The 72,089-nt window shown below is 32.9% G+C and overlaps 4 protein-coding genes across 7 annotated transcripts; 1 reads left to right on the top strand and 3 right to left on the bottom strand.

Annotated features, from left to right (window-relative positions):
- Positions 1-178: 178 nt before the first annotated feature.
- LOC130935934 (pleiotropic drug resistance protein 3-like) lies at positions 179-6,645 on the bottom strand. Of its 4 annotated transcripts, XM_057865892.1 has the most exons (21): positions 6,529-6,645; positions 6,356-6,441; positions 6,151-6,235; positions 5,697-5,856; positions 5,533-5,609; positions 5,397-5,450; positions 5,203-5,293; positions 4,816-5,117; positions 4,144-4,739; positions 3,894-4,054; positions 3,710-3,813; positions 3,471-3,621; positions 3,169-3,380; positions 2,737-3,069; positions 2,349-2,639; positions 1,997-2,080; positions 1,781-1,914; positions 1,365-1,592; positions 1,014-1,185; positions 666-920; positions 179-507 (listed from the first exon to the last, which is right to left on the bottom strand). In XM_057865892.1, exons 3-21 carry the CDS (start codon positions 6,232-6,234, stop codon positions 229-231), a joined length of 3,768 nt encoding a protein of 1,255 aa, XP_057721875.1. In that variant the 5' UTR covers position 6,235; positions 6,356-6,441; positions 6,529-6,645; the 3' UTR covers positions 179-228. The 4 variants fall into 4 exon arrangements, with proteins under 4 accessions (XP_057721875.1, XP_057721851.1, XP_057721868.1 ...); XM_057865868.1 differs by lacking the exon at positions 6,529-6,645 and having other exon boundaries at positions 6,151-6,209; XM_057865885.1 differs by lacking the exons at positions 6,151-6,235; positions 6,356-6,441; positions 6,529-6,645 and having other exon boundaries at positions 5,533-5,598; positions 5,697-5,753.
- Positions 6,646-9,466: 2,821 nt separating this feature from the next.
- LOC130934564 (uncharacterized) lies at positions 9,467-10,345 on the top strand. Its single transcript, XM_057864126.1, has 2 exons — positions 9,467-9,580; positions 10,073-10,345. The coding sequence occupies exons 1-2, from the start codon at positions 9,524-9,526 to the stop codon at positions 10,343-10,345; spliced, it is 330 nt and encodes a 109-aa protein (XP_057720109.1). The 5' UTR covers positions 9,467-9,523.
- Positions 10,346-44,218: 33,873 nt separating this feature from the next.
- Positions 44,219-52,007, bottom strand: LOC130972815 (pleiotropic drug resistance protein 3-like). The gene is made up of 22 exons (XM_057897201.1): positions 51,513-52,007; positions 50,618-50,741; positions 50,437-50,522; positions 50,231-50,315; positions 49,714-49,873; positions 49,537-49,613; positions 49,404-49,457; positions 49,242-49,332; positions 48,854-49,155; positions 48,181-48,776; positions 47,931-48,091; positions 47,747-47,850; positions 47,488-47,638; positions 47,194-47,405; positions 46,765-47,094; positions 46,377-46,667; positions 46,025-46,108; positions 45,812-45,945; positions 45,427-45,654; positions 45,081-45,252; positions 44,737-44,991; positions 44,219-44,583 (listed from the first exon to the last, which is right to left on the bottom strand). The coding sequence occupies exons 1-22, from the start codon at positions 51,899-51,901 to the stop codon at positions 44,305-44,307; spliced, it is 4,365 nt and encodes a 1,454-aa protein (XP_057753184.1). The 5' UTR covers positions 51,902-52,007; the 3' UTR covers positions 44,219-44,304.
- Positions 52,008-52,202: 195 nt separating this feature from the next.
- LOC130972831 (pentatricopeptide repeat-containing protein At3g06430, chloroplastic) lies at positions 52,203-54,770 on the bottom strand. The gene is made up of 2 exons (XM_057897202.1): positions 54,281-54,770; positions 52,203-54,114 (listed from the first exon to the last, which is right to left on the bottom strand). The coding sequence occupies exons 1-2, from the start codon at positions 54,665-54,667 to the stop codon at positions 52,963-52,965; spliced, it is 1,539 nt and encodes a 512-aa protein (XP_057753185.1). The 5' UTR covers positions 54,668-54,770; the 3' UTR covers positions 52,203-52,962.
- Between the last annotated feature and the right edge of the window lie 17,319 nt (positions 54,771-72,089).

Below are 72,089 nucleotides of genomic sequence, written 5' to 3'. Positions count from 1 at the left end.
AAAGAAAGAAAGAAGAATCGATACTGATTAATTGATAATTTTGACAGCAAAATTTTTTTCTCCTCAGTTTATGTTGTGGTCGGAGCAAACAATAGGGAAAGCATATCAAAAGATACCCTTAACAAATATTGTAGAGAAAGTAAAAAATACAAGAATAAAATTTTATTGATCAAATGATTTACATATTGTGACATACATGTTCTACAGGGCACTCTTTACAAAACGATTTTACCTCCTCAAGAAGTTGAGGTGTCCAATGCAGTATGCAAATAGAAGGGCAGATATAACAGGGAATACAATGAGAAGTAGACCAGTTACATCTAACAAATCATGGTGAAAACCATAGTAGTCTCTTAAAAATTCAGCAATTGTTTTGGTTTCTGCATCTTTAAATGCTGTTACTGATATCACTTTGTTTATATCTCCATATTGTGAAGTAAGCAACCCATTCAGTGCCCACGATGTTGGGCATAGATAATACGTCCAAATCCACCACTTTGGAATTTGCTGCAATGAGGAAAGCAACAATCACATTATCATTAATAGGTACTAATAATCTACCATTTCATTTATTAAATATGTATAATTGTAACAAATATGAGATTAGTCAAAATGGTAAGCATCTTATACTCTAACCAAGAGGTTTCAGTTCGAATAAAACTTACCAGACGTGGCACAATGAATCCAGAAAACAAAGTGAGCATGGTGTAAGCAGAAGAACACACAATGGAAGCAACTTGAACATTTGGTGTGAATGAAACAATGAACATTCCTAGGTAATTGAAGTATAGCAGGTTGCAGAACATGCTGTACAATGACCAAAATATTTTGTATGCAGACCAATGGTACCCGATCATAGGGTATGTGATTATGACATATAAGACAGCTTGAGTCAACAAATAGGGAACCTCAATTATCACCTACAACACATCGAAAAAATGGAAAAATGGTTTATGGTTTCAACATCTTTTTCCAATTAAGAAATGAAAATGAACAGAACATGAATGGTGAACCTGTGCAAATGAATAGGACCACGGAGAGTACATTCCAGAAAATTTTTCGCGATACAAAACAGTGCGCTCTGTTGCAACAATCGGCAAAACTGATGTGCAGTTATTTATCCCAAATATTAAAGCAGCAATGAACATTGAACCAAATACATTGAACAAGTCCTGCTGGTTGTCTCTGTAAAGGAAATAAGCAAAAATGAAGTAAACTTTTTAACGCTAATATTGCATCAAAATCAGTTCCTAAATAAATACACCAAATATCTAAAGAATGCTGATAGCAGCAATCTGTTTTTGAAAAATGAAGAAAACATGGTTTATTAGGAAAATATATTAAGTAGAATTATGCTCACTAACATGTTCTTTCCTTTCTTCCAGAATAGTATCCCAAACAGAAGGGATGCAGCAATCACAAAAATTATGCGCATCAAGTTGTATGAAGGGCTTCTCCAGTATGACAAATGTTGTTTCCATAAGCATGCTTTAAACTGTTCCCAACCATTTTGTGGGAAATGAGAAGGAAAATGCAGGTCTTTGGAACCAGGAGCCGGTGAACTTAATTGTTCAACTAACTCTTTGTTCTGCCTGCACTCACATGAATAATAATTCTTAAAAAAGAAAAAAATATAAAAAGTAGTTGTCTCCAAGGCTATGCTTCAATTTTTAAAAAAAAGTCAAATTATTCTAATATATTACTGCAATTTTATTTGTACTAGCAAGTAAAATGATGCTCTCAATTAGTTGCACATAGCAAAATTATTTGAATAACTTACTCATATAAAGTTGACTCCCTATAAATTTGGGCAAAATCTACTCCAATTTCAACTTCTGCAGAACATGAAGTTACCTCTAGCATCCATGTCGACGGATTATAGTTGTCTTTAATCTTTGGCACCCGTGGTATACTCTGTATGAGAACAAGTTGCAAGAATGTAAAACAAGATTTTGCAAACAATAACTTCTTTCCTGAAGAGTAACATCAAACTGACCTCAAAGTATTCAATAACCTGACTTGAGTTCTGACCGAGTGGGCCAGAGTAGATTATGCGTCCCCCAGTTTTCATGAGAATTAGCTGAAGGGAACAGAAGACAAGAACCTTAACTTAGTAAAATCATGAATCTAAAACACACCTTTCCTTTAAATATATCAAAGATATATAGTGTGGCATCTTCATGCTAAATTGCCAGGAAAATATTGAAAACACACAACTTCATTAACATTAGAAATATCTGTCTGAGATATTGCTAAAACCAAGAGTACTAAAGGAGCCATTTAAGATGTTTCATCACACAGTAATATGATTATAAAACAATTCGGAATCTACATAAGGGACAGTATACCTCATCAAATGACTCGAATATATCAATACTAGGCTGGTGAATGGTGCATGCGACAGTTCTTCCTGTTCTAACAACATTCTTCACTGCTCTCATAACAACTGCAGCTGCCCTTGCATCTAAACCTGAAGTTGGTTCATCCATAAATATGATTGAAGGATTAGCAACAAGCTCAATGGCTATGGTTAGCCGTTTTCTTTGCTCGGTCGACAATCCACTAACATTTGGCAAGCCTACTAAGGAATCTTTGATCTGATCGAGCTCAATAGTATGAAGGACTTCCTTTACAAATTCCTGAGAAATGATTATTAGAGGAAATGAATGAAATCCAATCCAACAAACAAGTTCAATGTCACAGAAATAATTTGCTGCTATAAGAAGAAACTTGTACAGATTTAGTTATTGCATCAATCTGAGGAGGAAGCCGAAGCCAAGCAGAAAACATCACGGATTCTTCTACTGTTATATTCGGAGAATGAATGTCATTTTGTTCGCAGTAACCTGAGATCCTTGTAAATGTTTCTTGAACCTTTTGATAGCCACCGATTCTAATATCCCCTTCTATAGTACCACCTGTTTTTCTTCCACAAAGAACATCCAATAAAGTTGTTTTCCCCGCGCCACTGACTCCCATCAGTGCTGTTAATATGCCTGGTCTCAATGAACCTGTAACATCACAAAGAAGCTGAAGCTGCTTCTTACTAAATCCTTGGTTTCTCATTTCCTGCATTCAAAATGATGTGATTATACAACCATGTCCATGGAGACAAATCTAACTTAATTTGTAAGTAACAACTAAGTGGAACTCAATCATGAAGAGTACCATAGGAGGGTCAACATAGTACTGCACACCACGGAATGCTAATGTTAGTGGTTGGAAAGGCAGAACCATTCCTCCTGAGTGCTGACCTTTTTCTGGTTCTGTTGTACTTTCAACTGGAGTGATGTTTCCGGCAAAGCTACCATTGTTTTCTTGATTTCCTTGTAACTCTGAATGCTTGTCGGAAGATATAAGAGCGCGAGAACGTGAAGGAACTAAGAGTAGAATGCCAAAGTGAAGTTTAATGAATAAAAATGTAGTTAACATGAAACATGCCCCAAATAAGCTACAAGAGAGTAACGTACCCTTAAAGAAAGACAAGACCAATGTAAAAGCTGTGTTAAACAGAACTGTGAGCCCAAGTAAGGCACCAATGGATATCCAGTAAAAGTAGCCATCAAAGTTGAGACCACGACTTTCCATTATTTGGTGACCCAATGTTGTGTTTGCAGACATCTTCATTAAGCAAAACAAAACCAGAAAGTTGAGGAATCTTTGTTATCAAAAGAAACTCATACAAATTTAAGTTTCAATACAGTATTACCTTTTGCCACCTAGGAGCAAGAAATTCATTCACCGTCACAGCCAACTCTCCATATGACAAAGGAGAAATCCAAAATCCCCAACGCAACCAAGATGGCATATAGGCTAGAACAAAAAAGCAGCTAAGAATAATCATTTGAACAAAAAATATCTGCTCAAAATTCAAAAGAGTCCTAGATTCTCACGCTTTGGGAGGACAACGCCACCAAATAGTAAAGCATATAGTATGGCCACAGTTCCAGCTGTCATAGCAGCAGCCACATTTTGGAAAACTGAGGCTATAAATCGAAACATCGATATTGATGACATGTGTAAAGTGAATAGGAGGAGGAATTGGCGAAAGAACCTGAAAGAAAAATTTGAACATGAGTTGAAACATTGTTACAATAATGCAAGAAATTGAAGAATAAAATTAGCTTTCTATTCTGTACCAACCTGCCAATCTCAGGGCTGTAACCAATAACATAATAAGTAAGTGCAGTCCAAATGAAAGATTCCAACAATGAAAGTGGAATCTTGAGAACAGCTGAAGGGATTGAATAGGCCCAAGCGGGATAAAAGCACAACTCTTTCTGTTTGTAGAACACTGAGAGTCTTGATATTGTCATAGAAAGTTCTGGATATCCATCAGTCAAAAGTATGATGAGTGAATAGAATAATGACCCCATGAAATAATTCCCATGAAGTGCATCGACAGACATTCGTGTCCGAATGAAAACAGTCATTCCTATAGATGCAACGATCACAAGCTGCGTTGACTTGAATACATAGACAAAAGAATTCCTTTTCATCAGAAGAAACTCCCTCATTATGCAAGCCTTAAACAATTCCCACTTTGTTAACGAGTATTTTCTAAAGGCGAGAGCATTCTTATGGCTGTGAGACTTGTTGAATGGCTTTGAGATCTCCTCCTCCAGCTTTTTGCCAAATGAACTATGCTTAAACTTCTCAATGAACTGTTCAGTAGTAACATAGATGTAAGGTTCTTCTGCTTTGCTCCAATACTGTGCTTGATCGTTTCTAGAGATAACCTGGTTTTAAAAAACATTTCAAATCATTATGAAATTATAAAGGAAACTTCAATAAGATTAAACTTAACTTATATACCTCTTGAAGAAAGTCAGCAGTGCCTTTTCGTGGTGGACACTGGAACCCACAGTCCTCAAAGAACTCAACTATACAATCACGTGGACCGTGGTACACAATTTTCCCTTCTGCCATTAGGACAATGTCATCAAAGAGATCAAAGGTCTCTGGTGCTGGCTGAAGGAGCGAAATCAAAGCAGTTGCATCTGTGATATGCACCATATGCTGAAGACAGGAGATTATTTGGAAAGTAGTGGAACTGTCTAAGCCATTGGATATTTCATCCATAAAGAGAGCTCTTGTTGGTCCAACAATCATTTCTCCTTCATCAGGCACCAAAGTCAGGATCATAGCCACTTCATACATCAAGTTATAATGAAATGATTGCAATAAATATAATAATGATACCTGTAGTTACCCTTTTCTTTTGACCACCAGATACGCCTCTTCTTATAGGATCTCCAACCAATGTGTTGGCACAGACATCGAGACCAAGGATCTGTAAGGCATTTTAATAGTCAATTAGTCAAAAAAAACAGCAACAAATTATCAAGATATGAGCTACTAAAACTCTAAATCCATGGAGAAAAATTGTATGCCACCTTTAAAATGTAGTCTGTCTGAAGAGTGCTCTTCAATCCCTTCACTGATGTCGCCTGTAATGAAAATTTTTTCAGTCAGACTATCTTCTCCAACAAGAATTGGAGGTGGAAAAGTTATAGATGTGGGGTATTGTACCTTCATATATGCATCCAAATCACGGTCCGGCATTATTCCTGCTTTTTTCTCTCTTCTGCTTACTTCCTTCAGAAGCTCTTTCATACAAGGAACACAAAACATATACTCAAGCCAGTTTAACTAAACATGTTTTTCTTTTCTCTTTTGGAAATTTAGTTACCTACCATCTTTGATTCCTACACCCTGACAACAAGCAGAGAAATCAAGTGTTTCCCTAACTGTCATCTCTGGAATATGTAGATCATATTGGCTTACATAAGCCGAGGATTTTTGAGGAATGAATTCTTCTAGTGGGTGTCCGTTGTAAGAAATTTCCCCTTTGACCTATTAAAAAACACATAGAATGCATGTGAAAATAGAACAAGCATGCAAAAGATCCATTTTAATTTAGACAAGTTATCACATTTTGACATGTCAAATAAATTAAATAGAAACTATCAACTATTGAGCTTCATTCCACCTCATTCATAATTAATTCCTTTGTGGTACTATATATTAGCAGAAATGCTATGACAAATTAATGCAGCAATGCTTGAATTTCAAACAACAATTAGGCAATCATTATAAAGAAAATTAGTCAAGAAAAAATTAGAAGAAAAAAGCCTAGAGATAGTAAACCTTGAGAGAATGGTCAAGTCTCCCTGCCAGAGCCAACAATAGTGTTGTTTTGCCACATCCTGGAGGGCCAAGCAATAAGGTCATCCTGTAAGAGAATCAAGCATTGAAAACAAAGCACTAGTACAATCATGTTATGATTTATGTTACTGAATACTGATTATCAAAGTTCACTGGCACTACTTAACTTTGTAAGCAATAAACATACCTTCCAGGCTTAATAATGCCATTGGCATCTTTGATTATACTTATCCGGGATTTTCGAGATCGTAGGATTAACAATTTACTTGCATCCTTTTCCCACCAAAAGAAACGAATGTTAGAAGTTAGAAAAATATGAATTGTAAAATGAAGTTATATATATTTAGAGATGTTACTTACAATGATCCACCCCTTAAGGGTGTTCCACAAAGTAGGTATCGGCTTGCCCTTAACAACCTGACACTCCGCTTCTATAGTAAGATTTTGGTACCTCACTTCCACAGTGGGTAACTTGATACCAACTCTTCAAACCAAAGATGAAATAATAATATATTAACCTAACCATAAAATTTTGAAAACCAACATTATACGGTCAATATTCAACATATGGAAAAAAAAAAATCAAAATCTCTTAAAATGATATTTAAAATTCAACTAAAAGAAATATTCAAAATCTAAACTCTATAAAAACTTATCTAGACTTCATAATAATTTGTTTGACAACATATTATAGTATTTGATTTAAATTGGCTTTTATAATATTGGTTTTTTAATATTATTTTAACCATATTTACATATATGTACATGATATAATTAGAGTAGTCAAAATAAACCAAATATATTAGGCCAATTTGTTTATCTGACTTAAATGAACATACTTTTATCTTTAAAATTAGGTATGTGAAAACAAGATGTTAAAAACACTTAAATCGATTAATTCTCAAAAAGAATAAATTAAAAGGACTAGTTGGTGGGAAAAAATTCGTCTATCTAAACTAGTTAAATGAGTTCATTCGATGGATGCTATTTTGTCGACTTTTAAGAATGTATATGGATTTGGTGAAGTCGAGTTCGCTTTGATCTGAATTCAATTTTAAATAATGACCGATCTATTTTTAAGATTTTTATCCAAATTTAAACTCGATAAAATTTTACTATTTTTCAGTCACACTAAAATTGGGTCTAAACTGGTGAAGTTCAGATCTTGATAAACTTTATATTTAAAAATTATGATGTATTTATTTATAAAAAAGAAAAAAATATACTTATTATTACCGAGAAGTTGATATCCATATTTAAACTCGAATTTATCCATAAATTCTAATTTCATACTTTTTTGATCTATTTTTTAATTCAATAAGTGTGATTAAAAATAAAACAATAAACTTATAATTAATATAACGTAATATTGAAATTAATTTAAAATATATATTATCTTTTTAGTCCCGTTAGAATGCACATGAGTTGGGTGAAACAGGGTTCGTCTTGATCTGATTTGGATCCGGCCCTAAATAATGATCGGGTCTATTTTTGAGACTCTTACATGATTCTAAATTCGGTAAAATCACACCAAATTAGTTTCGAAAGTATTGGAGTCCAGACCGAATCTTCAAGTCGGATCGAGTCATATACACCTCTAGTCGACTCTATTTTTTTTTTTTACCAAAGATAGGGAGACTCGAATCCGACCTCTTAGGTAAATATGTGAAAAATATGCCATTTGAGTTATAACTTATTGGCAGTAGACTCTATTTTTTATTAGTGTAGTTTTTCGAAAAAAGATTTTTTAAAAAATATCTTATAAAAAAAATTCAAAATCAAGAGATAAAAGAGAAGATATTTTGAAAAGTATCTTATAAGATTTTTTAAAATTTGGCATTTTTAAATGTTTTTATTTTAAACGTATGGATAAATTTATAGGAGGAAATTCTATAGAATGTTATAAATTAGGTGGTCCACATGTTCAAGTGACAAATGAATCAACTATTGGATTTATTAGGTTCCAACAAAATTAATCAATAGACAAAACATTACTCATCCATATAATTCTGATTATTAAGAGACTAACACTTTTAATCAAAAGAAGTGGAGAGTTGACTAATAATGGTTAAGGGTCAAGCACAACAAAATCTATCCCCTTTTTTATTATAATCTATATATTTATAAGAAAATATTAAAGAATTAACATAATTTATTATTTTTTATCATTATTTTTAATTTTTAATCTAATAATTTAATAACGTATTTTTAGTCCACATATTTAACCATTGATAATTAATTGTTGGATAAAAATAATAAATTATACTAACTCTATAATATTTTTCATATTTATATTAAATATTAGGTGAATTCTTTCAAACCCATGGCAATTTTGTGGGTAAGTTACCCTTGCACATGTGTCTTTATCTCAGCCATTGATCAATAAAATTTTTAACCTTTCATTAATTGATGCATTAAATGTTTTCACACTACATTGTATTTTATATTATTTACATTATACCCCATAACTTATTTATACTTAATGCAATACACAAATAGTTGATTTTACAAATCTCTCCCCAAATACCATACAAATCAAAACCTTCCCCAAATACCATTGAAATGTGTACAGCTTCTTCTTCTACCTCTCAAAAAGACACTTCATAAGATCTCACTTCTTTAACCTCACTGTTTCTTTTACCCTTCTATGATCTCACTTCTTCTTCTTCTCTACCCTTCTCCACAGCTGCTTCATCTACCTCAGTGCTTCTTCTACCCTCCCCTTAACTTAAGCGTTTGATTTTTCCGACGACCCACTCGGTGAACCTTCCCCGAAATACCGCCATAATGTCTACAGCCTCTTTTTCTACCTCGTTCCTTTGATTTCTAGGTCAGTCATCGTCAGGGACAGATTTTCTCGAACCCCCTGGAAGACCCTGCCTTCTGCGTCTTCGTCCAGGGTTACGCGGGTGTCATTTTCTGTGATTTACCGTCGAAGAACGTAAGTGATCCCCTTGCTAGCAAGGTTCCGGTGACCCACGTGCAGAACGCTCTCGGAAAACCCTTGTAAGCCCTACTACTTCTTCATCTAGGTCATTTGTTCGTTTTTTTTTGTTTTTTTAGCCAATTTGCGTGATTTGTTCTGTTAATCACTTTCTGTAATCACCATTCATCGAAGAAGATTGATTCAATTTCGAATGCAATAGATGATGATAGTTGTCCATGGTGGTGTTAAATGTTAATCAGATCGATGGCCAGCGATGCATGCTCCTCAAACACGAGACGAGGAATAGGGGGAGCCGGCGGACAACGGGAACTAAGAGCTGGAAATGCAACCTCAAGTTCGCTGCAACCTCAGGATGTAATAGATGGTGTGGCCCCAAAATGCTTCTGCGAAAAATATGCCATCAGTTACATGTCGAAGACAGACACCAACCCAAATAGGTTATTTTTTGGATGCCCATTATTAAAGGTAACCACGCAATTCTTTATGTATGAGAACTAAGATTATGCTAAAATTTGATTAAAATTTGAATTTTCTGGAATGGAGCTTTATACTCTATATTTTGGTTATTCTCCACCTTGCTCAAGTTGTTGTGGTTGTGATTTTGAATTGTTGGGAATTGCATGCCTATTGGTTATGAAAATAATTTGATTTTGTTATGGATGTGATGTTAAATTGGGTTGATTTTGTATATGATTTGATATTGGTGCTGGTTAATTTTGATGAATGACCGAGAATTGGGAAAAAGTTGATTTATTCAAAATAGATCTACCTAGATTAAAAATCATGATTGTGAGAAGAATTGACATGGTACCTGTTCTGATATTAAAAATGGATGCTAAAATTTGAAAGGATTTTATAGATGTAGAATTTAGGGATTAATTACAGTGACGTACATGGATTACATTGAATTGGAGTATTTTGTAACCCCTTACATTAATTGTGTTCTATTCGTTGTAGGTGACAGAAGCACATTGCAAGTTCTTTCTCTGGGTTGATGACCACATTGTTAGGGTCAGAGCGGGGGAGGCTACAAGGGGATCGGGTGACGGGAAGCAGAGTGATGTTGGAAAATACTTGGGAATGGATAACTTGATAGACCATGTAGAGGAAAGAATAGCAAAACTGGAGAAGCTGCTGAACAAGAAAAGTAGAGAAGCAGAGTTGAGGAAAAAGGGTAGAGAAGCAGCTGCAAGAGACATGGATGCTTCATCAAGAACGTCTACTGATTAGCGGCAAACCAGAACCCGAAGCACCTCGATTAGGTTCAGAAACTTAAGAATAATTTTCTTCTTTGCTGAAAATTGCTACTGGAATGTAGAGACACAAATGTTTGAAGCTTTAAAAGCAAAAATTGTCGAAGACGTTCATCTGATTTGGGCAACATGGTTGGAATTTGTTTATGTTTCTAGTTACGTGTTTTTGTTTTACCCATAGATACGTATATGTTTTGTGGTATTTATTTTTGTGACTTAGTTACCAAAATTCCCTACTAATTTCAATATCGTATGAAGGCTAATATGTTGTAGTAAGTCAGCCTGAATACCAGAAAATAGCAACCTTTTATTAGTGAAACGAATGCTTAAGATTGCAGTCATGTTATAACTCAATCTTCGGCAATTCTGTAAGAGTAGGAAGGAGAAGGGCATGACAATATACACCGATGATTTGGTGACTTCCATGACAAATCATGCATCCACCACAATAGATAATTGATAAGATCTGTTTTTCTTCTTATATACTAGTGTGCAGCATAAATGTTAAGTTGTGTTAGAATGAAGAAGGTGAAAATAAACTAGAATGTTATGTTAGGCTTTGGAAGTTCTTTTGAATTGCAACTTGTTGGTCAAGTTTAATTGCTTTCCTTTAAGAAAATTTGCTGGATAGGTTTTGAAATTCCTAATCCCTTGAACCTAAATAAATCTTAACACTTGTAGTTTATTTGATCATGATGAATGGCCACTGCTTTGTTCTAATACACATAAATTGTTCAGCAAGCTATGAAGCTTAAAATAAGCTATCTTGTCTGTTAACATAATGGGTTTTAAAGGCTTCATGTCATTATGTATTGAAGTTGTAGATCATCATCTTTATACCATTGCACATGATGTATAATACTCCAATTGAAAGATCTGACTTTTTAAAATACCATAACTTCCCATTATTGCTGAATCCTTTGTTTGCTCAATTTGTTTGACTTTATTCACCCCTTCATGTACTTGATTGAATTCCTATTAGTCTATAATCCAAAGTAAATGAACGAGTGTTAATGGGTTTAGGGTTTCAGCGACGTGGCCGTGGAGGTAGAGTGCAAGCTGGAGTTTGTTCATGGAGTTCTAATGGCTTATTGCAGGTCTTACCAGGTTACCATGTACTGGGTTGCTCTTTTTTTCTTCTTATAAAATAATATTCAACGAGTATATGGCTTATTGCAGGTTTTACCGTCCACTGGGCTAGGTCCTGTCATCGTCCAACAAAGCAGTGGTGTATACAAATGTTCTCTTAAAACCCAGGGCCATCATGTAAGTTTCTCTTGTAACATTGCCCGTTTATATGTCTGTTTATATGTCGTCTTTTTTGGTCGAATCGTGTTACATAGGAAAAATTTGGTCGAATTATAGGTCGAATTGTCTCGATTCACGATTATCCCGGATCAGTTCTGGTTAGGTACTAAGGTGTAACATAGTATATGATCAAATGTCATTGAATTTTTTTTCCCCAGCGTTTGTTACTTTAATTAACTGAATATTTAGTCTTTCTGTTATACTTGGGATTGGGCTCGGTCAACTAACCTGGAAAGACGTTTATTTTTTGGTAGTTCAAGTCTATCTAAAAGTAAAGTGGGCTATCTATCAACTTGGGCCAGCTACAAAAACAATTAGTGGATAATTCAAGTCAGGATTAATGCAGCAACTGGCTTGAAACCTGTTAAGCCCAACTCTGTCCGGAATTTTAAAGGAAAACCAAGTTTTTGCAGGTAACGATTTATTCCATTTATGTTTGTGTTTACCGTTAAGTTGATTAATGTTTTTTTGGAATATCATTTGTTTATTGAGTATTCGGGTAAAATGTTAATAGGTTAACCGTTATTTCTCACATAATCCCCATACTATGATGGTTAGAAACTGAATAACACCATTATAAATCTCCTGTACATGAGGAAGACTACACGACACATCGAATTAGATAAACTGAGGTTGTTATGCAACCATTTCTATTAATTTTGGCTCTTTCAAACCAATGTAAAACATACAATTGTAAAGACAGGCTGAGAGAAAAAACAGTAGGAATTAACGAATGTCATAACAGTTCTAGGGATTCCATTAACAAAAAAAAAAACATAATTAACATCAACTGGAATAGTAAACAAAGAGTTTCAACCAAGTTCCACAATACATGTAGTCGAAGTATATCTAAATGTCAATTATTTCTAGACAGGAAACATCCCTGCAAAATACTTGAGTGTAGACCTTACTGTGATCGGGTGTGGCATTTCTGGGTATCGCCATGCTCTCCTCACCAATAGATTTCTAGTGCCATGTTCGATGTCATACTCTGTCAACACAAGCTCTCTGTACCTGTAATTGACGAGTAACTCTCTTTCCTTTGAATTGTTCACCAACAAAAGTAGGTTTTCATCCACGAATAGTATTGGATTTTCTCTGATGCTTCGACTCGAAAACCTGCAGTATTGCTCTAGTATTCTGTTTCCATTCGCGTCTTCATTCAAGTGCCAAATTGCTGCGACATAACCAAATTCGTTGTGCGTATGAGCGAGGAGTGCAACTTTTTCCTTGTGGGTTAGTAAATTGTGAATGGTATATATTGCACCTACAGGGATAGACACCTCGCTAAATGATTCATCTTCAACACTGTAACATAAAACAGACTTGGGTGTAGCATAGCTATCTCCTGTACCAGTTATCCAATACGCCTAACCATTATTAAAAACAGAGTTAGGGTCAATTTTTTCTACACCAGGGAGACAATCAACGCAGTGAAACCATGTAGAACGCCTTGAACAATATCTAGAGAAAAAAACATAGGCATCAGCTATGTCCCTTTTGCACATATGTATGACTGTGTATGCATCTGAGTTTGGAACATGACCGAAACCATATACTGGGAAAAACGATCTACCGTGGTCCCTGTGGGGGTCGGAAATTTCTCTAGAGCATTGTGTTGTCGGATTCCATACCAAAAGTCTTGTGTCGTCTCGTTCACGAGAGAACTTGAAACATATGTTCCCGTTTGACACTCCGACAATACGAAACCACCCATGGACGCCAACTCCGAAAGGATGCTGAACATTCACCTCTTCTCCAGAAGCAGCATTCACTATATATAGTGAATCTGAACCCATTAACAGTAGTGAGTATCCAACATGAAACAAAACATGTTGATCTAACACTTTCTGCCTTCGCATGTGGTGTATGCATGTCTCTGGTTGGCGTAGCTGTCGGTACCAGAATTTATTCAAGCACATACATCTCCCTACAGCTTTGGCACTACTACGCAGGAAGATTTCTTGTAGCAGTTCATCCGGAATAATCGGCAAGGGAAGTTGGTATTTAGCCATTTTACTAGACGCGATCTTCGTAGTCTTGGTTTTCGGTTGTGTTTACTTTGTAGTTTTTGAATTGTTGAAGTCTGTTGCTCTCTTTTAAGTAATGAACATAAATTAGTCTAACTTATTAATTGTGTGAGATGCAGCATCCAACGAGAATTGATGAGGCAGAATATTGTATTTACCGGTGTTATCGTAATCTCTTTGAACTAGGTGTTTAGTACCATTAAATTTTACTCGTCTACCCAAGTTTTTGCCTACCCTAGTAAATAAATTCAGTTGGAATTCCAACATACTCCAATAAGGTTTTTTTTTTTCTAGCTTGAAATTAGATGTAGCCACAAATTTTCCCTATTAAGTTTACTCACTAATCTGTTTACTTGATTTCCAATTTTTTTTTGACTTATCATAACATTACAACCCCTCATCCTAAAGAAAACCATGTTACTCCCCAGATTATTCATTTTCAATACCTAATTAGGACGTTACCAGCTACCACTGGCACACCCTCATCCATGCAGCCACAGGTAAACATCATTCAAGTTTTCCCCATGATAAAAAAAAGTCGTTGTTACCATAATTTCTTCCAAATAATGACCGGAATAAAAAAATACATCCGATGGTAGACTTGTGTGAGACTTGATCAAAAATAAACCCATAGATGTATATACATTAACAAAATAACGAAGTCCAACACCATAATTTACATTAACAAAATCAAAGCTATTACACAGAATACTAACTGAAGATTTCCACAAAAGTAAGCATGAACATATATAGACATGGCTACCGAAACACTTCAACAAAACATTATTTCAACAATAAACCGTTAACAAATTAATCTGTCGTCTTTTGTCCTACGATGATGGTGTTATCTGGTTCACAGAAGAGTCGGAAGAGTGAGATGGCGAATTTCTTCCATACCTCCTACTAGGTCCTGCGATTTCCCTCCTAATAGGTCCTCCCACTGCACCTCCCCCTGTTGACGGCGGTTGAACCTGCAGTCATTTTGGAAAATTTATTATACAAAAATTAATATAATAAAGTATGTAGACTTACATTCCTAAGTAAACAAGTTATTGTTACCTTGACTCGTGAGGACGCGGTGGTGAACCTTCTTGCCTCCGATGCTGCCGGCGTAATAACCTTTCAGTCTCAAACGCAGCCACCTGTTCCTCCTTGTTGAAGTGTACGTTGCATCTGTCCGCTAGCCAGTGTTTGATTTGGTCCGGCAATACGTTGGAGGCATATATCTCATCAACGGCTCTGGGCATTTCAACCGAACGAGTATGGTCCCATGCAAGCATGTGGAAGATACCCCAACCTACGTAACTGAGTTCCAGCATAAGCCGTGGAGTTGGTCGAAAGAGAGATCTTATCCTCCCCATGTCGGCTGCGTTGATCCAGTAGTTATGACCGTCTCTAGTTGGGTGGATATGGAGACAGTTGTCTTGTCTGTCAATTAAGTACAGATCAGTGGTTGTGAAGAACGAAAAGTGCCATACAATGTGCTGTGGAATCCTTACATCTTCCTATAGTCAGAGAAACAAAATTAGATGTTAAACAGATTTTGAAAAAAATTAGATAGAAAAACCGTAAAGAAGAGTGGTGTCCGCAGTGCCGGAAGTAGGCTTACATCTGTTGGGAATAGGTTTAGGACAAAAGTCTGTTCAGGGCATCTTCTGACGTTCCTTAAGGCACTGACGTAACTGGCCGGTAGCGACGACGAACCCAAATGTTGAAAAGTCAGTATTGTTAAGAATAAGAAACCATGGAAGGACAGAACAGAAACTTGAGAAGTAATCAATGTTAAAAAAGAACAAACCATGCAAGGAGAGAAGGTGATGCGTATGGAAAAAATAGTTAACTAAATGAAAAAAATAGTTATCTGCTTACCGGAATTCTGGCTCCATCTTTGTTTGCTAATGTTAGTAACTAGTCTCTGAAGTTGATAGCCGCCGTGAGTGAATTAGGAGACGGTTTACAAATTACAATGGTGTTGTCAAATGATTTTCTATAGGAAGTCAAGTTTTTCTTTTAAAGAGGGTAAAACCAGAGGTCACAGCGATTGGAAATGAAGTTGAAGGGATATATTGAAGCCACCAATTAGGATTCGAACCTCATCACTAATCATACCTTTTCGTAAATCTAAACTAAATAATAAATACACATAATAAACTCTATTTGAATTGTATTACTCATGTTTTGGTAAAGGTAAATGTCGTTTAATAACCATTCATTGGTATACGTATCACTAGATGAATAAACATAACGAAGGTTGCACATAATAAAGTTAAAAAATATAACGTTTAGTATTGTGTTCATATTTACGTAAATTATTGAAATCCTGTTTACTAAATTGCTTGACAAAATATACGAAATCATGTATTAACATATCAGAATGTGTTGTTCCATTCATAATTTAACATAAAGAACTTCATATAACATAAGCATATTTTTTAAGACCCACTTTTTTCAATTTCAGTAAGCGCAACACAAAACGTCAATAAAAAATTAACCGAACGTACTTAAAATAACATAACCAGAATAACTTATTGCACGCATTATAGTATTAAAAGTCTATGCAATGGACACAATTATTTTAATGCCTTAGGTATAAATAACTCAGAGCATACTGCCTAACCCCTTAACCAATCGCTCTTCTTTTTTAGATATTTCGTTGTAGTATTTCTTTGCTGCTTCAAGAACTTCTTGGGATTTCAAATTGAACGGATTCATCACCAGATCAATAGCCAGCCGTAATCTAGTGCTATCATTCACCTAGGAGAAAAAACAAATATTTCAGACGCATAGGTTAGATTAAAATTTTGAGATAATATATGAAACCATGAAACGAATTTTATTTTATAACTACCTTAATATTGTAGTTACTCCTCCATTGGCACTCCCTCATCCAGGTTGTCACCCAAACTCCACAATCATTCCTTGTATATGTAAAAAAAGTTTATTGAAGTCTATAACCAACTTAATTCCTAAGGGGAAAAAATCATAGAAGACGAAATGGTACTTGTGCATACGGAAAATGTATTCATCACATGTTAGCAAATTCATTGATGCATCTCAGTGATTGAGAACTCAACAATCAATAATAACTTGTAAGGTTTCTTACGAGTCATCGTTCTGCTCGCCAATTTCTGCAGGGTGTATTATAGGATACTCTGAAATTACTGGTCTGTGTGTTGTTTGGTTAGCATAGAAGGTGGAGTCATCAAGCATCTCCTCAATAAACAGTGCCTGTAATCAAAGTAAAATTTAATTCAGGTGTCAACTCTGATGTCTGTTTAAGCATTTTAAAATCCATTTTCCACCATTTAGAAATTTTGCAACACTACCATTAGCTTCGCACATCGACGGCGTCTGGTTCTGCTTGAGACGCATGGTTTAGAATCCAGTAATATTAGGTGTCTTTTTTCTATATCAATTACAACCAGGTACCAGTGCATGTTATCCTCATTCATTGGAACAAAAATCTACGAAAAATATACACAAATAAGTTATATTGGAATAACCGTTTTTTATTTACATTATCATATATTACGACAATTAAATTATAAAGTTACCTTGCATAACGACTCAAACTCTCCCATGTATTCCTCAGCGTAGTAGCGTTTCAAAGTCTTTGGGGAGTGAGTCCAATTAAGGGCAAATTGCTGAAATTTGATTTTTCAGAAACATGTATAAGATCAATGCAAACCAGGAGATGGAGATCCTCTTAATGGTTTTCACTCACCGAAAATGTAGTCGGTAAAAACCACAAGCAGGGAAAACCGGTGTCCTTGCGTGCATCACACATCAGCATGCTTGATGTCAGGTTTATGATCTGCTTCAGCGTTCGTTGATTGACGGCCAATAAGAAAAAACATAAACATATATTCCCTTGTTAAAATTATTTTATATGTAAGGAGTTTCATTTATGAAATTAACGAAGGCTGAAGACTGAAAAATCCATACCTCGTCCACCAATGGTTTGTTTGGCAGTAGAGTATACATGACTCTCCTGTTAGCGTGCCACAAGTTTGTCTGTGAAATTATCTCTGAATTCAGTTCTTCATCCTCCATATCCGAACCAAAGACGTAGGTTACGACTGAAACTTCGTCCTTGCACAGTGCCATATCAGGTGGGGGACGGAACAAAACAGGCTTCCACTGATACAACGAAAACTAAGCCGTTATATATTAATAGTAGACCAGCACAACAAATCTGTAAAACTTACTTAACATGATATAACTCACCGCAGGTATCTTTGCGGTTTCATTCGCTACTGGCAATTTTCTGTCAGCCGGGTTGAAGTAGCTAACATATACAGCCTTGTCTAAGCTACTCGTTATAACTGGTTCTGTAGCTGTCTTCTTTCCAGTACCATCATCGCTGAACAAACTTCGGCGAATAACATAATCATCTGGCGGTGTCTGTTCACACTTCGGAGACATTGAACAACACTTTGTAGCCATATGCGATTTTGAATCCGCGGCTTGATGAATGCTTGACATGTTGGATCTAATCTTCTTGGACGAATCCAGATTCCTCTCAAGAGTACCGGAAGGCATGCTGAATCCGCTCATGATCACAGGCATTAATGTGGGGCTGAAGTTATCGGGCGGCCCATTCCGAAGATTGATTGTTTGTGGCATAGTTCCAAACACAGGATAACACGTCTTGGTCTGGGAAGCAATCAGGTTTGAAAGTGTATTCATCATCGTCGACATTTGCGTTACCACTTCTTTTAGGGAAGGTTCTACGACTGTAGTTTTACCGAAGTCGTCGCCTATCTCTTTGCTGGCTCCACCGTTAAAGTTTACACGTAGTCGCTGGTCATGCATGGTGCTTCCTCGGAGACTATGAGAAAACAAAACTTAAAAATATGAATACTTTATATTCGGAATCGTTATAAAAGGACTTCACTAGTTTGTGTAAATGTAATTTAATTCTAACCTTGATGACAGTTCTATGACTTCCTTGTCGACAAGTTTTCTTGACATTTTTCTGCTTTGTTCCTTTTTGGCTTCGTCCTCTCCCTTTTCTATTTTTTGTGTTGAGCGTCGCTTTCCTCTGCCAGCCATTGGGTGTTTTAGCTGTTTAATTTTTTTATTTAAAAAAAAAACATGAAAAATACTGCAACATGTTCAGTTAATGAGTTGCACTCCACTAGCAAGCACACTTTCTTAAAAGAATGACAAACATGGTAGGTTGCCCCTACTATTCAAAGGAGTTTTGACAATTGAGTGATATTTGGAATTTGGCCTTTAATATATCAGGCAGTTTACGTTTCCAGTTTATATTCCTAAATTTTTGAATAAAAATAACTTACATAAATATCTGTCTTCTTATTGGTAAAAGATAAGGCTGCAACCAATTTTTTTTTAAATTATTTTCGTTTAGTCGAGATACCGATCCTTTAAATCTATTAGAATTTATTCAGCTCAATACATCTGTTTAATTTCCTTTTCTGTAGTCAAGGCTATTCAACATTTTCTGGTAACCGTCTATTTTTTTCCTTTTCCCAATCGGTGACTGGAAGATTTGTTTTAATTTCCGTAATGAATGCTTGTCTACATAAAGATGCTCACAAAGTAACATGCTCATATAACAGAATTGTGTTTGTTGTTATCTCCTGTTGTTTCGCACACTCGGTCAAAGATTTAGTCCGCAACAGAGTTTAATGCGACGGCTAAACACTCTTAAAGGTTATCATGGAAATAATACACGTTAATGCTGCTAGCTCGATAAAAGGGGAATTTCTATTCCATTTCCTATGAGTTATATTCCTTTTCATTAACTATGTGTATACCATTACCTGTCTCCCACACAGATCTTTCATTTTTTGGTTTGTCATGGTCACTCATCATCTAACTTATGGTGCACCCTAATTTATTGCCTAATGACTTTTTTGCTTTCCACCATTAGGCCCGTTACCTATCACTTATTGGAGACTGAACTTCCCATCCCTCATCACAAAGCACTTCCTTCCCCGAAAGATAATAACAAAACTTAAAACTAACTATCAGAAATGTGTTTGGAACTTTTTCATTAGTATCATAACTTATTTATTTATTTTTTAATTTTATAAATAAATACTAAATTTTATTATAATAATAAAAATTTTTAATATACTAAAATAGAGTACTATAAAATAAATATTATATATAAAATACTAAATAAATATAAAATAAAATTTGAATATACTTAAAAAAATAATATTATAATTTAATATTATATCCCATTAATAATTAATTATTTATTTATCTACAAGAGATTTTAACAAATATTATCCAAACACGAAGACCATTCATTATGAGATCTAGTCACTAAACCTGACTCAGTGAACCGTTCGCATTGTACCGAAAACCGGCATACAATAAACCATATACACGAAGCCGTTCAATAAAAGACCAAGCGATCAAACCGCGAACCCTAAACCGTCCACGATGAATCGGAAACCGCCTAACGATAAACCATAGACGCAGAACCATTCATGATAAGACCTACTGACTTACTCTTACACGTTGAACCGTACACGTTGAACCGAAAACCGCCAAACGATAAACCAGAGGCACATAACCATTCACCTTAAGATAGCTAACGACCAAACCGTGAACACTGAACCGTTAACATTGAACCGGAAACCGCAAGTCAATAAACCATCGGCACGAAGACCATTCAGTATGAGATCTAGTCACTAAACCTGACTCAGCGAACCGTTCGCATTGTACCGAAAACCGGCATACAACAAACAATATACACGAAGCCGTTCAATAAAAGACCAAGCGATCAAACCGCGAACCCTAAACCGTCCACGATGAACCGGAAACCGCCTAACGATAAACCATAGACGCAGAACCATTCATGATAAGACCTACTGACTTACTCTGACACGTTGAACCGGAAACCGCCGAACCAGAAACCAGAGACACATAACCATTCACCTTAAGATAGCTAACGACCAAACCGTGAACACTGAACCGTTAACATTGAACCGGAAACCGCAAGTCAATAAACCATCGGCACGAAGACCATTCAGTATGAGATCTAGTCACTAAACCTGACTCAGCGAACCTTTCGCATTGTACCGAAAACCGGCATACAACAAACAATAGACACGAAGCCGTTCAATAAAATACCAAGCGATCAAACCGCGAACCCTAAACCGTCCACGATGAACCGGAAACCGCCTAACGATAAACCATAGACGCAGAACCATTCATGATAAGACCTACTGACTTACTCTTACACATTGAACCGTACATGTTGAACCGGAAACCGCCAAACGATAAACCAGAGGCACATAACCATTCACCTTAAGATAGCTAACGACCAAACCGTGAACACTGAACCGTTAACATTGAACCGGAAACCGCAAGTCAATAAACCATCGGCACGAAGACCATTCAGTATGAGATCTAGTCACTAAACCTGACTCAGCGAACCGTTCGCATTGTACCGAAAACCGCATACAACAAACAATATACACGAAGCCGTTCAATAAAAGACCAAGCGATCAAACCGCGAACCCTAAACCGTCCACGATGAACCGGAAACCGCCTAACGATAAACCATAGACGCAGAACCATTCATGATAAGACCTACTGACTTACTCTGACACGTTGAACCGGAAACCGCCGAAGCAGAAACCAGAGACACATAACCATTCACCTTAAGATAGCTAACGACCAAACCGTGAACACTGAACCGTTAACATTGAACCGGAAACCGCAAGTCAATAAACCATCGGCACGAAGACCATTCAGTATGAGATCTAGTCACTAAACCTGACTCAGCGAACCTTTCGCATTGTACCGAAAACCGGCATACAACAAACAATAGACACGAAGCCATTCAATAAAATACCAAGCGATCAAACCGCGAACCCTAAACCGTCCACGATGAACCGGAAACCGCCTAACGATAAACCATAGACGCAGAACCATTCATGATAAGACCTACTGACTTACTCTTACACATTGAACCGTACACGTTGAACCGGAAACCGCCAAACGATAAACCAGAGGCACATAACCATTCACCTTAAGATAGCTAACGACCAAACCGTGAACACTGAACCGTTAACATTGAACCGGAAACCGCAAGTCAATAAACCATCGGCACGAAGACCATTCAGTATGAGATCTAGTCACTAAACCTGACTCAGCGAACCGTTCGCATTGTACCGAAAACCGGCATACAACAAACAATATACACGAAGCCGTTCAATAAAAGACCAAGCGATCAAACCGCGAACCCTAAACCGTCCACGATGAACCGGAAACCGCCTAACGATAAACCATAGACGCAGAACCATTCATGATAAGACCTACTGACTTACTCTGACACGTTGAACCGGAAACCGCCGAAGCAGAAACCAGAGACACATAACCATTCACCTTAAGATAGCTAACGACCAAACCGTGAACACTGAACCGTTAACATTGAACCGGAAACCGCAAGTCAATAAACCATCGGCACGAAGACCATTCAGTATGAGATCTAGTCACTAAACCTGACTCAGCGAACCTTTCGCATTGTACCGAAAACCGGCATACAACAAACAATAGACACGAAGCCGTTCAATAAAATACCAACTACGTGATCCTGAAGAACCACCATATATAAGGACTGGTAATTATGAAATTGCAAAGTGTATCAACATCCCTCCTTCAGCCAGTGCTAGAGCGGTTGCCGCAAAGGTCAAAAGCAAGTGGCCTTTCTTTGTGATGGACCTAACTGCTCCCATGATGTCGTCGCGATTATTGGTAAGCGCTAAGTTGTTAACACAGTTTGGTTGGAATGATGTTTTACTGAAGTAAGCGTTAAAGTAGATAAATTCTAACTGAAATTTCTTGTGCTATAAACAGCCGAACGTCCCTCATCTCAGTCACTTCACTGGTCAGAGACACCGTCTCATCCTCACACACGGCCACATACAGGTCGAAGCTACATATACAAGGTATAGTGGAAAAAGGGATGGAAGCTTCGGCGTCATTTCTGGAGGATGGGAGAACTTTGCTTCATTGTGCAACTTCAAGCCAGGCGGCGTGGGTGTCTTCGAGGTGATTTCAACGGAGCCAGTGACGATCATCCAGGTCAGATGCAGATAGGATGCAGAAGGATGAGTGACTGAAGGCGCTTAGCCCCTGTGTTTGACCTCAGTGTCAAAATATATCATGATACGACTTTTGCATTAGGTTTATATGTGTTTTGTTTGTTGAACAGTTATAATGACTTTTTTTTTTGGTGTTATGAAATTGAAAACAACTTTTGGTAGTAACCCTAAAACAGAATCGCATTCGCAAATGATATACTTTTCTGCTCGTTTTTTTAATTGAGTTTTCCATTTTAACTTGATTGGACAGAAATTAGTTTTCCAAGTACAAAAGGCAGAGTTGGCTTAATTTTTTTAACTATGATGTATAGCCGGAATAAATGTTTGATGGCCTTTACAAAAAATTATAAAAAAAATCTGGCCCAATAGGCATGGAAGAAAACAAAACCTCGTATCTTTTTATGTGATCCTATCCCTTATATGTTGGGCTTTAAATTTACAATGTAAAGGTGTTTTTTTTTTAAAAAAATTGATTTTCTTTGACCTCAAAATGTTAAAGAAAAAAACGTAAATCGAGAAACATGAAAACACCGGTAATGTTTGAATGAAGTCGTATGTGAACACTTTTTTTTTTAAACTTGGTTTAATGAGAAATGTTTTTCTTTTTTGACACATGAACAGATTAGTAAAAATTTTTTCGGCCCAATCAATGCGTAAAATAGCCCAACCGTCGTTTATTTTAATCAAGCAAGGGTGGGTAATTTATTGTTGTTGGGCTTGGATCTCAGTTGGGTCACTGGTCTAGAGTGGAGTGTCTGCCTTTTTTTTAAATTATGTTGCAGGTCCAGCGCATAGATAAGAAGCGGTGGATCTTGAAGAGAAGAACGAGAACCACAAATTGCCGATTCTAATGAGATAAGACTTTATCCACATCCAATATCACTCTATCCAACACCAAGCGAGGGTTCTACAAATTGGCAGATTCTCTTCAACCCCATCAACGCTCGTGAGGTTGAGGTTTTCCCTAATTTCTTTAATCGTCACAATTAGCGGTAGTATCATGGATGCCCTGAATCGACTCACAGGATGGTTTGTTTCTCGCTAAATCAAAGTGGCTCTTTCGTCGATACGATGGTAAGTTCTTCTCGATTTATGGAATAATTTGTGAAGTCGTTATATTAGGTTGTATAGTTGGAGATGATTTTGTTGGAACACGGTTGTTAACGTATATAATTGATTTGATGAATGACTTATCGAGTGTTTTAAACCTGATGTGTCTTTCTGGGATTTCAGATTGTGTTCGGGAAGCAGTGTTCTTTCAAAGTGTTGCTGGGTGGACATTTGTGTTCCAAGATGCACATTGGTTGATGAAATTGACAGCAATGGGGTTGCCGTCGCCGTTCAGATCCTGGAAACTGCAGTAACATGTTAAGCCACTCAATAACCGAACCCAAAGCAGCCAACAAATCTGACTATGAAGGTAAGAAAATGGCGTGATGGTTGTAATGTCAATAAAATTTTAAGGGTTACTTGGTTAGGCTCTTTTAATACAATGTTGTCGGAGTCAATATTGTCTGAGATACCAGCGGGTGACGGAAAAAAGTTTTGACTCAGAAAAAATATAGATGCTCGTGTATGTTTGAATGAAAGTTGGTATGGAGTTGTTGGTTTCTTAGCGCTAAGGCTTGGGTATTTTGTTGTTTTTTTGTACACTGGTAAATCCATGATGAATTCCTTATGACACTACTGAGTGAATATATGATTGAATTTTCGAGGTTGATCGGTTTCCATCACGAGCACCGGATGTGGGAAATGATTTTCCGTATCACTTCCTGCTGGTCGTTATGAAAACATTTCAAACTTGACTATTCAAACTTTGATTCACTCAAAGTGGATCACAAATAATTCGTATAAGGATTTAACATGTACTTGAAAACCACAAAATATCCATGTTTTAGTCCTAAGAACTCAGGAAGTGCATACCAACCTTCATTTAACCATACACTATCATCTACATTCTTCCGTCTGACTTTCATTCCGTCACCAGTTGGTAGCTCCGACAAAATTGGAGTTGATAATCATTCCCACTTGGTTTTGTCTCGAGTAATTCATGATTTTCCTACGTAGCGGAACTCCGTATATTTTTCACGAACAGTTGTACTTATACCTTTTCCACATTCTTATGCACGGAATAAAATAGCAAAATATTAACTAACCGTATCTCATCTCAATGCACGACGAGGATGCGCGAAGGGAACAGATGACGTTGCTTCTCCCCCAAGAGATCAGGAAGATGGTGAAAATGAGAAGTACCTTTCCCAAACCAACTTAGGCACTTGAGCTGCGGGACCGATTCATTTTCCCACGGAAGAAATCCGTCTAAAGGTAAAAAAAAAAAGATGCTTCTTGTTGTAATTTACAGTACAAGTGTCTCGGATTGGTGTTTGGGCGCATGCAGTAGACCTATTAAAATAATCTGATTAATGTATGGTTGGTCCATGTGATGTATTTATTTGAATTTATATACTTATATTTAACATAGGCTGTTGTTGTGTATGTAGGTGGAACACTGGGAAAGGAAATTGATGAAGAACCTAGAACCCAAAGGCTAAAGGGTAACTAGCAGTTTCGTGGATCCTTTTTTTATTCTTCTTGTTGAATTAATTGAATTTTTTTATTCATCTAATGTGTATAGTTGTCGTGATGACTTTTCTTAATATCAGGTCCTAATACTAAACAATGTTACGGATGCTGGATGACTACATTCTGGAAATATTCAAGCTCTCAATGCCAGGAAGGAAAACCCTGCCTGTCAAAGTAAAATCATGCCGTAGTCAAGTAGCTGAGAAGATATAAATCTTCGTTATTGTACAACTTAAAGGAAATGTCGGCAGTGTTTCAAACATTTGTTGTTTCTAGTGTTAAATTCAGTCAGTATGTAAGAGTCTAACAACGTCAAAATGTTATTGAACCTAGCAATCGAAAATATATGATATGAGCCAACAAAAATGTGTTTCAGTTTACGAATTATCTGCTTCATATATCGATATATATTTCAAACTGCTTTCATACGAAGTCTGCCATTTTCCCTAAAATAAAATTTTCAATGAATACAGGAAATCCATAATAACAAAGCAGATTCACAAACTCAACGTTACAAAAGAGATTCGTAACCGTCTAAGAACAATTCAACCTTGGTGACTACAACCCATTCAATCAAATAATTTGGTTGGTAAATCAAATGCAATAAGAAAGGAAAAAAATTCATTTAACACAGCTCTGTTTTTTCAACTGTATTGCATAACCACAATGGTAGGAAATCCTTACTCCAAATGCAACCACAATAAACTTCAACTAAAATACAGCAATGTAAGCAAAACACATGCATATTGATTATTGTCATCATAATGGACTAAGTAGGGAAAAAAATCAATTTACACAACTCTAATTGATCAACTGAATTGCATAATCACAATGGTTGCAAATCGTCACCCAAAAGTCAACCGCAATTTACTGCAACAACAACACAGCAATGTTCATACTTAACGTAAATAACTACAACTAAAAAACTCCTCAATACCAAGCAGTGACTCATACATTGCGGTCACTAAATCAGGATAAATCATGCTTTTAGAACCAATTATACTTGCATTGCACTAAATTCACAAGACTAATTCCTTGAAATGGTCAAAGTGTCCTGTGCATCGACGCGAACAATGCCATGTACGATCCTTGTTTGTTGCCACAAGGCAGTGACGATGTTAACGGATCTCGGACATCGATCTGCACATGTCGTGTGTCACATTTATCATCAACGACATCATTAACGCAATCATAGTTCTTGAATGAATGTCTCTTGTCCTGCTGTGACTCCTTCACCTGCTGATAACATCATAATCCCCAATCAGAAACTACAATCATGCATAAAACCATAATGGTCATTCATCGCAAAGTGGTTAAGAGGAGTTTTACGCATCACACCTGTGTTAACGAGTAGAGATTTTTATTGAAAACACCATTCGTGGACGCGATGTCAATGGATTCGCTGCTTTCATGGAGGCTCCGCTGTTTTATATTTTTTTTTTATACAAAAAGTCCGAGATCATCATTAATTTACCCTGTTCATGACACGGAAATTAGATGTTTATATTCAAAAAAATTACCTCAACAAAAGTGTTGTCTTTACCCTTCCGGTTCCTCATACCCGTCGCCGTATACTTCCTTGTTCCACCCTTTTAAAAGGCTGCCCAAACAGAGGAACATTCACATAGTTTAATGGTTTTTAAAGGGACACACACCGAACAAGATTTTCACAGCAGGAGCCTATTTCGAATAAACATATCGTACCTTGGTATTAGGTCCTGAGTGGTGTTCGGACTTAATTGAGAACGACCTTGAAGAATTAGCAAACCTTTGTGGACTAAACCTGAGTCCTTGGCTGATGCATTGCCGTATGATCGATCGCGAGGGTTGCCTTCCACACTATGCTGCATCAGATCTGGACAGCGCTTGTAGTAATGACCGTACTTGTGGCAATTAGAGCATGCTCTCTCTTCTCCTCCAAGAAGACCTCTTGGAAGGGGCTCCTTTGCTTTTGACAACGAATGGATCGTTGATGCCTTCCACGTTAACATTAGAGAGTTGACTTTGCCTTGTTTGCGTGACTGCAGGCGGATAACTAAATTGACAAGTTCAGACTGGACTTCATCAAAGTCTGCAAGATCCTTGCAAGCAATATCACACAGCTTGTTGCAATTCGATGCCAACGCTCCAACTCGAAACTTTAAGACCCTTTCGATGTCATCATTCACAGGCATATCTGTGCTAATGAATTCGTTCTTTGCATTCTTTGTCCACCTTTTGTATATCAACGAATCTGGAAACTCAAGTATGTTTTCGAACTTCATGGCACAGAAGATATGACTACAGGGAATACCACGTGATTCAAACAGCTTGCACGAGCACGAGAACAGATTCTTACCTCTATCGACTTCAACGATCTTTGGCCGGGTCTCCCAGAGCAGTCACACTGAACTCTACCTTGTCCAAGGTTGTGCTTAGTACCGTTATATCAAAGCCCCTGCCCTCTGAATCTCATTACGAATTTCCTTGAAAATGTTTCGCGTGAAATAACAGGATGCAGATCTTTCATATACCTCCAATGAGGTAATCATCACAGGCTCTGAGCACTGAGACTTAAAGTCAGCTATTAATTCATTGTTTCTATACTCCTTTAGGCCTATCCAGGTTATGCATGAAGTCAATGAGGGTGTTCTTGCGATTAACATAAAATCTGATGAGAGAATTTATACCTTCACACTGTGATGTCGTCCTTATGTAACCGAAAAAACTTATCCCGGAGGAAACAATGGGACCACATCTCACGGGTTTCGTACGTCTTCTCCATCCAAGTACTGCCAACAAGGTTGTGCTTATCCAAAATGGCTGTCCATCTCCGATCAAAGTCTCTCTGGTCGTTGTTGTCGTATATAAGACCCTTAAAATCGCGTAGGAAATTAGGATTCTTTATATTTCACATGCATTTCTCTGCAGATGCCAGCCGCATAACCGATGGGTCGCATCAGGCAGAACATTCTTGATTGCATCTCGCATGGCAAGGTCTCCGTCAGTTATTACTGCTTTTGGACTTTTGCCAACCCCCTCGCTCAACAAAGGTATCCAACAACCACTTATACGTCTCTGTGGTTTCGTCGAAAGTAGGCCAGAGCCGAAGATAACAGTCTGCCCGTGATGATTGCATCCAGAGAAATAGCGATCGATGTGGTTGTACAAATCTTTCCGTGTGAAGCCAGCATGACGATATCCACCCTTCTGGAATGCAATATACCCCATAATATGGCAGCTCTTGACACCAAAATTATGAAGATTTTCCACTTGGACTCTATCACTCACAGTGAGATGACGATTGGCCGGTACCAGATGCGCAAATTGGGGTGGCGTCAGATCGTGGTTGTGAGATTCAACAAAACATGATACCTTCCATCTACCGCAGCCGTAGTCAAGCTTTACCCTAAGCCGAGCTGGACACTTGGTTCGCGTTAGCGACCTTGCCTCCCTTGATCTATCATCCATATCAAGATACCTCATATTTCTCCCAGCCCTCTTTGTTGCAAACAAGTTGCCTGCTAATAATTCGACCTTGATTATCCCTAACCACGTCGTCCTTCCTCATTACAAATCCATGCCAACAAGAATAAGCGTTATAAAACTGGCAGGCCTCATCCTCTGTCCTAAACTCCAGGTTCCAAATATCCTCCACCATTAGATCTGCTATTCTTTTTACCCCACAAACTTCTTCACTCTTGCTAGTAGAATCCAGCGAATCCACATCATCGTCTTCAGCATTGTCTTCTGCATTCGGTTGATAATCGAAATCATCACCCAAATCAATATCAGAATCATTCTTCACATCCTCCTCGTTAATGGACATAATTTAACCCCTGCCATAATTTTACCCAAAAATGTCAATAAACGGAGCCAATGGCAACAACGAAGGGAAGCTAAAATAGCTGCATGTAAAATTAAATGAACCAAATCCAATTAAACTAACCCAATTTAATTTCAATTCCCCAAACCTAGCCACATCGTAGAACTAGATAATGTAACTTAATTTCCAAATTCAAGGATAGCAACCCAACACCCTAAACAGAGAACCATTAAAAAGGCATAGACTATCATCCAAATTGAACTAATCTGGACATACCTTGATGACAAGCAGAGGTTGAGCTTCGGCGGAAAAAAAATGCACTGTCGGAGTCGGAGGGAGGTGACCTTTACCTAATCCGCACCTAATTCAAGGCAGCCGAAAATTGATGTTGGTAAACTAGCTTCCAGCAGCCACAGCTTCGGATCTAGCAGAAGTTCTGCTACAGATTTCTCTATCGGAGCCACATCAGTTTAGCGTTCGCCCTCTCCTCAGTTGACGTCGACGCCAATCCGACGAAAGCAGAGTACCAGTTCCGGAACCTGTTACTCGAAGGATATCATTCTTGCTAAATGGACGCTGGGTATCGAAGGAAGGTGAAAAAATCAAACAGGGTTCGGTAGTGGGTTCTAGGATAACAAATTTCAGGGTTCGGTACTGGGTATAGAACGAAGGCGGAAATGTATTCAAAGTCGAAAACCTTGATAAGCATAAACTGCATTCCTTTTGGTGTGATATTTAGTACACAAGTTGAATAATGGGTAGTGGGTTTTATGCGTTTTCCAGGAAGTGAAAGATGATTAAGGCTTGTGACTTGTGAGACATGCATGTTGAATTTCAGAAAGTGATGGACGGTATTTTATAAAATGAAAAACAAGTTAGAGTAATTATAAATGTTCCCCAATACATTATATAGTATATGTATACAATAATTAATGTAGTATTTGTTATAGTATATGTTCATTAAAGGCTTTTACTATTATCAATGAATGTATTAATGAAAGGTTGAAAATTTTTTTGATCAATGGCTGAGATAAAAACACATGTACAAGGGTAACTTACTCACAAAATTGCCATGGGTTTGGAAGAATTCACCTAAATATTATATTATATCAATCTTTTTCTTCTTTCCAACATAGGTGAGCTAGGCTATACCCTTCTTGTAAACGAGTTATGCAAATTTGAAGTTATAATTGTAGCCATACATAACAAAATCATATGAAAGATAAAGTCACTGATGTCTTCATTTGGTTATCATGCATTCTCCAAGCAAGAAAGAAACTGGTAGAACTCAATAATAACATGTTGACTTAAAAAATAAACAAAATAAAAAAAAGAAAGATTAATTACTTGTCAATTCTGTTCCTGAGTTTCTGCAACAATCGAAGATTGTCATTCTCGATGTGCTCAATAAGCTTCTCGATGAACAAATGTCTTTCTTGAGGTCCAAGCTTGTTGACATCGAACAAAGCCGAAGTGATCCTCTCAAAAGTGGGAAGCCTCTGGATTTGAGTCCATTGTAATCCATCATGGCCTTCATTGTTATCAACATCGATGACAGACCTGAAACTGGAAGCATGGCTTCTGAATGAGGACCTTATGCTCCTTCCAATCTCTGCCAACTCAATTCTCAAAGACTCTATCTCATCTAAACCTGCCACCTCAGCCATCTATATCAATCAAGGTTATTTATGTGGAGTAGTGCATCATGTTTCCAATGCCGATCCATAGATTTATAGGAGTATGGTGGTGTACGTGTTTTTAAGCTTCATTGGTAGATGCTGATGATGATGCCATGAAATATGTCATGCATGCATTACCGTATACCGAGACATGCAACATGCTAGACACCAAAATAATATTATATTATAGTTGACGAATGCTACACCATGGTTCAACCTCTAACGATGTTATCTCATCAATTTTAATTATTTAGTAAAATTTAAAAATTAACTAATTATTTTTTAGTAAAATATTTAAAAAAAATCCAAACCATAACTCTTATAATTAATTTATTTATTAATAATAATATTATTATAATAAGTTTTAAATTAAAAAATATTTAAATTTTATAGTATTTAACTTATTTATGTATATTTACCAATTTAAAAGAATTTGGAGAATCCTTTACCAGATTACAACAATTGGAAGTTGCATACCTTTATGTCTTGTTTCATTTTATATAGAAACCGTGGGAGCTAACCACGGTTTTAGAATCAACATAAACCGTGGCTGGTAGCCAGGTTTTATGATAATATGATTTTGAATGTAAACCGTGGTAGGCAGCCACGGTTTACGTGAGGAGAGAGCTATACATAAACCGTGGTAGGCAGCCACGGTTTATGAAAAATGTAATTCGTGCATCAAACCCACGGTTTATAAATAATTAGAATTTTAAATTATAAAATTTGTATTAGTTTGTAATTTAAAATTTAAATAGACATAATTTAAATTAATAATTTATAAAATTGTATGTATTCGTATTATTGTACTCATATGATTTATTTTACTATTGTATTCATATGATTAATTATATTTATTCTATTTAAAAAAAATAACAGTCGCTAATTTTTAACTAACAAATAAATACACTTATATTATTTTTAAATTAAAATTTTTAAATAAATGTACTCTTATTATTTTAAATTTTTAACTTAAATAAATATATTCGTATATTTTAAATAAATTTAAAATTAATATAAACAGGTTTATTTAAAATTTAAAATTTTAATATTTTAAAAAACATATTCTTATTAAAATTTTTTAAATTTAAATAAACGTAATCATATTATTTTAAATAAGTATATTCTTTTAATTTGAAAAATAATATGAATGTATTTAATTATCATCTAATTTCATCTTTTATTTTTATTTATCCTCAACATTTTAAATTATCATATGATAATACCATTGAGTGGTATAATTTAATTTTTAAATTATATTTAATAACTTCAGTGACAATCGTTAAATATGCCTATTGATCTTTGACTGAGTTTTTGAGATATTAGTACATATACATGTAAAGTTCACAATGTAATTATGTTGGATGTCTTATATCATATATTTTGACTTTGGAATGCTTCAAATTACAATATAATCATTGAATTATAAATACAGTGGCTGAATGATGTGCAATAATATTAATAGTAGTTGATTATAATAAGCCATGATAATTTTAATAGTTTTTTTTTTTATCTTAATGCAAAATTATAGTGTCCAGATTAAGTATATAAATAATTAACATATTAGTTTCAATAAATATCCTTATAAAGTACGTTACTTTACACAATTACAATAACTAACTATAAGTTTACACATATCATTGATTATATAGTCATATTTGTTAAATTTATAGTATCATATTTGTAAACTTATAGTTAGTTATAGTTAGTTACAAATATTCATATGAATACAATAGTAAAAATAATCATGAGTACAATAATACAAATACATACATTTTTATAAATTATTAATTTAAATTATGTCTATTTAAATTTTAAATTACAAACTAATACAAATTTTATAATTTAAAATTCTAATTATTTATATAAAATTAAATTAATTAAAAAATAAAAATATACTAATACAATTCAAATCGTATTAAAACGTAAATAAATTTGCTGACTCTATAAACCACAAAGCTCCTCGAATTCTCTATCAGCCACCCTACTTCACATAGTCACTCATGTATAAACCGTGGCTGCCTCTAGGGTTTTATGTGCGAAACCATTTTTTCATAAACCGTGGCTGCCTACCACGGTTTATGCTTATCTCTTTCTTCACGTAAACCGTGGCTGCCTACCACGGTTTACACTCAAATTGCTTTCCTCATAAAACCTGGCTACCAGCCACGGTTTATGTTGATTTTGAAAACGTGGTTGCCTCCCACGGTTTCTATATTAAATTAAATAAGACAAAATGGTATGCAATTTCCAAATGTTGTAATCTAGTAAAGGATTCAACCAATTATTTTAAATTGGTAAATTGCCCTTAATCTTTATTGTTTATGTTTCCTGCGTCCTGTCTATAAAATTCATATTTTGTTAAATAATTAGTTTATTACATATTAGGTAATAATAATTTATGATGTCGTCCTTACAACTTCTTTTTAGTTTTTATTTTATTTTTAATCTAATTATGTTCATTAATTATATGTTATCTTTGTTATTTATTTTTAACAATTTATAATTTTATTATTATTTAATTAATTATAATAAAAATATAAAAAATGCATGGTATTGTGATTCATAAAAGTAATTTAAAAATTAGATGTTATTTTTAGTTATTGAAACATGATATACGTATTTGTATCACATCTATTAAATAGTCTTTTCTGTACTATAATATTTAAAAATATAAGTAAAATAAAATAAAATAATGAATAAAAATAACTACTTGAAAAGAACAAAGATAAAGTGATATAATTACAAAATATGTTCAAGGTAATTGTTTATATTATTTAATATCTAAAATCAAATTGATAAATAATAATTTTTCTTTGTAATAATAAATTTCCAAATATCACTTTCGCTTATAAATTATTTTTAAGTTTAAACTTAGTAATTTTGCTTATAAGAAGTTTCTACTTTTTCACCCAAATACTTTTTTGTCAAAAGCATTTTTTTCAAAAATTTTGTTTAGCATTTTTTCAAACAAGATCTCAATAATTTACACTTACGTTTCTTTAGAGTGATGGTGTTAATAGACTAACTATGAAATAATCAAATCACACACAAGCCAGCTCTTGTTACGTCGGTAAGATTTTAACAACATCCATTTATCTATTTATATTATATAAAAACTAATATCAAATTGTCACAAAATAAAAAATTAATAATTTAACATTTTAACATTCTATAATTTTGTCACAAAAGTATTATTATATAGATATTTATTTTTTTTCATGCATTATATATCATCCAATTTTATTTTCTATCTATGATTTTTCTAAAAACCATTACAATTACATTTATTTTTTTCACTAATTAAAATCACTAACTCTTATTAATTATTATCATCAACTATATAAATAATATATTCTCTCTCATTCACTCATTATTCTCAAATCATGACCACAGAATTCTTTTTTAATTTATTCTTACTTCTACTCATATTTATTATATGAAGCAACATTTACTTTGCAAATTTTTTTCACATAATTTTATATCTCTTTTTTTTATTCTTACTAATATTTGGCACAATTATTTTTATAATCAAAGTTCTTTTTCTTATTTTACTAAACAATTAGCTACTTTTTATATTAGAAGATCATATTTTTAGAACACTAAAATGTATGTTTTTATATTATAAGTTTTTTTTGTTTTTATTTAATCGTGTTCATTTGTTATATATTATCTTTGTCTTCTATATATCATTTTTATCTGTTAATAATTTAAATTTTTTAATATTATTTAACTATAATAACAATGTTGAGAATATATGGTGTCGTAATTCATGAAAAAATAAACTTAGAAAATTTAATATTAGTTTCAGTTATTGAAATATTATATATGCGTTAGCATTGCATCTAATAGTGCTATTCTTATTTCATCAGAGTATCTAAATATATCCTAAAATGATAAAAAATAAATAAATAAATAAATAAAAAGCGGCTACTTAAAAAGAACGAAAACAAAAATAATCATAATAAAATTTTAACTACATTATTTGTATAAAAACAACCAATTATTCATATATAGAATATATGTTAAAATATAAAATACACATTAAAAATAAATTATATATATTGACTGATTTAGTAGCTAATATTTTATGTACACATAATATTTTTGATAAAATTAAATGAATAGCGTTCAATTGAATAGTTTTATTTGTAATTTTTTTCATTGCATTATAAATTTTTTTATCACATAATTATTAAATTTTATTTTAATTTATATATCCATCTAAATTTTATACAACACGCCCGTTTAAATCTAGTATATACAATGTAGATGTCCTATTCTATTATCTCGGTTGATTTATATTATGAGCATATTTTAACATACATGTTAAAATATTTAGTTACAATCTTCAGATGAATTCATATTTATTAATTATTGAAAAAGAAACATGGCTAACTAGTTAGTCTATTTTTGGCGATTCATCATTGCCAACAATTGGAAGAATATGAGTGGGCTATGCAAATTACAATCTTATTTTGGGTCAGATTCCAAACGTAGCTTTTTCTTGGTCTTTATCAATTTCTAATGGAGGATTATCACTTTTCGGCTAAGCAAGTTAGGCAATTGCCAACGGTGGTGAAATAAATAAATAAATAAATGATGACTGTTTGGCAATAATTATATGCTGAGCCTGGAAAATCCAGTTCAAAGTTCTTGTACACTTGACAATGAAATTTAAAGGGGAAGTGTCCACACTTAAAAAGATGGGTTGTCAGCTTCTATTGCAAGAAATGCTATGTTGGTGGGTATAAGAAAATGTGTAAATAACTTTGTAAATTTATAGTCTCTCCATCCTCATTTAAAAATTTTAAATTTAAATTTAAATTTTAATTTAAAAATAAAAAAATGAAGGTACCTCCAAGGCTCCATTGTTTCAAAGGCATCTAGAGAGTCTAAAACTTTCGACCACTATAGATCTGTTTGGTTTGGTGTTTAAACAATAAAAAACACGTTTAAAAATTTAAATGTTTCAATTTTTTGTTTAATTACTTTTTTTTCGCTAAACATATATATATATATATATATGATTTTACATATTGAACCCACCTTCATGTAAAGTTAAAAGTTTTAATAGTTTTCATAAATCATTAAAAAAATTATTATTAATTATTAATTAACCTATAAAAAATTCATAAATAAATATAATTAATTAATTTTATCAAATATATTTTTTATAAATAAAAATCTCATGAATAATACACACAAAGATTTCAGAAGTTCGTTTCTTATTACAGAGTTGATTAACATCTCTGCAATTGGCATATAAAACTCATCTTTTGGAGTAATTTTATTTAAATTCCTGAAATCAATACATACTTTTAGTTTTTTATTTTTTTTAATTATAGGCACAATATTAAAAATTCATTTGACATACCTGACTGTTTAAATGAATCCAGCTCTCAACAACTGTTCAACCTCTTCTTTAATTTTTTTCATGATTTCAGAAGTAAAACATCTTAAAATTTGCTTGATAAGTCGAGCATTTTCAAGGATGAAAAGCTTATGCTGAACAAGTGATCTATCCAACCTATGCATCTCCTCATATTACTAAGCAAAACAATTTTGGTGTTCCTTCAACACCTTTATTAACTCTTTTAAAATCGGGGTACAGGTATTTACTTACATAAGTAATTCGACCTTCTCCACCAATCTCGACTTAATCGAGAGAATCTTGTACTTCAACTTTTTTATTGTGCAAATCTTTTGAAAATAAATCGAACTTCTCAAACCCTAAGAGGCCGAGATCATATATACAATCTAGTGCACAGGTGCCATGTAGGTTGAAAGTCGAATTCAATGGCTCGATATATCCATTAAGTGGATTTTGTGGCTAAGTTCTCCTTGGCCTTAGGGACCAACTTCATGCTATGAGCCCCTACATAGCAACTTTTGATGAGAGTAGGGTCAAAGGTGCTCATATATATTAATACCTACTGGTCGAACACTAGTATGATATTCTTTGAAGCTGACATTCATCTGTTCGACATAGCAAGTACTGTCATCATCTTTGACCTCTTCAATCCTTCCATCCTCATCCCAAAGCACCGAATTTCTAATGCAGGGTCACAGGTATTACCCCTAGTCTATGGATCCAATTTCTTCCCAACAACATATTAAAAATTACTTTGGTAGGTATTAGTATAAACACTGTTGGTCATTCGACACTTTCTACCTTGACTTTGAGTGAGATCATTCCACCGCTATTGACGACTTACCATTGAACCCAATGACAACCAAGTTTATTTTTATCAGATCACTGTCTTTTGGAACAAGGATAGCATACTTTTAGGCAATAAATTTATCGCTGCTCCTCCATCAATCAGGATGCAATTGATCATAAATCCTTCGACCTTAGCTTTAATGTGTAAGGGTCGAAGATTACCTTTAATGATTTCATCAGGTTTCTCAAATAACCCTTCTTTAATAAATTCATTCTCGACAAATCTGCATTTGTCTCCTAGAATGACATCATCGCAATTCCCTTCGAGACAATTCCAAAGCCCTTTAGAGTTATCGTAGAAGTTGAAAGGGAGAACAGACACTGTGGCTACATATCCAAAACCACCGATTTTTTCAAACATCACACCTAGGTCATCCTCAAATCCAGAATCGAACATTTCTGTCAATGCTTCCTCCTCTTCTTTCCCTTTGGGAACCAGCTTGGTTAACGAGATTTCTTTTGACTCATCTTTTGACTCTTGGATCTTAATCATCGAGGATGCTTTTATTCTCCTTCTGTTCTTGCTTTTGAGACGACTTGCCCTATTTTCTCAACTCTGGATATGGACTTTTTGTGTCAACATAAGCACCCTATTCCTAAGCGACATCTCTTAGAATAAAGGGAGCTCTATCTTGGAAGTTGCATCAAGATTGTACTCGACCACCACCTCTCCTTCATGCCACTCGTCGAGAAGCACATCTCTTTTGGTTTTCAGTCCAAATTTTAAAACCTCCTCTAGGAACGTTGAAATTATAATTTCTGGAGTACCTTGGAGTATTGTCCTGTACCCATTTATTATTTGACACATTAGAAGGAGAAACTCTAGTTCGATTTGATACTTCTTGAGGTTTCTAATCGACTGTGACAATAGTGCACATCTATTGTTTGACAGGCGTACTATAAAAAGTCTCGACTCTTACCTCCCTACTTTAATTGGGCTTGCCTTAATTCTTCTTTATAAATCCATTTTCTACTCTTTTTATAAGAGTCGAAAGTCTTAGCAGTTGATGTGTCGAATAGAGCACTGCATCGAGGGCATATAGCGACATTCCCTACGTCTTCTCTTTGCCTTAGCAAAAAATCCAAGATGTCTTCTCCTTCTTTTGGATAGATTGGTCTTTCTATTTCGAACATATCGAGTTTGAACTGATCATCTTTTTCATGGGCTTGATAGAGGCCATATTGATCGAGAAAGTCATTTTCTCTGTTTCAGTAAAATTTTACGTGACCTGAAAAGGATAAGAGTCTACTTTCATTTCAGGCTTCTCTGCAAACTTTAGTTGACCATCCTCAATAGCCTTTTGTATCATGTCCCTAAAATGTACACAATTATTAGTATAATGTCTAGATGCTTGATGAAATTTACAAATTTTTTTATTTCTAATTTTAGAAATAGATGACATTTTCTTCCCTCCAGGGAGTACAAGTTGTTTGTCTTTTAATAACATGTCAAATATTTGTTCAGCTTTTGTCATATCAAAAGAATAGTTTTTTTTCCTCTCGACAAAGAAGTCTTATCTTTTGCTAGATTAAGAGATTGGTGTACATATAAAGGTCCATCTTTTAATTCTGCAACAAAGGCAGATTCATTGTGGGACTCTTCCTCACTCTATCTTGGAAGTTGCGTCAAGATTGTACTCGACCACCACCTCTCCTTCATGCCCCTCGTCGAGAAGCACCTCTTTTTTGGTTTTGAGTCCAAATTTCAAAACCTCCTCTAGGAACGTTGAAATTATAATTTCTGGAATACTTTGGAGCATTGTTCTGTACCCATTTATTATTTAACACATTAGAAGGAGGAACTCTAGTTTGATTTGATACTTCTTGAGGTTTCTAATTGACTGTGACAATAGTGCGCATCTATTGTTTGACATTGCCTTAATTCTTCTTGGTAAATCCATTTTCTACTCTTTTTATAAGAGTTGAAATCCTTACCAGCTGATGTGTCGAATAGAGCACTGCATCGAGGGCATATGGTGACATTCCCTGCGTCTTCTCTTTGCCTTAGCAAAAAATCCAACATGTCTTCTTCTTTTGGATAGATTAGTCTTTCTGTTTCGAACATATCGAGTTTGAACTGATCATCTTTTCCATGGGCTTGATAGAGGCCATATTGATCGAAAAGTCATTTTCTCTGTTTCAGCAAAATTTTACGTGACCTGAAAAGGATAAGAGTCTACTTTCATTTCAGGCTTCTCTGCAAACTTTAGTCGACCATCCTCGATAGCCTTTTGTATCAAGTCCCTAAAACGTACACAATTATTAGTATAATGTCTAGATGCTTGATGGAATTTACAAATTTTTTTATTTCTAATTTTAGAAATAGATGACATTTTCTTCCCTCTAAGGAGTACAAGTTGTTTGTCTTTTAATAACATGTCGAATATTTGTTCAGCTTTTGTCATATCAAAAGAATAGTTTTTTTCCTCCCAACAAAGGAGTCTTATCTTTTGCTAGATTAAGAGATTGGCGTACATATAGAGGTCCATCTTTTAATTCTGTAACAAAGGCAGATTCATTGTGGGACTCTTCCTTACTTATACAGTCGACATAATTTACTTTCTTGTAAAATAAAGGTTTTCTTTTATTTTACTCTAGCTCCTCTTTTTCTTTATTTAGTTTTTCAATTTGTTGTACTTTATCAATTAACTTAGCCAAATCCAAAAATTGTTGGTGTACTAACTTCTTTCGAACATTGAAATCGAAACTATTGATAGTCATTTTGACTACTTTAGGTTTAGGAATAGGAGTGAAACACTTGTTTATTATATTCTTGAATCGTATTAAGTAATCATTGATTGACTCTACTTTTACTCTCTTCATTGTGAATAAATCGGACATTACTTTTATTTCACCTCTAAAGAACTGATCATGAAAATTTCTTTTTAACTGAGTCCAACTATGGACAAATTGGGCTGTAAGTTTGAAAACCAAGTAAAGGCATTATTTGTGAGAGAAGAAAGAAAATATCTCATTTTTAAATATTCATTACCAGCTATTTTTCCAATTTCGACTGTGTATCGAACCACATGTTCGACAATCGATTCCCCACTATCACCTACAAATTTGGTGAGGAACTTTGGAGTTTTGACTCCTCTAAGGAGTTCAGCTTGTAAAACATAATTGAAAAAAAGGATATGAAGTAAGGCTGATTTGTCACCCCTATATTTAACCATACTCTATTTAAGATTTGTTCGACAGCTTGGGTTAAGTTTTAACCATAGAATTGAGCAGCATTATTTGCTCTAGCCTCATTCAATAACCTATTTGGCTTATCTCTCCTGTGGGTGGTACAAAAGGTCGATTAATTGCTACTGCAATGTCATCGACTCGTCGAGCGACTTGCTCTATTCTAGCATTGTTATTCTCTATCATAGGATTTAACACTATAGCCATCTGCTGAGTAAGCATATTGACTACATCATAATGACTATCCTCGATTTGTTGTCTGAACACAACCAAGGATTTGACCGTATTAGGAAATGGCGTTCCGACAAAAATTTGTCTCAACATTTCTGAAAAAATCGAAGTCCGTGTTCCACCTACTGGCAACCTTGTTGCCCCAAAGCCTTGTATCGAAATGACATTTGGCATTGTTGAGGTAGGTTGTGACATAGGAACTGACTCCAGAGATGGAGGGTTATTCATCAAATATTGATAAGCATTGTAATTTACCACAATAGGGTTATAATTAGTTGGTATACTCATTGGAGGGTAACCTAGAAGAAGTACAGAATTGTACAAGGGGTTGTTCTTTGAAGTGGTTGCGCTTCCTATATATCCCATATTGGGATTTGCTAATGGCAGAAAATAATTTGGAGGCAACCCATATAGGGGCCACGTAGCGGGTACAATCAATGGAATTCCCTTTGTGATGATAAGATTGATCCTTCGACCTAAAGTACCTGATAACAGAGCAGCCTCTGTCTCGGGGCCTCTCATAGTTTCTCCAGTATAATTATTCGACATATCAGTCGAAGTTGAAATTCTATCAGACATTATTAATCTGTCACTGCGTAATCAATTCGTTAATTTAACCCAAAGCCCCACTAAACGTGCCAATTCGTTTCATTTGATTTGACAATCTCGACAGGATGTCGAATCAAGTTTGTATCAAAATCTTAATTCGGGAAGGAGATACAATTCCTCTGAAAAAAAGTGAGCTTAACCCAGAAATTACTTAACATAAGTATCGAAACTGTGTATGTTAAAATATTTGTGATAAGTTATAAAACAAGAAATAAATAAAGCGAAATAAAGCTTGGAAATAAAATTCTTGGAATCAAAATAAATAACATAAAACAGAATAATAAAAAGGAAAAGGAATGAAATAAATTAAAATATATAAAAAGGAGTTAACAACAATAAAATGAAGTAAAAGAGAAAGTTGAAATAATGATAATAAAATAACCAAAAAATTGACTCTAGACACTCACATGCACTTACATTTTATAGATATTTTTTTGTGTGATTTTAAATTTTGTAGAGTTTTATGTGATGCTGTAGTGTTCAAATTGAAGTTCATTTTTTACTTCTGCCTTTCTTCTATTTATAGACCACAAGGATAGATTTGCAAAGTGTTTTTCTTTTTCCACGATCTAATTTTCTCCTATTTTTCAGGTCACGATATTGCTTTGACTATGAAAAATCTTGACTCCTAAATTTAACGTTCTACGCCTTCGTGTGATTATCTCATTTTGATTTTTAGAAGTCACTAACTCGACTTTTTCTATGATAATTCAAACTCTTATGCTGACACTCTTATGGAACAACCCATGTTATGATACTTCAATCTATATTCTCGTAAAATAACCCATATACTTATGACATTTCGACTTACATATTATCGATTCACTTTTAGATTAAACAATCATAGTCGAACTATTTGTACTAACTATATCATTATAATTATGTTAGAACTAAAACTATTTAAATAACATCCAAATATTCAACTCTAGACCTTAGATAAATATGCGCTAAAGTTATTTTCAAAATGACAATTAATAAAAATAATATGACCAAGTTGAATGTATAAAATTTATACAAATTTAGACTATTCTCTTATTAAATAAGTCTTATTATATATTATTCATGTAATATAACAAAGTCTATAATAACCTTTGTGCTTCTCAGTAGTAATGCATTGGCATACCATTTACCAGATGGTTGATATTCTTTGAAATATTAAAATAAAATCGCAATTTGTTAAAAAATAGAATTAAAAAGATTAAAAAATAAAATATTAAATACTATACAAATTTTTTAAATTGTATTTTTAAGTTTCATATAATTTTTTAAAAATTAAATTTAAAATAAAAAATTCAATTTTATTATATACTCTATTTTAAAAGTTACGAGTTAAATGTAAAATATTTAAGAATGTAAGAATATAAACTTGAACTATATAAATCTTTGAGTTTATAATAACTCATTCATAAATTGAGTTTTCCACTAAGAAAGCTAATTTTATATTTTTATTCATATTTTAAAAAATTAATCATAATATATAAAAAGATCTAATTATTTTTATAGTTAATTATTTTTGCTTTAAACTTTTATATTTATAAAATTAGCACCCGAATCAATAAATACAATTCAAAATAAAGTCTCATAGATGTTATGTCTTGTAAATGACTGCAACAAAAAAAATTGCATGCGAGGCCAAAACAAATAATACATTTTTTATTGTATGAAATAGTTTGAAAAAAAAACTAAAAAAAATAAAATTATTTAATGAAACACTTTATAAATATAATGTTCAAGGAGATATAAGAAAGAATCAATATATATGATTATTAACGTTAAAAAGAGAGACTTATAAAGACAACTGCCAAAATGCGCACATCAGCCTACTTAACACTAAAATGCTATGCGTTGTAAAACAATATAATGATTTCTTCGGTTTGTGTTTTTTTTTTTTTTTTTACCATAAAAATGTTAAAATGGAATGTTATAGAAAGAATAAAATGATAAAGAATCAATATATTTTTAAAAATTAAAAAAGAATTAATATTGGTTGAAATATAAAATAAAATCAAAGTAATACCTAACATTTCTTAGAAAGAAAATCTCTCTATAATGATATTTTTCAGAGAAAATAATATTCTCCTCGCTTGAGACTCTAAGAAATATCTAAACGACACTAATATGTTTTCTATTTATAAAAGGTAAATTTTTCTCCTCTACAAAATTAAAATAGCATAGACTTTAGTTTATTTGATCAAAATATCCATCAATGGCCATTATCATATATAATATATATAAATTAGTGATGATTATTTACCTAATTAAAATAATAATAATAATATATTTAAGATCATTGTAATAGTTTTTATTTATTTTTAATATTTTATCATATGATATAAAATATTTTAACGTGTTAGGAAGATATTTAATTTAAACATTTTTATATTTCATGATTATTAATGTAATAAATTTTATTTAGTTTTAATATTTCATCACATAATATCAAATATTTTTAATTGTTCTCACAATATTTAATTTAAAAATTTTATATATTTTATGATTATTAATGTAATAAATTTAATTATTTTTTAATATTTTATTATTAATCATGAATTTTATTTAAAATAAATATTTTTGTAGCAAGTTAAAATATTTTGTATTATGTGATAAAATATTGAAAATATATAATTTTTTTACAATAATATTAAATAAATGTATGTTATATTGTTATTATTATTATTATTTAAATCAACCAGTATTTTTTTACTAATTTATATATGTATAATTATAATGATTATTAATGAGTATTTTAGTTAAAAAAGTATATATTATTTTAATCTTATTAAAAAGAAAAATATATATTTTATAAATAAAATAGAAAGAAGTATCATCTAAATATTTCGTAGAGAAGAAAAGTCATTTACTTTCTTTTTCTATTACTTGTTCAGTTTCAGTATCTAAGATTTTGCCTCAACTAATCCAGATTTGGACGAGTCTTTCGTTGGAAACAGCTCTATCATAAAAGGTAATTAGTACAAAAAATAAACAAAGAAAGAAAGATAGAAAGAAGAATCGATACTGATTAACATATTATTTTGACAGCAAAAATTTTGGCTCTTCTATTTATTGTGGTTGGAACAATAGGCAAAGCATGTCACAATAAAGAAACACAATAAGTTAATTTTATTGATCAAATTATTCACATATTGTGACATACATGTTTTACGGGTGCACTCTTTACAAAACGATTTTACCTTCTCAAGAAGTTGAGGTGTCCAATGCAGTATGCAAATAGAAGGGCAAATATAACGGGGAATACAATGAGAATTAGAGCAGTTACACCTAACAAATCATGGTGAAAACCATAGTAGTCTCTTAAAAATTCAGCAATTGTTCTGGTTTTTGCATCTGTAAAGGCTGTTACTGATATCTCTTTGTTTATATCTCCATATTGTGAAGTAAGCAACCCATTCAGTGCCCACGACGTGGGGCATAAATAATACATCCAAATCCACCACTTTGGAATTTGCTGCAATGAGGAAACAACCATCGCATTATCATTAATAGGTACTAATAATTTACCATTTTTTTATTAGATATGTATAATTACAGATATGAGATTAGTGAAGATGTTAAGCGTCTTATACTCTAACCAAGAGGTATAGGGTAGAATAAAACTTACCGGACGTGGCACAATGTAGCCAGAAAACAAATTGAGCATGGTGTAAGCAGAGGAACACGCAATGGAAGCAACTTGAACATTTGGTGTGAATGAAACAATGACCATTCCTAGGTAATTGAAGTATAGCAGGTTGCAGAATATGCTGTAAAATGACCAAAATATTTTGTATGCAGACCAATGGTACCCAATCATAGGGTATGTGATGATGACATAGAGAACAGCTTGAGTCAACAAATAGGGAACCTCAATTGTTACCTACAACACATGAAAAAATGGTTTCTAGTTTCTACATTTTTTTTTTCAATCAGAGAAAGAAAATGACCAGATGAACATGAATGGTGAACCTGTGCAAATGAATAGGCCCACGGAGAGTACATTCCAGCAAATTTTTCACGGTACAGAACGGTGCGCTCTGTTGCCACAACCGGTAAAACTGACGAGCCATTATTTATCCCAAAGAAGAGAATAGCAATGAACATTGAACCAAATATATTGAACAGATCCTGCTGGTTGTCTCTGTAAATAAGCAAAAGTGAAGTAAACTTTTTAACACTAATAGTGCATCAAAATCAGATCATAAATAAATACACCAAATATCTTAAGAATTGCTAATAGCAGCAATCTGCTTTTGAAAAATGAAGAAAACATGAACTGTTAAGAAAATTATTCAGTAGAATTATGCTCACTAACATGTTCTTTCCTTTCTTCCAGAATATTATCCCAAACAGAAAGGATGCAGCAATCACAAACATTATGCGCATCAAGTTGTATGAAGGGTTTCTCCAATATGACAAATGTTGTTTCCATAAGCATGCTTTAAACTGTTCCCAACCATTTTGTGGAAAATGAGAAGGAAAAAACAAATCTTTGGAACCAGGAGCTGGTGAACTTAATTGTTCAACTAACTCTTTGTTCTGCCTGCACTCGCATGAATAATAATAATAAGTGTCAAAAAAAGAAAAAAAAAGTCTAATTATTCACTAATATGTTGATGCTAATTATTTATATATTACTGGAATTTTATTCGTACTAGCAAGTAAAATGATGCGCTAACAAAATTATTTGAATTACTTACTCATATAAAGTTGACTCCCTATAAATTTGTGCAAAATCTACTCCGAGTTCGATTTCTGCAGAACCTGAAGTTACTTCTAGCATCCATGTCGATGGATTATAGTTGTCTTTAATCTTTGGCATCCCTGGTATACTCTGTATGAACACAAGTTGCAAGAATGTAAAACAAGATTTTGCAATCAATCACTTGTTTCTTCAGTAAGATCAAACTGACCTCAAAGTATTCGATAACCCGACTTGAGTGCTTTCCGAGTGGGCCAGAGTAGATTATGCATCCTCCAGTTTTCATGAGAATTAGCTTAAGGTAACAGAGACAAGAACCTTAAATTAGTACACTCATGAATCTACAACATACCCAACTTTGAAAGATATCAAAACTATATCCTGTGGCATCTTTCATGCTAAATTCCTAGGAAGAATACTGAAACACACAACTTCATTAACATTAGAAATATCTGTCAGAAATATTACCAAAACCAAGAGTACTAACGGAGCCGTTTAAGATGTTTCATCACACAGTAATATGATTATAAATCAATTTGGAATCTACATAAGGGACAGTATACCTCATCAAATGACTCGAATATATCAATACTAGGTTGGTGAATGGTGCATGTAACAGTTCTTCCTGTTCCAACAACATTCTTCACTGCTCTCATAACAACTGCAGCTGCCCTTGCATCTAAACCAGAAGTTGGTTCATCCATAAATATGATTGAAGGATTAGCAACAAGCTCAATGGCTATGGTCAGCCGTTTTCTTTGCTCAGTTGACAATCCGCTAACATTTGGCAAGCCTACTAAGGAATCTTTGATCCCATCGAGCTCAATAGTACGAAGGACTTCCTTTACGAATTCCTGAGAAATGATTATTCGAGGAAATGAATGAAATCCAATCCAATAAACAAGTTCAATGTCACAGAAATAATTTGCTGCTTTAAGAAGAAACTTGTACAGATTTAGTTATTGCATCAATCTGAGGAGGAAGCCGAAGCCAAGCAGAAAACACCACGGATTCTTCTACTGTTATATTCGGAGAATGAATGTCATTTTGTTCGCAGTAACCTGAGATCCTTGCAAATGTTTCTTGAACCTTTGGATAGCCACCGATTCTAATATCCCCTTCTATAGTACCTCCAGTTTTTCTTCCACAAAGAACATCCAATAAAGTTGTTTTCCCCGCGCCACTGACCCCCATCAGGGCTGTTAATATGCCTGGTCTCAATGAACCTGTAACGTCACAAAGAAGCTGAAGCTGCTTGTCAAATCCTCGGTTTCTCATTTCCTGCATTCAAAATGATGTGATTATACAGGCATCTCCAGGGAAACAATAGTAACTTATTTTGTAAGTAACAACTAAGTGGAACTCAATCATAAAGGGTACCATAGGAGTGTCAACATAGTACTGCACATCACGAAATGTTAATGTTAGTGGCTGGAAAGGCAGAACCATTCCTCCTGAGTGCTGATCTTTTCTTGGTTCAGCTGTACTTTCAACCAGAGTGCTGTCTCCTGCAAAGCTATCATTGTTTTCTTGATTTCTTTGTAATTCTGAATGCTTGTCGGAAGATATAAGAGCACGAGACCGTGAAGGAGCTAAGAGTACAATACCAAAGTGAAGGGTTAATGAATAATAATATAGTTAATGTGAAACATGGCCTACAAGAGACTAACTTACCCTTGAAGAAAGACAAGACCAGTGTAAAAGCTGTGTTAAACAGAACTGTGAACCCAAGTAAGGCACCAATCGATATCCAGTAAAAGTAGCCATCAAAGTTAAGACCACGGCCGTCCATTATTTTGCGACCCAACGTTGTGTTTGTAGACATCTTCATTAAGAAAAACAAAACCAGACTCACATTTTCTATACAGTAAAGTTGAGGAATCTTTGTTATCAAAAGAAACTCATACAGATTTAAGTTTCAAAACATTATTACCTTTTGCCATCTAGGAGCAAGAAATTCATTCACCGTCACAGCCAACTCTCCATATGACAAAGGAGAAATCCAAAATCCCCACCGCAACCAGGATGGCATATAGGCTACAACGAAAAAACGTCTAAGAATTATCATTTGAACAAAAAAATATATGCTCAAAAAATCAAGAGTCCTAGCTTCTCACGCTTTGGGAGGATGAAGCCTCCAAATAGTAAAACATATAGTATGGTCAGAGTGCCAGCCGTCGTAGCAACAGCCACATTTTGGAAAACTGAGGCAACGAATCGAAACATTGATATTGCTGACATGTGCAAGGTAAATAGGAGGAGGAATTGGCGAAAGAACCTGAAAGAAAAATTTGAACATTACTTGAAACATTGTTACAATAATGCCAGAAATTGAAGAATGAAATTAGCTTTCCATTGAGGACTAACCTGCCAATCTCAGGGCTGTAACCAATAACATAATAAGTAAGTGCAGTCCAAATGAAAGATTCCAACAATGAAAGTGGAATCTTGAGAACGGCTGAAGGGATTGAATAAGCCCAAGCAGGATAAAAGCACAGTTCTTTCTGTTTGTAGAACACTGAAAGTCTCGATACTGTCATAGAAAGTTCTGGAATTCCATCAACCAAAAGTATGATGAGTGAATAGAATAACGACCCCATGAAATAATTCCCATGAAGTGCATCAACAGACATTCGTGTCCGAATGAAAACAGTCATTCCTATAGAAGCAACGATCACAAGTTGCGTTGACTTGAATATGTAGACAAAAGAATTCCTTTTCATTAGAAGAAGCTCCCTCATTATGCAAGCCCTAAACAATTCCCACTTTGTTAATGAGTATTTTCTAAAGGCGAGAGCATTCTTATGGCTCTGAGACTTGTCAAATGGCTTTGAGATCTCCTCCTCTAGTTTTTTGCCAAATGAACTATGCTTAAATTTCTCAATGAACTGTTCAACAGTAACATAGCTATAAGGTTCTTCTACTCTGCTCCAATACTGTGCTTGATCTTTTCTAGAGATAACCTGGTTTTAACAAATGTTTCAAATTATTATGAAATTATAAAGGAAAATATAATTAAGATTAAGCTTTACTTATATACCTCTTGAAGAAAGTCAGCAGTGCCTTTTCGTTGTGGACACTGGAACCCACAGTCCTCGAAGAACTCAACTATACAATCACGTGGACCGTGGTACACAATTTTCCCTTCTGCCATTAAAACAATGTCATCAAAGAGATCAAAGGTCTCTGGTGCTGGCTGAAGGAGAGAAATCAAAGCGGTTGCATCTGTGATATGCACCATATGCTGAAGACACGAGATTATTTGGAAAGTAGTGGAACTGTCCAAGCCATTGGAAATTTCATCCATAAAGAGAGCTCTTGTTGGTCCAACCATCATTTCTCCTTCATCATGCACCAAAGTCAGGATCATTTCCACTTCATACATCAAGTTATAATCAAATGATTGCAATAGAGTATACTACCGATACCTGTTGTTAACCGTTTCTTTTGACCCCCCGATATACCTCTTCTTATAGGATCTCCAACCAATGTGTCGGCACATATATCGAGACCAAGGATCTATAAGGCAACAAATTATCAAGATATGAGCCACTGAAACTCTAAATCCATGGAGAAAATTAGTTTACTACCTTCAAAATGTAGTCCGTTTGAAGAGTTCTCTTCAATCCCTTCACTGATGTCGCCTATAATGAAAAATTCAGTCAAAGTATGTTCTCCAACAAGACTTGGAGGTGGACAAGTTAAAGATGTAGGGTGTTGTACCTTCATATATGCATCTAAATCAGGGTCTGGCATTATTCCTGCTTCTTTCTCTCTTCTACTTACTTCCTTCAGAAGCTCTTTCGTACAAGGAAAACAAAATATCACTCAAGCCATCAGTTTAACTAAACATGTTTTTCTTTTTTCCTTTTTTTTTTTCGGGAAATTTGAGTTACCTACCATCTTTGCTTCCTACACCTTGACAACGTGCTGAGAAATCAAGTGTTTCCCTAACTGTCATCTCTGGAATATGCAGATCATATTGGCTTACATAAGCTGAGGATTTTTGGGGAATGAATTCTTCTAGTGTGTGTCCATTGTAAGAAATTTCCCCTAAACCCTATTAGAAAATACATATAAATGCATAGGCAATTAGAGCAAGTATGCAAAAGATCAATTTTAATTTAAACAAGTTATCGCATTTTGAAATGATTGATTCGTTTGTGGTACTTGATATTAGAAGTATGAATGTTTGCATCGCTAAAGATTGTTACATAGTAGCAGACAGAAAATGCTATGACCCAAAAAAGCAGAATGCTTGAAAGATTCAATATAAGAATGGCAAGAAGATGCGACTTTCGAAACCAAATATTATAGAGAAATTAGTCAATCTTCAATGTGATACAATTCGAAACTATAGTTGCATCCTGACTAGTGTTTTTATAAATTACAAGAAAAAAGCCTGGAGATTCAAAACCTTGAGAGAATGGTCAAGTTTCCCTGCCAGAGCCAACAATAGTGTTGTTTTGCCACTTCCTGGAGGGCCAAGCAATAAGGTCATCCTGCAAAAGAATCAAGCATTGAAAACAAATCACTAGTACAATCATGTTATGAATTTATGTTACTGAATACTGATTATCAAAGTTCAATGGCACTACTTATCTTTGTAAGCAATAAACATACCTTCCAGGCTTAATAATGCCGTTGGCATCTTTGATTATACTTATGCGGGAGTATTGAGATCGTAGGATTGACAATTTACCTGCATCCTTTTCGCAGCAAAAGAAAAAATGTTAAAAAGTTAGAAAAATAGTGTAAAATGATGTTATACATCGAATTGATTTTTTCAGAGATGTTAACTTACAATGATCCACCCCTTGAACGTGTTCCACAAAGTAGGTATGGGCTTGCCCTTAACTACCTGACACTCTGCTTCCACAGTAAGATTTTGATATCTCACTTCCACAGTGGGTAACTTAATACCAACCCTTCAAAGCAAAGATGAAAAAAAAAAAAATATATATTAACCATGTTCACATGTATGCACATGATATAACTAATAAGGTTGTTAGTAGTTTAGTGGACACCACAATATGTGATACTAATTCACCACATTTGGAAGTTACTTACTATTTACTAGTGTGGTTTTCTGGAAAAAGGTATTTTTGTCTATGTTTAGTAAGTATCTTATAAAGAAAATGCAAAATCAAGAGGTAGAGGAAAGACAGAAAAGTTCTGTTTCCATCCATGTCCTGTTATTTCTTAAATTTGGATGGATAGAAAATCATGTAAATTTTGCATCAGGACTGATATTCTCGCTAAGATAGTTACTAAATAGGGCCTTTAAGTGAGAATTATATACAATTTAGTCATGTCTAAATATTTTGACCCACCTTCTTAGTTAATTGCAAAAATGTACACATAAGCAGATCAAGGAAAACTTCCACAAGAGAGAATCTATCCCCCATTTTTATTATAATCTATATATTTATATTGAATATTGTATTAATCTTGTTCTTCAACTACTTATGCAAATTTGAAGTCAACTCTAGCCATATAAAACAAAATCGTATGAAAGATAAAGTCGTCGTCCTTATCATTTGGTTATCATGCATCATCATTGATATTTAAAATACATTTAGTGAAGCATCTCCAAGCAAAACCAGTTATATGTATATATCTTGTGCACCAAGAAAAAAAGATAGAGCTCAACCTGTTGACTTAAAAAAAAAATAGAAAAAAGGAAGAAAAAAGATTACTTGTCAATTCTTTTCCTGAATTTCTGCAACAATCGAAGATTATCATTCTCGATGTGCTTAATAAGCTTCTCGATGAACAGATGCCTTTCTTGAGCTCCAAGCTTGCTGACATCAACCACCTGCCTCCCTTTAACTTCTCGGCTCGTTCCGATACTATCATGCACATCGAACAAAGCTGAAGTGATCCTTTCAAAAGTGGGAAGCCTCTGGATTTCACCCCATTGTAATGCATCGCCTTCATTGTTATCAACATCGAGCGCAGGATTTATGCTTGAATTGCTCCTGAAACTGGAAGCATAGCTTCTGAATGAGGACCTTATGCTCCTTCCAATCTCTGCCAACTCAATTCTCAGAGACTCTATCTCATCTACTCCTGCCTGCTGAGCCATCTATCTCAATCAAGGTTAACAAACTCTCTAGTTGTAGTTTAGGTTAACCTTGATCTCAACATAACAATAAGGAACTTAAACCTTGGCAGTGTCACTGTGTGGAGTGCATGATATTTCCAAATCCGTACATTTATAGGAGTATGGCGCTATGTTTTTAAGCTTGATTGCTAGATGTTGATGATGCAATGCAATATGTCATGCATTACCTTGGCATGCAAATGGCTGCTGAACACGCAGTTTAAGAATCAAAACAAAAACAGTCACACCCTTTTTTCTATTACAAGATGCCTCCCACAGATACATTAATTAATCAACAAAGTCCAAAAGCTGAGGCATATTTGAAAATATTTAATTATAGCAGAATTTAATAAGTGCAAGCAAGGGTATATCATTGACACAACACCAATGTGAATGGGGGCCATTTTTGTGGATCTTGGTGTTAAAAAAATTCACTGAATTAATAGAAAATAAATTGCTCATGTAAAGAGAACCTTTGGTCTTCCTAGCTTTTGGGATTCCTTTTTCTTCATCTCAATAGTTTTTTTTTTAATTATACATATAACTAAGCTCAACAAATTTGGAGAAATTGAATTATTAATGCTTCATGCTATGAGAACTTGGCAACTTCTAATTCACTTCTGCACTCTGGTCTGGTTATCATATATAATCCAAATATCATACAACTTCCTAAACCACAAAAGAACTGTGGATTGGAACTTACTAGTACCAGCACCCTAATTTAAGCCTTTCGGTATAAACTTTCCTTTCAGACATTAATTTAACAGGACTCAAATTTGACCAAGACTATTCAGCTCTACTATCAGTGAATTAACCCTGTACACCAAAACAGTGCAGATACTTGAATTCTTCTCCGCGTTAAAAGGATGCCGAAAATGACATTGAACTCTACAATAACCATATGGGAAGCTAGACAGGAGTTGTTCTCATCCATCACGAAAATATGAAGCTTGATTACACAACTGACAACTCCTTCCATGTCAAAAATAACCAAACAGCTGCTCCAGAAATGGAGATGAGAGAAAAGAGATTTCCAAGCACATTTAACTATAAACCACAGATAAGTCATGATGTTCATCCTCGGGGTTATCCACTGTATTATCATCAGCCATCATTGCCTGTTTTTCCTGCTCCAAATAGTATATCTTGTCATTCATACCCTCTTTTCTATATGCCTCTACCATGATGGAGAATGTTGTTTCATCTGGACGACACTGTTTATCCTTCATGCGCTTGAAAACCCTCTCCATCTCCATCAAATCCTCAGCCTTTGCACATGCAGACAAGATCGCGTTATAAAAGGATGTGTTCTCAGGTACCTCAAACTTTGCGGCCAGGCGAACACTGCTAATTACTTTGTGGAAGAGGCCAGCATTTGCATACCCATTGATAAGGCAGCAGAAAGTCTTAGTATCCGCTTTCATACCCTCGGCACGCATCTGATCAAACGTACACTCCATATGTTTAGCGTCGCCTACATCTGCGAATGCCTCAATCACATTGTTATAGGTAGAAGTTGTCCAGGGAAATTGCAACTTGCGCATATACTCCATCACAGATGACATTTTGTCATAAAGCCTCTTCTTTCCATAAGCACCAATCAAGATATTAAAAGTTCGTGTTTCCGGTTCTATCCCAAAGTTTCGGAATTTTTCATACCACTTTTCCATCGTATCAATCTGGCCCATGTTACCAAAGACACTGATGATTATGTTCATTGTCCAAACATCAGGCTTGCATGTAGTGCTGTGCAGCATACTTGACAACACTTTCTCCATCAGGTCAAACATCCCTGCCCTACCATAACCACTCAACACGATGTTCTGAGTGACGGTGTTAGGCGTGATATTTCTTTCTGCCATCTCTTCATATAGCAACTCAACCATATCAAACTTCAAAGCATCCATGCAGGCTTTTATCAGGGTGCTGTAAGTGAAAACATCAGGCTGGCAAAGAGGGAGGTTCTTCATCTCATTAAGAATCGAAAAAGCCTCATCAATGAGGTTGCTCCTGCAATATGCAGCTAATAAGGCCGTGTAAAGTTCAGAAGTAGGGTTACAACCTTCTTTAATCATTGTTTCAAACAGCTGGCGGGCACGGTCGGGTTGACCGGATTTACCAAGCAACACAATCAGTTTCATGTAAGTCCCTTCTTTGGGTTCGTAAAATGAATGTTCTTTAAGCATGTCAAATACCTGCATATCCCAATCAACAAAAATAAAAACAACTGCAATGAACATTAAGCCATTAAACAACCTAAAAGAGAAACATGGCAAAAAAGAATAAATAACACTGAGAATCCACTAAAATGTGAGACTTTAGGCTCAAAGAATCGATAATTAAATTGAAATTGAGATTAACCTCTAGGGCTTGAAGCCACTGCTTTTTGTCGATGTGTTCACACAAGGCTTCAGTGACAGTGTTGACCCAGGCTTTTGCATTGTTCTTTTTGTCTAATTTCTTCTTGATGTTCTTGATCGGGGACCTCCTCGTACTCCCGGTTAATGATGTTTCTGACACGCCAGGGTACTCTCCTTGCTTCCAGTGTCTCTTCTTGGCAACCGAAGAAGCAGAAGAAGAAGCAGTTGTTGAGTTTGTTGGAGAAGAAATTGCGAAGCGGATAACACGAAAGGAGGAATCTTGGGATCTAGGGTTGTTAGTTTTAGAGGTGTTCTTGAACTTGTCGTGTGGAATTGGAGAGGGAACGACGGAAGAAGAGAAGGAGAGAGAAATGGAAGCCATAACCATAAGCAGTGCGAGTCTGTGAAGTGTGAAGTGAAACTCGAAGCACAGAGAGAAGGCTTACCCTCTCGGCACTAAGCCTCTAACGCAGACCGAAATGACCATCTTCTCCCTTCTGACTTTCATGACTCACGATAAGATACAACTTTTTAAGAGTAAAATACAATGTTTAATTATAAAAAAATATTTCAAGACAAACAATTCTAATGATTAAGGGTGTGTTTGGCAAACACGTTGGTGAAGAAAGAAGTGCGTTTGAGCTTCTTGAAAGTTTCACTCTTATGTTTGGCAATTTTTTTCTTTCTAAACGCAGAAACGATTCTGCCTCTAAACCCACGTTGAGAAAAAGCTAAAATTTGTAGCTTCTGCGTCACGTTCATGGTTGCTGATTACCTTTAGAAAATTAAGCGAAAAAATTTGTTCTTTTTTACCAACCTTACCCTTTATTTTCTCCTATAAGAAAGATACCAATAACTATAAATTTTACTGTGTAGTTCTTTCTACTTTTTCATAGTTCTTTCTTCCATTTTTTTTTCCATCAAAATTATTCAGATTTGTTCCAATTACTAGTAAATTGAATATTTTAATTTTTTTAATTATTTTTAGTACTCATTTTCATATTTTAATTTTTAGTGTTATGATTTATGATGTTATGTTTTTATGAGTTTTTTTTTATCATTTTCTATACTATTTTTTATATATGTATATTTTTTTATGAATTTTTTTATTTTTGTTTGACTTTGTTTATATGATTTTTTATTTATTTTATTGTATTTTTTTATTCATATGACAAATATTGTTGATTTTTTTATTTTTTGTAGTGCTATAATTTTTGAGATATTTTATTAATTTTTATGATTTTTTATTATTTTTTGTTTATATGAATTTTTTTTTTCTATCTTTTACTACATTGTATTTATACTGTGTATGAAATTTTTTTATTTATTTTATTCATATGTATTTTATTTAGTTTTTATTGTACTTTTTGTTCATATGATATATGTGGTTGATTTTATGAAATTTGTATTATTTTTTTATTTGTATGATTTTTTTCTATTTTTTGATGTACTCTATCTTTGTTTTATATTAATTTTTTTATTTTTTATTTTGACTTTGTAAAATTTGTAATTGTAATTAATATATACTATGTTTATTATCCAAATTTTGTATAATATAAACTATAATCCTATAAAAAAGATAAAATAAATAAAAAATTAATTATAAATAACAATAGAATCATAAATAATGAAAATTTATAGTTCAAAATAATACTAAATTAAAGAGTACGGGTAATATTAGAAAAAGTATAGAATATTTTTTTTGTTTAACATTATAAAATTTATAGTACTCTCTTTCATACTTTTTTATTATATTTATTTATTTATATAATAAATATTTTTTATATTATTTTTGTTAGATTATGTTTTTGCATATATATAAAAAAATAAATTGATGTCTCTTTTAGTAATTTTTTATCTAAAAGTGATTTTGAGTAGTATAATCCAAACAACATTTAGGGCAATTTACGTAAATAAATAAAATGGGAGAGTTATTTACGTAAATGTGCAAATCTGTTTGTTGTTACGATTTTGTGCAAAATGAATTTATATGTAAACCGTGGCAACTCACCACGGTTTCTAAACATGCATAAACTGTGGGAGGTCACCACGGATTAGGAGCAAATTTTTGTAGGAGAAAACCGTGGTAGGTCACCACGGTTTATGAAGGAAATTTGGCAAGCATAAACCGTGGGGAGTCACCACGGTTTATGAAAAACTTGTTTGCACATAAAACCTTGTGGGTCACCACGGTTTATGTGTGGTAAATAATGGCCAGAAAACCTTGTTAATTTTATGTCCAAGAGACACAAAGCTGTTTATTATAAAAATCATTATTTTTATAATAGAAAGAGTACAATAAAAAAAATCAGATAATACTAAGAAAATGATTTTTATAATGCTTAAAAAATTGATGTCTATTTACTAAAAAATAAAAAATTAATATTTAATTTAAGATGATGAAATTTAATAAATTTAAAATATTTAAAATTTGTGATGTAAAATAAATTAGAAAAAAATTAGACTCTAATAATAAACACCATGAAATTTTTGGATTTTTTTCTATTATAAAATAAAAAAATATTTTTAAAAATAAATTACACTAACATTAATGTTTGGAATCTGTGTTTTTATTTTTTATTTTGAGTTTTTATGAAGTTTTCAAAATCTTAGGCGAACTTATAAAAACTACTCAAAAGTTCGTTTAAGCTTAAGGTGACCTCTCTCATTATATACATCTTTATTTTTTATTTATAAAATAAAGATTTATTACACTATAACATATTAATGAGTACAATAAAATAATTACTTGTTAATATTGGTATATTAATATTCATTAACATGCTTATTGATTAAATCTTTTATATAGATTTAATAAATTCACATATAAGTGTATATTGATACATTAGTATTTGTTAAATTTAAAATAAAAAATATTTATTATATTTTAAGAATATTAATGAGTACTCTAAAAAATATTAATAAGTAATTATTTTATTATGTTCATTAATATTTTTTATAGTATAATAAATATTTAAATATAGTGTAAAATGAAAAATAGGGATAAACATAATGAAAAACTAATTGATAATACATGTAAAAATTTTATAGTATATTTAGTCAATAATACATAAAGAGAACGAAAAAATTTTATTATAAATATTCAATAGAAATAGATTATTTTTTTTCTTTATAAAATGTACTATATAGTGTGTATTTATTAGGCTGCCTTTGTTTTCAACAACAAAATAGGATAAGACACTGAAAATAGGACAGGACAAGACACTGATGGATAGAGACACAAAATTTTGTGTTCTTGTAATTCTGCTTGGTGATAAACTAGAACAAATTATGAAAATCTAATTTATTCTCATTTTTTCATTAAAAAAATTTGAGATGAAAAATATAATAATAAAAATATAATTATAAAAAATTTAACAAGAATAATAAAAAAAAAAAATAAGTTGTGTCTCTTGGACATAAAATTAACAAGGTTTTCTGGCCATTATTTACCACACATAAACCGTGGTGACCCACAAGGTTTTATGTGCAAACAAGTTTCTTCATAAACCGTGGTGACTCCCCACGGTTTATGCTTGCCAAATTTCCTTCTTAAACCGTGGTGACCTACCACGGTTTTCTCCTACAAAAATTTGCTCCTAATCCGTGGTGACCTCCCACGGTTTATGCATGTTTAGAAACCGTGGTGGGTTGCCACGGTTTACATATAAATCCATTTTGCACAAAATCGTAACAACATACAGATTTGCACATTTACGTAAATAACTCTCCCACTTTATTTATTTACGTAAATTGCCCCAACATTTATTTTGCTATAATCAATTTTGATACAAATATTGCCAAACATAAATCACGTTAACTCAAACTTACTTTTCATCAAAATTAATTTTGTAAAATCAATTTTATGCAAACTCACTTTCGCAAACTGAAATCCAAAACACACACTAAGCATGTCACGTTGCTAACGAGTTATAACTCAAATGATATTTTTTTATATTTATCTAAGAGGTTGTAAATTCGAATTTTTTTATAAAAAAATATGTAACATAATTTAATATTAATTAAGAATTGGATTAGTTCTTTAAAATTATGAAAAATTTATAATTTTAGATAAGTTTGTTATACTAATTCGATCTTTGATAGGTATTACGATAACTTATTATTTTTATAGTTAAACTTATTTATATTTTAATTTTTATGGTTAAAAGTAGGGTAATTTTTTAAATAAATAAAATAGAGATCAATTTTATTTTATTACACATTTTTTAAAACGAAGACGTAAATGCATTTTTTTATTAATTTATAGAAATCGTTACTAACAGTAGCGGAATAGAAGAGAACGTAAATTACTATTGGCAGCCGCCGTTTAGGTGTATTAGGAGGTGAATAGAAACTGCTATAGACAGCAGCGGTACAAAAAAATTACCAATGCACATAAACTGCGGCTGTCAGTAGCGATTTATGTTCTCTCCTAATCTGCTACTGTCAGTAGCGGTTTCTATAGATTCATAAAAAAATGCATTTGCGTCATCGTTTTTAAAGATATGTAATCAGGTAAAATTGATGTCCATTTTATTTATTTAAGAAAATTGCCCATTTAATTTTTAAAATATCAAGATCATAATTATATTATTGATAAAAATAATTTTTAAAAAAGAATAAATGCCTAAAATAGTCCTAAATTTTAAATCACTATTCAATTCAGTTCTTGACTTTTAAAAATCACCAATTAAATCCCTGAAATTCGAAAAAGTGCATCTCAAGTAGTCCCTCGCAATAGTGCCGTCTAAACGTTGATGATATGGAGCTTGAACTGCCACATGGGCATTTCATAAACGATGTCGTTGAGAAAAGATATCAATGCATAAATCAAAGGTAGAAAAGCTTAAAACATTAATCCATGAAATCAACAAAGCTTCTAACCTTAACCGAGAAGAATTAGAAACTCATATTTTTCAGAAATTCCTTAAGAAAGTGTAAAACTGCCGAAGCAGAACCCTTAACAAAGTGTCTGACTTCTCTTTAAATACTAACCCTAATTTAAAATTAAAATTAAAATTAAAACAAAATCAAAACTAAAACAAAATCAAATCTATCTAATTAATGATTTTCTCTAGCATAACTTCTAATCTTTATCTCCTTGCCATCTTCAATAAATGCTGTCATCAATCGAATTATGATTTATTTTTTAGAAGGTTGAAAAATTGGAGAAGATTTTATCTTGACTTGAAATCTTGGAAAAGGTTACAAAGCCCAAGTAGTATGTGGCTTATACCATGTTATACGTGAAGTATGTTTGGTTTTGGAATGTATTTTATTAGGCTCACGTACAACGTGAATTAGGCTATGTTGTACGTGAGCCAATTTCTTCAATTTGGCCTTAAGAAACTGCCCTCATGTTGTACGTATGAATTCTACGTATTACGCGAAAATCAACTCACGCATACGTGTGCTTTAAGCATATGCGTTCTTGTCAAAAATTCTCTTGTTGTGCATAAGCATGCTCTATGCATACATGTGAGTGCTACGTTATACGTGATATCTCCAGCATACTACGCGAATTGTGATGGTTACGCGTACGCGCATTGCATGCGTACGCGTGACATGTGAAATGTCCCCAACGTAGTACGTGAAAGCCCCTACATTGCACGCCCTTTGCTTTTCTTCTTCCAGTGAGCTTTATGTTAATTACATAAAGTATTCTGCTTGTTATTGTTTATCACAGAGAGCTTTTTGTGTCTTACTCTTCATCCTCTTTTCTGTTTTGTTTCTTTTTATTTTTCTTCTAGAACTTCCTGTAATTAATGAAATTCAACTAATTAAAGTAATGTTCATTCTAACCTTAAATTCATTGCTTATTTAACATAAATTCTTAATAAATCAATTAAAATACAGAAGAAAAACACTAAAGATGCGCATGCATCACGCACCAACTGTTCAATGTATTGCCTGAATGAACTTTGAGTTTAATTCATATGTTGTAGCTACCGTATGCATTAAACTACATTCTTGTTGGCAAATTACTCATGAATTGTGCAGTTTTGGATGATATTGATGTTAATTAAGGTTGAAATTCAACAATGCACTTGTTCATTGGTTTGATCTCCGAACACCTAATTGGATTTGAACATTTACATTTTGTTGGATCTTAGCTAGGTGACATTTTTTTTATTATGTGCACTTGAATTTAGTGTAGTGAATTGGATTGCTTGTTCATCATGGTTTTTAAATCAATATAATCACATTACAATGTACTTGTTCTTAAATGTTTTGAATTTGTTTGAGTTGACTTGACTTGATTTTCATCAAGCTTCTTCTTCGAACAAGTACTTCGTCCGTATGACTATTTAATTGATTTTGGGACGAATAAGTAATTTAGTCACTCTTGAATTGAATATTGTTGGTTGTGCAATTCTATATCACCTTGAGCTTTCACTTTTACAATTTCAATTTCAACAAAAATTCAATTCACTTTTGTTGTGTTTGTCTAAGCTCGTCTGTGCTTTAATCTTTGCTTATTCGTTGCTTGCATTTTAGGCCACTTAATTGAGAAACTCATGCTTAATTTTTTTTATTGTGTGGTTTGCCGTTTTAGTCGGTTAGTATATGTGTTCTAACTGCACGTAAATTTAGAATACACGCAATGAAATACAAAATCTACTTAATATACTAAAATTGAGTTTTTTCCCAACTAATGAAAGTGTGGTGTCACTTTCTCATGAACCTATTTTTCCTCCAAAATGAATGCATTTAATGAATAATGCATAATTATATTGTTTTAGAAAATATCTTTATTATAATTATATAAAATTAATATTTAATACATTATTAAACTACTTATCAATTATTAATCGAAAATATTTTTAATTATTTCAATGAATAAAGGATAATTATACTAATTTAGAAAAATATCTTTATTATAATTATATAAAATCAATATTTAATGCATTATTAAACTAATTATCAATTAAAAATATTTTTAAACATTTTAATTATATTCATTTTAATTATATTGATACCCTTCTAATTCTTATTCATTATCCAATGATTTTATTAGTTGCAAGTTGTTACCTTAATGGTAACCCATTTATAATAATAATAATAATAATAATAATAATAATAATAATAATAATAATAATAATAATAATAATTTTATTAGGATAAATATCAAATTCTATTCCTAATATAAAAATATAAAATTTAATTCCTTCCATTTTTATTTTACCATTATAAAAGACTATGTATACTAGAAGAAAACATCATTTGTTTACCAATTACTATTTAATTGGATAACTTTTACAACAATTCTTTTTTTTCGTATGAGGTGTCGTTGCAAAAAAGCAACTTTCGTGAACACAAACCACTACACTCTCCAACTCCCATATGTGCTCATCATCGGAGCTATATATGATATGTTATCTATGAAGTATTTATAGACCATGGTGTTATCATGTATGTATAAATAAAAAATATTTCATATTTAAATTTAAGTCATTTACCTGTTTATAGTATATTGTAGTGTGAAATTACTTTTAATTTGTGTTGTGTAATGATATTATGCTCTAATTTAAGCTTTTACTTTAGAAGTGTATTATGATTTTATCTCATCATTTTTTTTAGATATCAAGTTGATGTATTTTTATTTATTATTATTATTGAAACGGATGTGATATGAAATGTACCAAAAAAAACTCTCACACTCAATTTATTTTATTTAGTCTTCTATCTGTTCTATTTCTTTTTATTTTGTTCTTATTCATTTTATTTTCTTTTTAAATGTTATATAATTTATTACAATTTATATCAATTAATTAATTATAATTCATTATATCTGTTAGTTTAATTCATTAATTTATAATATGCATAATAAAATAGATCATTTATTACTTATATCATTAATTCTTCTAAAATTTAAATCTGAATAATTATATTCTTACTTTTTGTGAACAAAACATTATTAATAATGAATAATAATTAACCACTCATACTTTAAATCAAAGTGTTTGGATGAATTTTATATTTATTAATGTTAATTTTTTTATTATTTTTTCGTAAATAAATTGTATTATAATTCTATGTTAGTTCATAATTGATTAACGATTAATGTTCATGAAGTTATGTTACTTTAAATTTTATATTTTACAAGTCAAAAACAATTCTTTTTAATAGATTTGTAAATATTAATAGCTTTTACAAAATAATTCAAAATATCTTTAGTATAATAATTCATAATTATACTAATTTAAAAAATATCTTTATTATAATTATATAAAATTAATATTTAATGCATTATTAAACTAATTATCAATCGAAAATATCTTTAATCATTTTAATTATATTGATATTAAAAGTGCTAATATAAATCTAGTGCTAACAAAAAATGCTTGTTAATATAAATAAAAATGGCTGACATCTAAATTTTTCTATATTTGGTAATCTTTGATATACATGAACGATGACAAGATGTATTCGAAACCATGCATTGCATGACTTTTAAACTTGTTTTAAATTAGATTTGAAAATTTTGAAAAACAAATGAAAATTAAGATATTTTAGGATTAAAATTAAAACTAAATCTAGACGGTGTTAGTAAGTTAGTTTCCTAAATAAAGAAAGTAGATTTATATAAATTAATTAAATTAATGAGTAATTTTCTACATCTAAATAATTTTATATTTAAATTTATCCAACTAATTTGAGTTATGCCTTTCTTTTTTTCTATTTTTTTCTCCCCCTTCTCTTGCGCTTCTTCTTCTTATTATTATTCTTCTGCTTCTTCACTTACATTTTCTTCTTCTTGTTCTCTTTTTTTATTATTTTTCAATTTCGTTAGTGTCGTCACAAACACCACCTCTTTCTCTCCTTTCTCCTCTTTTTACTGGAATTTAGTCTCTTCTTTCCTTTTTATTCTTCTCCTCCATCATCATCATCATTATCATCATCATTGTTATCGTCATATTTTAAAAAAAAAATAGATAAAATTAACATTAGTTAACAAAAAAATTAAAATGGATTAAAGATGATATTTTTTAAAAGTTATAAGGGAGTGGAGTGTATACTTTATAAATAGAGGAGAAGGGAGTGTCATTTTAAATTTCTAACATCTTTTAGGAGAAGGAAGTGAAATTTTCTCTAAAATTAATGGTGAGAGATCACATCTTACTCTCTTAATTGTTAAAAAAATTGAGAGAATCCATTCCCTTGAAACCCTTACCCCAACAATACAACAAGGATGAGCCAACCACCAAGTTGCAATGCTTCTTACTAATATATATACAAATTATAATACTTATAGCAATTTTTTATTTTAGAGTATTTACCTATTTTGGTCCTCAAAGAATTTCGAATCAGACATTTTAGTCCCCAACTCAAATTAATTACTCGATTGGTCTCTAACAATTAATTACGTCAGTCACTTAGGTCATTAGCTCTGTCAACACTAACGGAAGACGAAATGGTCCCTGACAATTCTAACAAGGGATAAAATGATCCCTAACAACTCTAACAGAGGACAAAATAATTCCTGACCCCTTTGTTCAAAATCAACACTGTTCTTCCCCAATTTTTATTATATCTCACATAATCCTAATATTGATACTCTCCTTCTTCACTATCACAGTCTTCTTTTTCATCTTTTTCTTCCTTCTCTTCAGCTTCAAGATCAAGTCATGGTGTAATTGCCACCCATATCGTACCTATCTCAACATGTTATGGACCACACACTTCTTAAATCTCTGTGACTAGTACACCCACCTCCTCCGCACTTCACCCACCAAAAACATCCACTTCCACGTCCTCGAGAATAGCATCACTTTCAACCCCGACAACGTCCATTACATCCTCAATACCAAGTTTTACAACTACCCCAAGGACACACTTTTCTCCATTCTCCGGCAAGAAATATAGATTGTTGGACATTAAGACATCATGAGAAGATTCTCATTCTACATCATATGCAAATTCTCATTTGAAATAGACCCCTAGTGCTTCATTCATTCTTTTTTGAAGTCTAAGTTAGCAGATAGTTTTGATCTCACATCCAAGCTATCAATACAACGAGCAATGTCGTTGTTATCGCTCATATGAAAATTGAAGTGATTACTGAATATTGGTTTGGAGAAGAAGTTAAAGGAAGCGATCAGAGTGGTGGACAATGTGGTGATGGAGATGATACGATAGAGGAGGAGGGAGATGGCGACAACGACGACGATGGGTCTTAACAAATCAGACTTGCTGTCTAGATTCATGGGATCCATCGAAGACGACAAGTACTTGAGAGACATAGTCATTAGTTTCCTAAGTATGAATTAGTTGAGAACAAGTTGAGAATTTTTCTTCTTATGAACATTGAAGTTGCGGAGTGTGTATTGTGTGGCTTGAAGTTACAGTGTTAGACTGTTAGTGTTATGTGAGATAGATGGAAATTGGGAGAGAACAATGTCATTTCCGAACAAAAAAGGTCAGGGACCATTTTGTCTCCTGTTAGAGTTGTCAGGGACTATTTTGTCATCTGTTAGAGTTGACAGAGCAAATGACCTAAGTGACTAACGGAGTTAATTGTTAGGGATCAATTGAATAATTAATTTTAGTTGAGGACTAAAGTATTTGGTTCGAAATTCTTTAAGAACCAAAATGGGTATATACTCTTTGTTTTATTTATATTCAATTTATTTTAATTTTAAAGTCACTCATTTTTAAATCAATTATATTTTATTTAAGGGCAATTTACGTAAATAAATAAAGTGGGAGAGTTATTTACGTAAATGTGCAAATCTGTATGTTGTTAAGATTTTGTGCAAAATGGATTTATATGTAAACCGTGGCAACCCACCACGGTTTCTAAACATGCATAAACCGTGGGAGGTCACCACGGATTAGGAGCAAATTTTTGTAGGAGGAAACCGTGGTAGGTCACCACGGTTTATGAAGAAAATTTGGCAAGAATAAAACGCGGGGAGTCACCACGGTTTATGAAGAAACTTGTTTGCACATAAAACCTTGTGGGTCACCACGGTTTATGTGTGGTAAATAATGGCCAGAAAATCTTGTTAATTTTATGTCCAAGAGACACAACTTATTTTTAATTTTTTTATTATTCTTGTTAAATTTTTTATAATTATATTTTTTATTATTATATTTTTCATCTCAAATTTTTTTAATGAAAAAAATGAGAATAAATTATATTTTCATAATTTGTTCTAGTTTATCACCAAGCAGAATTACAAGAACACAAAATTTTGTGTCTCTATCCATCAATGTCTTGTCCTGTCCTATTTTCAGTGTCTTATCCTATTTTGTTGTTGAAAACAAAGGCAGCCTAATAAATACACACTATATAGTACATTTTATAAAGAAAAAAATCATCTATTTCTATTGAATATTTATAATAAAATTTTTTCGTTCTCTTTATGTATTATTGACTAATATATACTATAAAATTTTTACATGTATTATCAATTAGTTTTTCATTATGTTTATTCCTATTTTTCATTTTACACTATATTTAAATATTTATTATACTATAAAAAAATATTAATGAACATAATAAAATAATTACTTATTAATATTTTTTAGAGTACTCATTAATATTCTTAAAATATAATAAATATTTTTTATTTTAAATTTAACAAATACTAATGTATCAATATACACTTATATGTGAATTTATTAAATCTATATAAAAGATTTAATCAATAAGCATGTTAATGAATATTAATATACCAATATTAACAAGTAATTATTTTATTGTACTCATTAATATGTTATAGTGTAATAAATCTTTATTTTATAAATGAAAAAATAAAGATGTATATAATGAGAGAGGTCACCTTAAGCTTAAACGAACTTTTGAGTAGTTTTTATAAGTTCGCCTAAGATTTTGAAAACTTCATAAAAACTCAAAATAAAAAATAAAAACACAGATTCCAAACATTAATGTTAGTGTAATTTATTTTTAAAAATATTTTTTTTATTTTATAATAGAAAAAAATCCAAAAATTTCATGGTGTTTATTATTAGAGTCTAATTTTTTTCTAATTTATTTTACATAACAAATTTTAAATATTTTAAATTTATTAAATTTCATCATCTTAAATTAAATATTAATTTTTTATTTTTTAGTAAATAGACATCAATTTTTTAAGCACTATAAAAATCATTTTCTTAGTATTATCTGATTTTTTTTATTGTACTCTTTCTATTATAAAAATAATGATTTTTATAATAAACAGCTTTGTGTCTCTTGGACATAAAATTAACAAGATTTTCTGGCCATTATTTACCACATATAAACCGTGGTGACCCACAAGGTTTTATGTGCAAACAAGTTTCTTCATAAACCGTGGTGACTCCCCACGGTTTATGCTTGCCAAATTTCCTTCATAAACCGTGGTGACCTACCACGGTTTCCTCCTACAAAAATTTGCTCCTAATCCGTGGTGACCTCCCACGGTTTATGCATGTTTAGAAACCGTGGTGGGTTGCCACGGTTTACATATAAATTCATTTTGCACAAAATCGTAACAACAAACAGATTTGCACATTTACGTAAATAACTCTCCCACTTTATTTATTTACGTAAATTGCCCTTTATTTAACTATAAATTTTATTAAATATAGACAAATTAAAAAGATAAATAAAAAATTTTATTAATCACAATTTATTTTTTCTTTTCATGATGATATGATATCTAATTATCTATTAATATTATTTTTTTAATAAATACTTGTAGTATATAATAATAGGTAAAGACTTACATGTAGTTGTCTCCATATGAAGTTGATAGTTGAAAATAATTAGATGATATTTAGTTAAACTTGTCAAATCATCTAACGGTTCTTAAATATCAACTTCACATGAAAATAATTGTATGTGAGTTTTTATCTATAATAATATAATAATAAAATAAATATAAACTAATTAATAAAATATTAAAATTAAAAATGATAATTATTTTTATAAAAATAAAATAAAAATATTTATAATAAAAAAATAATCAAATTTTAAATAATTATTTAATTATATTAGATTAACCGATTCAACTAGTGACTTATCGATTGAACTAATAATTCAGTGATCCAATAATTTAATTAGTTCGATCACCAATTTAATTTTAACAACTAGCAAGTGACCTATACAACGCGGAAACCATCAAAGAACTCACGCAATTTTGTTTTAAATTCCTAACGATTATATTTCTTAACGATTATACTAACAGAGTAATAAGTGTTTTACGCAATAACATTACCAACATAATAGCCTTATGGGAGAAGCTTAATGGGACTATTAGATGATGATAAAAGAGGAGCCTTTGAAGACTGTTACGCCTTTCATAATAATAAAGATGATGGTAGTGCTCGTGATTTAGTTGAGAAAATGCAAAAAGGTTTGAATAAAAAGCGGTATTTGTTTATAAAAATAGGATATTGAGATATACGTACAGAGATATAAGATTGTATTTGATAGAAAAGATATGAATACAAATATTATGTTTAAAGATATTGAATTAGTATATTTTATATCCATTTTAATAGAAATGACACATATACAATTTATTTTTTATTATTTTTTATTATTTTTATTAATTTTTTATTAATATATTTTTTATTTCAAATTTTTTAAATAAAAATAAATTAAATTTTCATAATTTATTCTAGTTTATCACAAAAAATAATATAAGAACACAAAATTTTGTGTTATCTTTTATATTTTATTCTCAATATTTTATCTTATTCTGTTTTCAAAAACAAACGCAACAAAAGAAACTATGATCGTCCTAAAGGCACAATTGCTCACTTTCTTAACAGCAATCATTTATGAAAGGAATTTTGCAGTAGAAGAATAGAAAGAAAGAAGAGGAAATTGAAAAACTAAAAAATAGAAAATATTGAATTTTGGTTTCAGTAAAACAAAATGAGTCATCCCCTCAATAGAGTTTTCCCTCTCTACTTATATAGCCCTCTTAAAACCAAGATTAGTTCTCTAATTATGATAATTAATCATCCTTAATTTCAACACCCCCTGAAACTCGAGCTTGGCCTTAGGACAACTCACAGTTTGAACCTCAGTCTTTCAAATATAGAGGCTGTCAAAGGTTTAGTAAGAAGATCAGCAACCTGGTCTGTCCCTTGAATATGCATAACGTGTAACTGTTTTTGATTTATCTTGTCCCTGATTAATTGTACTTCAAGCTGAAAATGTTTAGTCTTGTCATGTAACACAGGATTTGCCATTAACAAAATAGTGCTTAAGTTGTCACAATATATCGTTGGAACAGTTTGAAGCTTGACATCCAGTTCTTCTAATAAATGCTTGAGCCATTGTACCTCAGCTTCACAAGCTGCTAAACTCCTAAATTCTGCTTCTGCAGAGGAACAACTTATAGTTGGTTGTTTCCTGCACATCTAAGAAATTAAGTTAGCCCCAAAATACACACAATACCCTGACACCGACTTTCTATCTTCTAGATCAGCAACCCAATCTGAGTTTGCAAATAAATATAATCTCATATCATCACTTTTGTGCAGGACTAAACCATGATACTATGTGCCTCTCAAATATCTTAACACCCGTTTTGCTTCCTTCCAATGAGCTAAGAGGGGAGAATGCATAAATTGGCTAATTTTTGCCACAGCAAAAGAGATATCTCGTCTTGTGATGCATAAATATTGTAGAGATCCTACAACAGTTCGATAAAGCTTTGGATCTTCAAAACTCTTTGAACCTGCCGACAACAATTGTAACGAAGAAACCATAGGGGTTGGCATAGAGCTAGTTTGAGCCATCCCCAATTTTGATAATAAATCTGTAATATATTTAAGTCGCCAAAAAAAATCTGTAATATATTTGGTTTGTGAGAGATGCAAAGTTCTATTTTCAGTTTTGTGAATCTCAATCCCCAAAAAATAGCTTAAGTCACCTAAATCTTTTAATGAGAAAACAGTGTCCAATTTCTTAATCATGTCAGCCACACAATGTAAATTATTGCCAGTAATTATAATATCATCCACATAGCAAAGAATATAAATAATTGAATTGGTATGTTTCTTGATAAATAAAGAATTATCAGACTTGGCATTATTGAAACCAAAAGAGTGCAAAGTGGTGCTTAACTTAATGAACCACTCTCTCGGAGCTTGTTTCAAGCCGTAGAGAGATTTATTCAATCTACAAACATGTGTGTCAGACTTTTCTTCAAAGCCAATCGGCTGTGACATGTAGATTATTTGATGTGAATCCTCATTCATAAAGGCATTGTTGAAATCAAATTGCCTTATCACCCAATTCGAGAAAGAGCTAAGCTTAAGACTAGTCTAATTGTTGTAGGTCTAATTATCGGACTAAAATTTTGTTCAAAGTCAAAAACTTCTTCTTGGTGAAAGCCTTGAGCCACTAACCTAGCTTTATACTTGTGAATGGATCCATTAGGGTGTCCTTTAATGGTAAAAACTCATTTGCAACCTATAATTTTTGCATTTTCTGGCTTAGACACTAAAGACCAAATATTGGTTCTTTGTAGAACTTAAAACTCTTCTATCATCGCCTCTTTCCAACAAGAAAAACTGAGGACAACATGAGCTGTCTTAGGAGGTTGTTTATCATTAGTTTTGGACCGAATGGAAGAAAAAAACACTTTTGGTTTAGACTAATCTGTTTTAGACCTTGTCATCATAGCATGAGTATTGTGAGGAGTAATTGGTTGTGAATGGTGTGATGTTATAGAGGGTTGAGTGTTAGAGGATTCTATAAGTGGAAGAACAATGTCTATGCCAAAAGTGGGTTGCATTGGGCCTTGTGGCTGTGTTGGAGTAGGATTGTGGCTAGGACCAAAAGCATCCTCTAATTGATGACTTGGATAGTCATTAGTTGTGACAGAAGGAACACCTTTAATTGTATGTGAACTAAGTAGAGTGTCTTGTTCATTTAAGGTATATGGATTTTAATCAGTGACTGAAGTGACATGTGGAACAATAGTAGAAACAGGGTATGTTAAAAAATAAAAAGAACTATCTGCATCCTTCTTAGTTAAGTCAAGCTCATTAGTAACATATTTAGAGAGAAATAAGTCAGAATAAGAAAAATGAGATTCATCAAATTTAACATTCCTAGTGATATATATTCGTCTATTGGGTGATAGACATTTATCGCCTTTGTAATTAAGGGTATATCCAAGAAACACACACTTATGTGATCTATAGTCTAATTTATTCTGATTAAAAGATGTAAGAATAGAAAAACATGCGCTACCAAAGATTTTGAGAGATTGATAATTAGGTTTCTGTTTAAATAAGACCTCAAAAGGTGATTTTGTGACAAAATCGAAGTGGGTAACCTATTTATCAAATAAGTAGCTGTAATAACAGTTTCATCCCAAAAAATTTTTGGCATTTGAGTAGTGGATAACATGGCTAAACTCATTTATATTAAGTGCCGATGTTTCCTCTCAACTCTTTCATTTTGTTGGTGGATATATGGATATGAAAAACAATGTTAAATACCTTCTTGTGCAAGATATGTAGAGAAAGCTTTGGAAGTGTATTCACCTCCATTATCTGATTGTAAAGCCTTTAATTTGCAATTAGTTTGGTTTTCTATAAAATTTTTATATGAATGAAAGCTGTAAAAACTTGAGATTTGTGAGAAAATAAAAAAGTACATGTATATCTGGAGAATGCATCAATAAATGTAACATAATACTTGTAACCAAGATGAGAAATAATGGGAGAGGGTCCCCAAACATCTGTATAAACTAATTGCAATGGTGAAGTGTAAATAGTTAAAGAATTACTATATGAAATAAAATGCATTTTAGCTTGAACACAATTTTTACAAAAACTAGGCTTCTTATTATCAATACTATTATCAAAAGGAATGTTACATTGTGATAGAACAAGATGTACAGTTTTGGTGACAGTGTGTCCTAATCTCTTATGCCACAAATCAAAAGAAGGAAGAGAGATAGAGAAAGCTTTTGGACATGAATCTGTTTGTGAATGATAAGGGACAACAATATTAGAAAACTGATATAAGCCTCCTTGCCTAAAACCTTGTAGTAGAACCTTCTTGGTGAACTGGCATTAAACAAGACAATAAAATCCATGAAATTTAAAATAAACAAAGTTATCCTTAGGAAATTTAGATACAGAGATCAGATTCTTGGTTATATGAGGATAGTGAATTAGCTTTTGTAGAGAGAACCATCTTTTAGAAGATAAAGAATACAAAAAGGAGTGTCTAACATTAGATATAGAAATACCTATTCTATTACCTATCTACACTTGTTCTGGTTCTGTGTATTCAGATGATGCAATCAAGTTAGATTGAGAAGAGGTTACATGATGAGATGCACCTGTATTGGGATACCAAGCTGGGTCAGAGACAATAGATGGTGCAGCAAGGAATGCAACAAGGTTGTGAAAGGTATTTGTAAGTGGAAGAGGAGTGGTTGCAATAGAATTCACTTGGGTTGGAGTGGAAGCAGTTGATGAAAGAGAGTTGTAGTTGTTCATTCAAGTGTCTTGATTTTGTGATGGTGGGATAATCTGTTGATCAAATCTATGAAAACAGTACCAAACAATGTGTCCAAATCGGCTACATACTTGGCATTGAAGTCATGGTTGTTGATAAAAAGACCTGCCACCTCTAAAAGATCGACCTCCACCTCTCCCCCTTCCTCTCATTGGATTGCCTCTCACAATATTTGACATAGAAGGAAAAGAACTTTGAGCAAAATTAGCTTGTATAATAACATTATCTGGCTTTCTAAACTTATTCATCATGTCATCATAAGTCAATACCAGAGTTTGCACTTCACAAAGACTATACATTTCAGGTTTCACATTCATTGTGA

Source organism: Arachis stenosperma, chromosome 1 (genome assembly GCF_014773155.1).
Source record: "Arachis stenosperma cultivar V10309 chromosome 1, arast.V10309.gnm1.PFL2, whole genome shotgun sequence".
Classification (NCBI taxonomy): Eukaryota; Viridiplantae; Streptophyta; class Magnoliopsida; order Fabales; family Fabaceae; genus Arachis; species Arachis stenosperma.
Note: the sequence above shows the minus strand (reverse complement) of the source record. Positions and strands in the feature narration are given on the sequence as shown.

What these genes read in the sequence shown, in the direction of transcription:
- LOC130934564 (XM_057864126.1), top strand. Translation starts at nt 9,524, where the DNA reads ATGTCGAAGACAGACACCAACCCAAATAGGTTATTTTTTGGATGCCCA. An exon ending in TTGGATGCCCATTATTAAAG is followed by an intron (nt 9,581 to 10,072) that starts GTAACCACGCAA and finishes TATTCGTTGTAG; the next exon opens with GTGACAGAAGCACATTGCAA.
- LOC130972831 (XM_057897202.1), bottom strand. Translation starts at nt 54,667, where the DNA reads ATGGTTATGGCTTCCATTTCTCTCTCCTTCTCTTCTTCCGTCGTTCCC. An exon ending in AGTGGCTTCAAGCCCTAGAG is followed by an intron (nt 54,115 to 54,280) that starts GTTAATCTCAAT and finishes TGGGATATGCAG; the next exon opens with GTATTTGACATGCTTAAAGA.
- LOC130972815 (XM_057897201.1), bottom strand. Translation starts at nt 51,901, where the DNA reads ATGGCTCAGCAGGCAGGAGTAGATGAGATAGAGTCTCTGAGAATTGAG. An exon ending in TTCAGGAAAAGAATTGACAA is followed by an intron (nt 50,742 to 51,512) that starts GTAATCTTTTTT and finishes TTTGCTTTGAAG; the next exon opens with GGTTGGTATTAAGTTACCCA. An exon ending in TACAGCCCTGAGATTGGCAG is followed by an intron (nt 48,092 to 48,180) that starts GTTAGTCCTCAA and finishes TTTTTCTTTCAG; the next exon opens with GTTCTTTCGCCAATTCCTCC.
- LOC130935934 (XM_057865868.1), bottom strand. Translation starts at nt 6,383, where the DNA reads ATGCCAATGGCATTATTAAGCCTGGAAG. An exon ending in GACTTGACCATTCTCTCAAG is followed by an intron (nt 5,857 to 6,150) that starts GTTTACTATCTC and finishes GTTTTTTAATAG; the next exon opens with GTCAAAGGGGAAATTTCTTA. An exon ending in AAAGAAAAGGGTAACTACAG is followed by an intron (nt 5,118 to 5,202) that starts GTATCATTATTA and finishes TGCCTGATGAAG; the next exon opens with GAGAAATGATTGTTGGACCA.